Here is a 72,089-nt window from a genome sequence, read left to right as displayed (position 1 = left end):
TTTACGCTTAATGTTGAGAAATGTCAGTTTGCTCAGACACAAGTGACTTATCTTGGGCATATTATCAGTCAGGATGGGATAAGAACAGATCCTCATCTAATGTTGGCTGTGCGTGGTTTTACAGTACCACATACCACTAAACAAGTTCAGCAATATGTCGGTTTATGTAATTACTACAGATGATACGTAAAGGGGTTCGCGGAAATTGCACATCCATTAACAAGACCGCAGTTTGAAATGCAGGATGGGTTGCTTTGCAGGAAGACGAAGTGCGGACTACGTGTCGTAGTACCGGAGTGACTGAGGAAAGAAGTGTTGAAACAAGTCCACAACCATGTATTGTTGGGTCATGGTGTTAAAAGAATGACTGATAGACTGGTAGCTGAAAGGTTTTGGTGGAAGACACGTCGCAATGATGTAGAGCAGTATGTGCAAAATTGTATACTGTGTGGGCAGAGAGCACATTTAAGTCCAGAAAATTCAGTTACAGAGACTACCTGAAGCGGATCGTTCGTTCGCATTCATCGGATTAGACATAATCGGAGGATTTAACAAGACCCAAGCGGGTAATTGATACGTATCATTTTTCCCGATACCTGGTAATGGTAGCTATTCCAGATCAGAAGGCAAGAGCTGTTGTGCAAGCCTTAGTAAATAACTGGTTGCCAAAGTATTGTGTGCCTGATACTATAGTTACAGATCAGGGTAGTAACTTTATGTCGGAGCTGATGAAGCAGTTATTCTGTTTATTGAAAGTTAAGGAATTGCGGACAAGCCCATTTCATCCTCGGTCGAATGGACGAACAGAACGGGTTCATAGGATGTTAGTTAAGATGATTAGTCATTACGTAAATTCAGAACACATGGATTGGGATGTATATTTAAATCTTTTGACAAGCGCATATAATGTGAAAGTTCATACAGGAATGGGGCTCTCTCCGTATGAGGTAATTTATGGTCGGAAAATGCCATCACCATTTGATGTGCTCAACCTGCGGGTGGGTTTACAGGATGAGTCAGTGAAGAATTTCGCCAAGAAATTGAGAGAGATTTGGCAAAGGGTACGGCGTGCTAATACTAAAGCTTTGGAGAAACAAGAGAGTATTGGGCAAAGAACAGGTAAACTGCTGCAATACAGAATTGGTCAGTGGGTACTGTTGGCTAATCCTTATGTTCCGAAGGGTAAAACAAAGAAGTTTTTGACGAAATATTCTGGACCGTATCAGGTAAATGAAATAGTGTCTCCAGTGAACGTAAAGATGCAGTTACCAACCAAGTCGTCAGTAGTTCATGTGAGTAGGATTAAGCCGTTTAAGGGCACAGTGGATGCATTATCGCAGATTTCTCTAGTAGTAACAAAGAGTGTGAGGTTACCGAAGCTAAAAGAACAGCAAAGGAATGTTCCTTACACACTTAGGTCTAGAGATACGTAGATTAAGTGTCCTTGGGGAGGAACATGTCTTATTTATTGTTATTAGGTAATAGGGTATGTGTTGTTTTTACTTGTCATTTGTGTGTTTTAGACGTAGTAAGGAAGGGAGCGATTGACATGGCTTCCTTTTCCTTTAGGTGCCATGCCAGGATGTGGCCTGGAAAACTTTTCGTCAGTCTGGTATTGCTACACTGTTGCAGACGAGAGGTGGTGCAGGTGCAACCACTAGATAAGGGAATTTTGTTTGCAAGACAATTAGATGTGGTATTGTCAAGCCGCAGGTGGACAATTGTGTTCACGTATAATATATGGGGAGTGAGGAATGATGTACGGACACTACAGGATAGGTTTACGGTGCTACAGGCGGCCACTAAGAAGGAGGGGTTGTTTCAAGACATATGGAACGAGTATCAGGAATTGAGGCTCTCATACAAAAAGCTGAGAAGGCAGCTGCAACAAGTAATGGAAGTGGTCCCGCAAACCCTTGTTCGCAGGAAACGAGGGTGGTTGGTTGCAGGGGGAAAATTGCTGAAAACAGTGTTTGGAACCATGGACGAGGAAGATATAAGGAGCTTAAATAGTACGGTGAGGGAGGTGCAGGAGTTGGCGGAGGAGACAAAGTCGAAAGTGGATTGGCACACGACACGTATAGGTAACATGGAGCAGGGGTATTGAATGTCACTAGAACAGTGCAGGAGTTGACGTCAGACCTGGAACGGTATGCAGCAAATACCAGGAAAGTGTTGAATGGGGATATAGAGGCTATACAGGCGAGATTGAGCTGAATAGACAGGAAAGTATAAGTAGCTTTACTGAGGGCATTAGCAGACAGGGTGGATGATGCGCGTGTCGAATTGGAAGCGTTATATGAAGCTATGCATCACGCAGTGCATGGGCAATTGAGTGCCCCTTTGTTAGGTCCAGATCAGCTGCTGAAGGCGTTGCTGAAAGCACAGAAAGAATTCTCAGAAAGAGTGCATCATGTTGTGCCTCCGGCGAAGCGGAATTTACTGTTATTGTATTTCATGTCTAAAGTGAGAGTAATTACAGATCAGGCGAGTATACATGTAGAAGTGCAAATACCAGTGATGGGTATCAATTCTCAGTACCAGTGTTATACTGTACACCTGTATCCAATTAGATGGGGTGCACTTGGAAAGTGGGTGCAAGTGCAAACTCGGGAAGTGTTGCTAGTGTCAAGACGGAGGAGTGCTCATGTGGTAATGTCTACGGAAGATTTGACAGACTGTTTCAGGGGAAGTGTTTTTATTTGTCCAGCAAAGGAGGTGGCATCCCACAATCATTCATGTGAGATGCAGTTGTTCTTGGGGAATATGGGAACCTTAGAATGCGAAAAGATGATGTTACTATCGAGATCGAAATTTCAGAAAGTTGGGGAACATTGGATTTACTCTGTGTTCGAACTAGAGACCGTAGTTGCCACTTGTTACAGAAATGGTAGAGTGACTGATATATCAAAGCTTGAATTTCAGGGCAGTGGGTTATTGATTAATGGCACTGGATGTGAAATAGTGGGGAAGCATTTTCACCTACCAGCTACTTTCGTGGGTACAACAATGATTAACATGACACAGACTACCTTGTATTATCCAGAGGAACCACCACACATATTGCCTTGCCAGAACCTAACATTTATTAATGAGTCCTTGAATCCCACAATGCTACAACCTTTAGATAGCCTGATTATCTCAGAAAAAGAGCAGATCTCAGTTAATCAACTACTGCACACATGCAGCAATATCGGGAGAAACGTAAGCAAAACACAATTATATTTAGTGTGTCAACGACAAGCATAATCTTAGTTTTAGTGTTTATTTGTGCAACTTACTTTTATATATGGAAAAAGATGTCTCATTCTGAAATAACAACCGTACATCAAATACCTATGGGATGGATTGGGAATAGTGGAACATAATGTAAATAGATAACCAATGATAAGATTGGAATCAGTATAAGTGTAAATAAATTATTAGCGAATAAGAAAAGTTTGACAGTGTGGAAGGAGTAGTTGTAAGTTACCTGTTGAGAATAAGGAAGTATGGTGTCCACAACCAGTAAGTCCAGAATTGTAAAATTCGGGACCAATTTTCTTAAAGGAGGGGGATGTGTAGTGTTGCGGAATAGTAAAGAGTTGGAAGCGTGGAACATTGTCAAAGTTTCGTTGCCTATGCCAAGAGCCAGAGGCAGTAGGTTAGCCAAGAGGTAAGAGGATTGCACATGTATCGGAATGTGTCGTCACGCAGGGGCAGTGGCCGGGTTACACACAACAGGCGAGAGAGAATTGCTTAGCACGCGGGTTTGTGTTAGACAGAGATTTTCGTAGAGTGTAAGACAGAGGTATAGCGTCAGCTGTACTGCATTTCATAACTTTGCGTAAGTCTGCCATGAAAACACGTAACTCTGTCGCAAGAACACCTAAGGGGCCAGTACAACAGATGAATCAGCAGTATAAGTGGAACGAATGCGTTCACTACAAACGAGCATGCCGTCAGTACGTCGCTCGTGCTTCCTTTAAATACGCCAGCTTTGATAGCAGTTAGACTTGCCATTAGATGTGCACTGTGTTGCTGCATAGCGCTCAGCTCGGTGATCAACATGTTAATCTTTATTAAGGAGATGTTGCAGTAAGGGTGGCCCATCCAGCAGCAGACGTGAGGCGACAGGTTGCCACTGTCAATCATCAACCCAGGATTAGCAGACATCGTGGCAGACTCTCTCGCTGCCAATGCTGAGCACATCAGTGAGCCATCGTCGAGATTGTGCGGGGCCTAGGCCGTCACAACCGGGTGAGCCGATGACACTGGGGGATTGCAGCCCATTCCGCCCGTCCACCGCAGACGAGCCACCAGGAGGAGCAGGGAAGAAGACGGGGTGGGATAGAGTGCACTCTGCACTACGAGAATGCCTCTTGTGCCGACAGCACTGGGACTCCAACCCGGATCCTACTACGTGCAGCAACCTGCTGTCTGCCGCCGAGCCGGCCGGCCAGCCAGGCGCTGCCAGCCACGCACGGCCAAAGTAAGGGCATTCCATAGCTACGTCACAGCACGCGGCGCTGTCCTAGCCAGGCTGGTGTGGCCCGGAGCTGGTGTCATTGCTCCGAGGGCTCGGGGAAGGTCGTTGATATCACCAAGCTCAGACAGCCTGTGTTACATGGGCCACATTGTACTCGGCAGCAATAAAGGTGTCATGAATTAATAATGTTTCTTTGGCGTTTCTGACGCGTCCACAGTCATTTCCTAGAATCCTGACAACTGGGGAGGTCACCACTTGGCCTCCAGTCCACCGTAGGTGACCGGGACCACCGGGGCACCTACAATACTGAGATATAGTGACTTTGGTGACAAGGGAAGTTTCATTCTCATGCTCATAAAACCAGTCCTGGACTACACGAATAGTGAGAACAGGGGACCTGGTGTCTTGCAACACAGCACTACTAGATAAGGGAATTTTGTTTGCAAGACAATTAGATGTGGTATTGTCAAGCCGCAGGTGGACAATTGTGTTCACGTATAATATATGGGGAGTGAGGAATGATGTACGGACACTACAGGATAGGTTTACAGTGCTACAGGCGGCTACGGAGAAGGAGGGGTTGTTTCAAGACATATGGAACGAGTATCAGGAATTGAGGCTCTCATACAAAAAGCTGAGAAGGCAGCTGCAACAAGTAATGGAAGTGGTCCCGCAAACCCTCGTTTCCTGCGAACGATGCAGGGGGAAAATTGCTGAAAACAGTGTTTGGAACCGTGGACAAGGAAGATATAAAGAGCTTAAATAGTATGGTGAGGGAGGTGCAGGAGTTGGCGGAGGAGACAAAATCGAAAGTGGATTGGCACACGACACGTATAGATAACGTGGAGCAGGGGATATTGAATGTCACTAGAACAGTGCGGGAGTTGACATCAGACCTGGAACTGTATGCAGCAAATACCAGGAAAGTGTTGAATGGGGATATAGAGGCTATACAGGCGAGATTGAGCTGAATAGACGGGAAAGTACAAGTAGCTTTATTGAGGGCATTAGCCGTGTGATGTACTTGATCAGCTATACTAGTCACATAATCCGTGGCATTAATGAGGCCTTGCAAAGTAATCATAGGGCTCTTAAAATACCATGATACGGCTGCTCATATCATCACCAAATGCCAATCATGTTTGCTCCTCAGGTAAGTTGGAAAGAACGTGAAATGAGAGCCACCAGACAAAATGACATTTATCCGTTCCTCCATAATCCAGGTATTATGTCTTTGGCACCACGTGTTCCTGCTACGGGCATTTGCATCACTGATGAGTGGTTTTGAAATTCTAGCTTGCCCACTAATTCGTATGCTCTTATATTTCTTCAAAATCCTCTTCCATCACCATACATCACGATCACTCAACACACACTTTTGTCCACGTTGTGACTTAGCAGAGGGCGTTTTTCCACTTTCCCTGTCATCATCATCATCTTGGACAGTTTCCAGCCACTGGCTGGGTCTGTCGGGAACACAAGCCTCTCCACCGTGTTCTGTCTTTCCACCATTCCCCCTCTTCCACCTTTGTCCAGTTCTCTCCTCTTCTCATCACACATTCCTTCACTCCCTTCACCCATCTATCTCTTGGTCTTCCTCTGGGCCTCTTCCCCTCCAGTTGCAGATCAAACATCCTCTTTGGAATTCTTCCCTCATCCATTCTCTTCATGTGTCCATACCACTGCAGTCTTGATTTTTCTATCCTGTCCTGTACTGGTTCCTCCTTTAGTCTTTCCCTCACATACAAATTTCGCAATCTGTCTCGTCTTGTTACATCCAACCTGCTCCTCTGGAACTTCATTTCACTAGCCTGTATTCTACTTTTGTCGCTTTTGTGCATTACCCATGTCTCACTTCCGTATGTCAATATGGGGACAAAGTAGGTTCGGTATATAATTCCCTTGGATTTCTGTGGCACCTCCTTGCTCCAAATAAGCCCCCTAATGCATTTGTAGAACTGCCCTGCTTTTCTGCATCTTTCATTTATTTCCATTGCGTTTCCCCCCTTACTTTCAATCACGCTTCCCAGGTACTTGAAGTTCTCTACCACTTGTAGTTTTTCCCCTCCACAAGTTATATCCACATTTGACCTATTCTTCTTCCTTGTTGTGACGATTATTTCACTTTTCTTTGCAGAGAAATGCATTCCATATTGTGCTGCCGTTGCCTCCCATGCATCTAACTGCTCTTGCACCTCCTTCACGCAATTTCCCCATAACATCAGGTCATCGGCAAAAAGCACTGCTTTCATTTTATGATCTCCAATTGCATCTGATACTTGCTGTAGGATTTCATCCATAACAATAATAAACAATAAAGGCGAAAGTGCACTTCCCTGTCGCAGCCCATTTTCCAGCTTGAACCATGCAGTACGTTCCCTCCCCACTTTCACACAACTCTCACTTCCCTCATACATTTTTCTGACTTTTCGTGTAATCTCTTCATCTATCCCTTTTGCGTTCAGCACATCCCAGAGCCTGTCCCTACAGATACTGTCATACGCCTTCTCAATATCCAAAAAGGCCATGATTAAGTCCTTCCCGTACTCATAGTGCCTTTCCTGCAGTTGCCTTACCGCAAATATGAGGTCCGTTGTTGATCTTCCCGGTCTGAAACCGTACTGCTCCTCTTGCAGTCTACTTTCAATACTGCTTCTTATTCTCTTCTCCAGCATCTTTTCATAGATTTTTCCACAGTGGCATAGCAGGGTGATTCCTCTGTAGTTCTCACATCTCCTTTTATCCCCTTTCTTGAAGATCGGGACTATAATTCCTTTCTTCCAATCCTCAGGAATTCTGTTCTCCTTCCACACCACCCTCAGCACTCTGTATAGCCACTGGGTTCCTACTTCTCCTGCTGCTCGTATCATATCCACTGTTACTTCGTCCCAACCTGGTGCCTTGCCCCCTTTCATCCTCTTTATGGCTTCTTCCACTTCATTCCAAGTTAGATCATCAATTTCCCCACTATTATAATCGTCTGCTGCCTTAGGCTCTCCATCACTGTTAGTTACCTGCTTGGCAGCATTCAACAGATCTTCAAAGTACTCCTTCCAAATCTTTTTGAGCTCATGCATTTCCTCCACAACTCTTCCATTATTATCCATGATCCTCAGGCACTCGCTTCTGTCATTCCTCTTATTTCTTACCATGGTGTAAAGTACTTTTTTGTTCCCTTCACTGTCCTCTTCTAACATTCTTGTCCATTTTTCCATCCACTTCTTCTTCTCCGCCCTTACTATGGTCTGTGCCGCTTTCTTGCTTTCCTTATATTTTAACCTAGCTTCCTCTGTTCGGGTCTGGAACCATTCTCTGAAGGCTTTGTTCTTTCGAAGTACTGCCTCTTTACATATGTTGTTCCACCATGGGGTTTCCCTACTTCTCCTCTTTGTGCTAGTTCTTCCGCACACAGTCTCAGCTGCCTCAACTAGAGCCCACTTTCCCTGTATTCGGTGCAAAATATCTTCGATATGGTGCCTCTTGAAACACCAAACACATCACCTCTTTTGGTTTACGGAAGTACCCACCATAATAGCACCAACAATGTTCCACCATTTGAATTCATTTAGCACTGACATAATGCACCAGGCTGTGAATCTTGTAATGAATTGAGGATATTGCACAGGTGCAAGTACCCACAATAATAGCACCAACAATGTTCCACTATTTGAATTCATTTAGCTCTGACATAATGCACCAGGCTGTGAATCTTGTAATGAATTGAGGATATTGCACAGGTGCAGTTCGTGATCAAATACAGCATTGTAATCTGCAGGCTTTACTACAATCTGCATTTGTGTTCAAATATGCATACCTCGGAGTGTTTCCATATTAAGCTCTGTACATTCTACACTTCACATAGCATCAAAGGTCTGTCACAGTTGTATGACATACATCAATAGGAGACGTGGATGATTAGAAGACTTATGACAGTCCCAGTGATCAGACATAATACATGCTGGGCATGAGAGTGAATACCAACGTAAGACCATCACATAACCATCTGTCAAACTGTTGAACTATTTCACTTAAGCCATATTGAAATCTTACCGAGGACTTGATTCATCTGAAACTGTTTCTCACACAAGTGGAATAATTTTCACAGACTTTCAAATAGGTGAAAGAATGATGTGTGTGTTTGCAGTTTTTCCCACTGATACCAACATACTAAGCACTTGCGGACATGTACCATAAGACATGATGTGGATGCCTCCAATTTTCTAATGTGTTACATCAGTGAAACTAAACACTTTAACAGAAGTCACACACATGAAAGATAATTTCAAAAAGATGCAGAAGCAAAGAAGTTACAAAATATATTTTAATCCAGACTCTAATCCAGATAATTTTCATTGCCTTCACAGTAAATTCTGGTTACTCAGAAATGTAGCATCCTGTGGGATTAAACTGGGAGTGGAGAAAGCACAGCAGTAAACAAAAAAGTTTCTGTATGGTGTATCAACTTAGTATTCATAGCTATTGTCTGCTAGGTACAAAAAAACTCTCACTTAATGAAGTTTTCGACCCTTCATTCATGAAGATATGGTGTAAAATTACGTAATAAACACAAGAGAGAGAATTGTCTTCACATCGTAGCTGAGATGAAACATAGGTATAGGCACAATGAATTTTGTACACTGAAGAAGCATTCTATTATACTATCTGCATCATACTGCCGAACATTTTCCTAACGTGACTGAACCAGTCAGACGACATGCACATCCGGATCTGTGGCAGTGCTGAATGACGGCAACACATGTTCCTCATTGTCTGCTCACACTGCCCACATGATTCAGATCTTCTGCGGGAAAACCAGCCATCAGTTCATTTTAATTACATGGGGAACAAGAGTAATGTTGTTGTTGTGGTCTTCAGTCCAGAGACTGGCTAGATGCAGCTCTCCATGCTACTCTATCCTATGCAAGCTTCTTCATCTCCCAGTATGTACTGCAACCTACATCCTTCTGAATCTGTTTAGTGTATTCATCTCTTGGTCTCGCTCTATGATTTTTACCTTCCAGGCTGTCCTCCAAAACTAAACTGGTGATCCCTAGATGCCTCAGAATATTTTCTACCAACCGATCTCTTCTTCTAGTCTAGTTCTGCCACAAATTTCTCTTCTCTCCAATTCTATCGAATAACTCCTCATTAGTTATGTGATCTACCCATCTAATCTTCAGCATTCTTCTGTAGCACCACATTTCGAAAGTTTCTATTCTCTTCTTGTCTAAACTATTTATCGTCAACATTTCACTTCCATACATGGCTACAGTCCATACAAATACTTTCAGATAAGACTTCCTGACACTTAAATCTATACTCGATCTTAACAAATTTCTCTTCTTCAGAAACGCTTTCCTTTCCATTGCCAGTCTACATTTTATATCCTCTCCACTTCGACCTCATCAGTTATTTTGCTCCCCAAATAGCAAAACTCATTTACTACTTTAAGGGTCTCATTACCTAATGTATTTCCCTCAGCAGCACCCGATTTAATTTGACTACATTCCAATATCCTCATTTTGCTCTTGTTGATGCTCATTTTATATCCCCCTTTCAAGACCATTTTGTTCAGCTGCTCTTCCAGGTCCTTTCCTGTCTCTGACAGAATTACAATGTCATCGGTGAAACTCAGAGTTTTTATTTCTTCTCCATAGATTTTAATTCCTACTCCAAATTTTTCTTTTGTTTCCTTTACTGCTTGCTCAATATATAGATTGAATAACTTTGGGGATAGTCTACAACTCTGTCTCACTCCCTTCCCAACCACTGCTTCCCTTTCATGCCCCTCGACTGTTATAACTGCCATCTGGTTTCTGAACAAATTGTAAATAGCCATCTGATCCCTGTATTTTACCTCTGCCACCTTCAGAATTTGAAAGGGAGTATTTCATCAAATTGTCAAAAGATTTCTCTAAGTCAACAAATGTCAGAAACATAGGTTTGCCTCTCCTTAATCTATTTTCTAAGATAAGTCGTAGGGTCAGTATTGCCTCATGTGTTCCAACATTTCTATGGAATCCGAACTGATCTTCCCCGAGGTCGGCTTCTACCAGTTTTTCCATTCATCTGTAAAGAATTTGTGTTAGTATTTTGTAGCCGTGGCTTATCAAGAATAGGTGTGTATGAATTTTAACCATATGCGTCGTCTTTTTAATGTACAGAATATGAGTCTGGGAGACACCATTCTCAGTTTCAAAGTATTGGTGCTATTCCTCAGACCCACATTTTATGAAAAACAAAGCTAGTTAATAAACGTAAAATTCTCATTTAAAAAAAATTAAGTTTCTGAGTGTTTTGAATTCCTCTGTGGCAAGACAAGAGGTACAGTCATGTTTTCCCTCTTATTGCTTTGTAAAGCCTTTCTTCAACCCCAGGTGCACCACCACTGTGTGACTCTGGATCAACAAAGACCTTATCTAACAATGTTACACAGAGTCTGTGACGGGGGATTAGGCAAGATACATGCACTTGTAGAACGAGCCATACATTTAGCATTAAGTGCCAGAGCTGGCGAGCCATCACTCTTCCCTCTATGAAAGTTCCAACACGCTTATAATATGAAGATGATCCAAAAGTTATTTGTATTTAATCTAGTTCCTCGAATATCAACTGGACATGTCTTCATAGATTATGGAGCAGGAACTAGACCCTTTCGAATTCAGACAAACAAACACCACACAAACTTAGCCATGACTGAGATGAATGTCCAAATCCATAGATGGCATTAGTATCCCCCATGGCTATTCTCTCACAGCTTTTAAAATAATTAAGATTGTATTTGAATTTGACAGATTACAACAAATATGATGTTCCACATTATGTATTTTAGTTATTTTTCAGCAACCAGACAGATTAGGTGCTACCACTTTGCACCTCAGAAGAACACTTTTATGCTAGCATGAGAACGAATGATTGGGCATACAAACCAGCGAGATGCGCCAGGGGAAGACTTATTACTAGGCAATAGTGGACATATTTCCAATCTGTCTAAGAGAATGGAATGGAACTAACATTATGCAATGTCCCATAACACATGACCCTTTCCAGCATGAATGAGATATGCTGGTTTGTGGTGTCTGGGAGATACCTGTTGCTGTGAGCAACATTTTGACAGATTCCATTCTGTATTCAGAACAAGAACACAAATTTGTCTCAATGCTATCCTACCATCTGTTTGGGAAGCAATGAACTGAGTGTCCAAAAACTCTTTCAAGTTTTGCATCTTATCTAGTGTTCCACGTAAACTGTTAAATACAACGAGATAGCTGCAATGTTTTATGGAGTAGGTGATTATTGAAACTTCTGGTTAACACAGCTTAGACACTAGCTTTCCCAGGATAGCTACTAGGCACAGAGTGAAGTCCCACTACGTGCACTGATCTCTTTACAGAAACGTACAGTCCTCTCTGTCTGGCAAGAGGAGTAGTTGGCACTGGGGACTACATCGAGCCATTAGTGACATCATCTTCCCAGTACGGCTGCTCCCAGGCACTGGCTAAACCACAGTCTTGCCTGTCACCTCTGTATAGTGCACTCACTTGCCAATGCACATGGGATCCTTTTTTCATGAGAGGGCCTGACGCCTTTGTGAGCGAACTACATGTCTTAGCTTTTTTTACAGTCCCTATTCTTGTTTTATGTTTCTTTTGTAAATCCTTTAATCAAAATACTTCATACACAATTTAGCATCTGCAGGTCATACTGTATACATGTATCTTGTATCATATCATATATTAAACTATAAATGTTGGCAGCACCAAACGAGGTGATTCCATGATTAGCATACTGGACTTGGATTCTGGAGAATGACAGTGCAAATTCCCTTCGGCCATCCAGGTATAGGCTCTCTGTCATTTCCCTAAATCACTCCAGGAAATGCCAAGATGGTTCCTTTGAAATGGCCATGGCTAATTTCCTTCCCATCATTTCGTGGTCCAAGCTTGTGCTCCTTCTCCAATGACCTCACTGTTGACAGGCCGTTAAACTCTGATCTGCCTTCCTTTCCATTGGATTACAACAAAAACATTGGGATGGGAATGATACACTCTCATGCATCCTAAATTAAAATCCGTCATCTGTCCATGCATGTGGCAGCTGGTTTCAAGAAACAACATACAGACTTCTTACAAGAACCTTACAAATATTTTCGCACATAGAAAACTGTAAATGCTGCTAAATTTCACAGACTTGTCTTGAGTGTAATCTAGTATGCTAGTGTTGTAGAAACTCTATGGACTACACGTAAAACTTTGGCAGTTAATACCTGCTCCTCTATGTTTTGTAAGATCATTTGATTGTTGCACCTTTTTGCCATTACTGTGTTGATAACTCTTTGAAATAGCTTGGATCTTCTCTATCTCTTCTTTCAACCCTATCTGGTATGGATCCCACACTGCTGAGCAGTATTCAAGCAGTGGGCGAACAAGCGTACTGTAACCTACTTCCTTTGTTTTCGGATTGCATTTCCTTAAGATTCTTCCAATGAATCTCAGTCTGGCATCTGCTTTACCGACAATCAATTTTATATGATCATTCCATTTTAAATCACTCCTAATGGGTACTCCCAGATAATTTATGGAATTAACTGCTTCCAGTTGCTGACCTGCTATTTTATAGCTAAATGATAAGGGATCTATCTTTCTATGTATTTGCAGGACATTACACTTGTCTACATTGAGAGATTCAATTGCCATTCCCTGCACCATGCGTCAATTCGCTGCAGATCCTCCTGTATTTCAGTACAATTTTCCTTTGTTACAACCTCTCGATACACCACAGCATCATCGGCAAAAAACCTCAGTGAACTTCCGATGCCATCCATAAGGTCATTTTTGTATATTGTGAATAGCAATGGTCCTATGACACTCCCCTGTGGCACACCTGAAATCACTCTCACTTCGGAAGACTTCTCTCCATTGAGAATGACATGCTGCGTTCTGTTATCTAGGAACTCTTCAATCCAATCACACAATTGGTCTGATAGTCCATATGCTCTTACTTTGTTCATTAAACGACTGGGGGGAACTGTATCGAATGCCTTGTGGAAGTCAAGAAACATGGCATCTACCTGTGAACCCATGCCTATGGCCCTCTGAGTCTCGTGGACGAATAGCGTGAGCTGGGTTTCACACGACCGTCTTTTTTGAAACCCATGCTGATTCCTACAGAGTAGATTTCTAGTCTCCAGAAAAGTCATTATACTCGAACATAATATGTGTTCCAAAATTCCACAACTGATCGACGTTAGAGATATAGGTCTATAGTTCTGCACATCTGTTCGACATCCCTTCTTGAAAACGGGGATGACCTGCGCCCTTTTCCAATCCTTTGGAACGCTACGCTCTTCTAGAGACCTACGGTACACCGCTGCAAGAAGGGGGGCAAGTTCCTTCACGTCCTCTGTGTAAAATCGAACTGGTATCCCATCAGGTCCAGCGGCCTTTCCTCTTTTTAGCGATTCTAATTGTTTCTCTATCCCTCTGTCGTCTATTTCTATATCTACCATTTTGTCATCTGTACGACAATCTAGAGAAGGAACTACAGTGCAGTCTTCCTCTGTGAAACAGCTTTGGAAAAAGACATTTAGTATTTCGGCCTTTAGTCTGTCATCCTCTGTTTCAGTACCATTTTGGTCACAGAGTGTCTGGACATTTTGTTTTGATCCACCTACTGCTTTGACATAAGACCAAAATTTCTTAGGATTTTCTGCCAAGTCAGTACATAGAACTTTACTTTCGAATTCATTGAACGCCTCTCGCCATAGCCCACCTCACACTACAATTCGCTTCGCGTAATTTTTGTTTGTCTGCAAGGCTTTGGCTATGTTTATGTTTGCTGTGAAGTTCCCTTTGCTTCCGCAGCAGTTTTCTAACTCGGTTGTTGTACCACGGTGGCTCTTTTCCATCTCTTACAATCTTGCTTGGCACATACTCATCTAATGCATATTGTACGATGGTTTTGAACTTTGTCCGCTGATCCTCAACACTATCTGTACTTGAGACAAAACTTTTGTGTTGAGCCATCAGGTACAATTTAATCTGCTTTTTGTCACTTTTGCTAAACAGAAAAATCTTCCTACCTTTTTTAATATTTCCATTTACGGCTGAAATCATTGATGCCGTAACCGCTTTATGATCGCTGATTCCCTGTTCTGTGTTAATTGTTTCAAATAGTTCGGGTCTGTTTGTCACCAGAAGGTCTAATATGTTATCACCACAAGTCAGTTCTCTGTTTAACTGCTCAAGGTAGTTTTCAGATATAGCACTTAAAGAAATTTCACTGGATTCTTTGTCCCTGCCACCCGTTATGAACGTTTGAGCCTCCCAGTCTATATCCCGCAAATTAAAATCTCCACCCAGAACTATAACATGGTGGGGAAATCTACTCAAAATATTTTCCAAATTATCCTTCAGGTGCTCAGCCACAACAACTGCTGAGCCAGGGGGCCTATAGAGGCATCCAATTACCATGTCTGAGCCGGCTCTAACCGTGACCTTCACCCAAATCATTTCACATTTCGGATCTCCATCAATTTCCTTCGATACTATTGCACTTCTAATCACTGTAAACACGCCTCCCCCTTCACTGTCCAGCCTGTCTCTGCGGTATACATTCCAATCTGAGTTTAGGATTTCATTACTGTTTAACTATTGTGGCGCAATGTGAATTTGCCATGTATGCACTGATCTCCCTGCAGAGACACAGAGTCCTGCCTCTCTGGCAACAGGAGGGGATTCCAGTGGGGGACTGCAATCAGCCATCAGTGCGGCTGCTCCCACGCACTGGTAAACCACGTATGGCCACTCAACTGTGGTTGAGCATGGGACCATTTTTGGGCAAGAAGGCCCATCAGTATGAGGTGCTTGTGGTTTATGGCCCTCAGTAGGCCACACTTTGGAAGAGAAAATCCGATTTGATAATGACAGGGATGTACATAACTCAGCTTTGGGTATGCCCTTTTTATTAACTGAGCACGCTGGTTGTGTCAACCCCTTAACATTTTTATTCATCGATTTGACTTATTTCCAGTGTTGAGTAGGGTCATTTAACTTCAATATACAGCTGTTTTCTCCAAAATACACATTCTCATTTTAGAAGTTGTCAAATATTTCTACATGGTTGCATTTTTTCATTTCCTTCATTTGCCGGTTAATTTTCTGCTCGTATGTCATGAGACCTATAATTAATTGTAATCATATAGTCTGCTGAATCAGATAAGCAACTAATGATGCTGATTCATGTCTAAAGTCTCAGTTTTCCACAAAAACAGAGGTCAACCAATGTAACTTCATGTCATTCATATTAGGGGCACGGGCTGTTGGAACCCATGTCTTGCTATGTAGACATCAGTTTCCTTAATCATAAAACCCACAAGTTAGGCCAACTTTTACAAACTCTTTGAATTTCATCCAGACTTCAGCAGCAGATGCTTTTAATAGTTCCCACAACAAAACTCAGTTTTAAAATCTGGTAGAAAATCCAAAGAGATTCTAGTCGCATTTTAAGTTCACCAATGACAATATACAATCAATACTTTCACTTTGTGATAACAATGGTAATGTTACCGATGAAAGCACCACTAAAGCTAAGTTACTAAATACAGTTTTCCAAAATTTCTTTGCCAAAGAAGATGAGGTTAATATTCTAGAATTCGAATTAAGAACTGCTGCCAACATGAGTGTCTTAGTAGTAGATATCCTCGGTGTAACGAAACAACTTAAATCATTTAGTAAGTTTTCTGGTCCAGACTGTATCGCAATAAGATTCCTTCCAGAGTATGCTGATATAATAGCTCCTTACTTAACAACCATGTAAAATAGCTCACAACGCGAAAGATACATTCCTAAAAATTGGAAAGTTGTGTTGGTCACACAATTACTGAAGAAAGGAAGGAGTAATCCAATGGCTTACAGGTCCATATCACAGACATAGATTTACAGTAGGACTCTGTAACATATACTGCATTTGAAGGTTACTGTGAGGAAAACAATCTGCTGACACACAGTGAGCACAGATTCAGAAAATACTGTTCTTGATAAACACAACTATGTCTTTATTCTCACAAAGTAATGAATGCTACCAACAGGGAATCTCAAGTGTTGTTTCCATATATCTAGATTTCCAATAGACTTTTGATACTGTTCCTCACAGGTGGCGTCTAAACAAATTGTGTCCCTATGGAGTATCGTCTCTGTTGTGTGACTGGATTTGTGAATTCCTGTCAGAAAGATTGTAGTTCAGATTAACTGATGGCAGGTCATAGTGTGAAACAGTGGTGATTTCTGGTGTTCTCCAAGGAAGTCTCATAGGCCCTCTGCTGTTCCCAATTTTTACAAGCAGTTTAGGAGACAATCCGAGTAGCCCTCTTGGGCTGTTTGCAGATGATAGTGTCATTTAGTGTCTAGTAAAGTCATCAGAAGACCAAAATCAAGTGCAGAATGGTTGAGACAAAATATCTCTACAGTGCAAAAACTAGCAATTGGCCCTAAGTAATAAAAAGTATTGACATGATTACTAAAAGGAATCAGTTAAATTTCGGTTACACTATAAAAGAGACAAAATTGAAGGCTGTCAATTTAACTAAGTACTTACAAATGACTTAAATTGTAATAATCACATAGATAATGTTGTGCGGAACAAACCAAAGACTGCATTTTTTCTGCAGAGCACTTAGAGGATGCAACAGCTCTGCTAAGGAGACTGCCTAACTACGCTTGATCATCCTCTGCTAAGAGTACTGCTGTGCAGTATAGGATCCTTACCAGATGGTATTGACGGAGGACATCAAGGAAGTTCAAAGAAGAGTGGCTCCTTTTGTATTATTGCAAAATAGGGAAAGAGTGTCATGGATATAATATGCGAGTTGGCTTGGCAATCATTAAAACAAAGGCATTTTTCACTGATTTGAGATCTTTTGACAAAATTTCAATCTACAACATTCTCTCCAATGTGTGAAAATATTTAGATGACACCCACCAACAGAGGGAGAAATGGTCATTGTACCAAAATAATAAAAATAGAGCTCGCATGAAAAGATTTAAGTGTTCGATTTTCCCGTGCACTGTTATGTAGTGAAACATTAGAGATGGCGTGTGAAAGTTGTAAACTGAACGCTTTGAGCCAGTACTGAAGTGTGAATTCCAGAGTAGTCATGCATATGCAGAATATCATTTGGGGTGAATGGAGGGTTGGGTTTTTAGCAGACACCCTGGTCAGTTACTTCCCTTTTTCTGTTCATTGAAGACTGAAAGTCTTTCTTGATGCAATAGTGGAATGATGGTTGATATTTTGCATCACTGAAACAGTAGGAGCATTGTATTCCAAATCTCAGCCTCCCCATCAGTTTCTATTCAGCTCAAAAGGAGATATTGAATGGCATTCATTTTACCTGTGGGCAAGTATCAGACTCTGAAACTGAATAAATAAATACATTTAGATTTACAGCAGGTTGACTGCTGCGACTAGCATTGTTACTTTTTTAAAGAATCTGTCTGCCACATCAAACCTTTCCTCAAACTATTTCCTCAGAGGTTCTTGACAAAAATTCATTAAAAATAACTTAGCTCTGGAGAAGATGAATAAGGCTCATCCATATGGACTCGAGACTGGAAATGAAAAAAAAAAAAAAAAAAAAAAAAAAATGATATGGTGCTATCATGAAAAACTTTTAAAACAAGCAAACACAAGAAAATGTTTCTACATACATAAGCATTGCGTATGAAAACTTAGCACAGTTTCTTGCTCATTTATATGGTGCTCTTGGTTTTCTCACAGCACACCGCATGTGAATCATAGCTGATTTAATTAGAGGCCTAACCTAATCAAACAATATAAACTTAATTTGGCACAGAAATATGTTGCATATCTGATTGCAAATACACTTACATGAAGGGTTAGGGCACAGAGTAACGCATGTTGACATTATAAGATTCTGTTCAATTTAAGTGGTTTTAATCAAATCATTGATACTCTAGACCCAGATAAGTTTCAGACAAACAATATCAATACATGTTCAATTTGCAGTTCAGCCCTTATATGACATATTGTTTATGATAGTAGTATTTTTGGTTTACCAGTAGTATAATTTAAAAAGTTTTGTAATCATTACCTATAAAGATCTACGTCCATTAAAAATTAAAGTTTTCGCCATATCATGCAGTACTCCACTGAACTCAAGTCATCAAGATGCACAGTTTGATTTCATCATGTACTTTACTTTTACCACTTCTATATGTAATTTTCATAAATAATATATTGTCACTGGAAAGTGACGTTTCACCAGTCAGCCACATATCTATAGCTGGCTCAAACACCACAATCCTTTCAGGAATTTCAGTCCACTTCCTGTAGTAGCCTAGCTTCGTACTCAGCATCCTATAGTGATCAAGTGTATGGAACTCCACCTTGTTGCTGTGCTGGTCTTCCACACCAAGCCAGGAGGCAATCAGGCTTCTAAACTCAAACATACTCCTTCATAACAACAAAAACCCAATTCTGTAATGTTTTAGGATTCGTGATAGTAACTCATATGATGCAGATGCTAACTTTGAGCCTCCTTTTCAAGCCAATGGGAGACAAGAGTGAACCACCACTGCAAGGACTTTATCTAGGACTTATAGCATACCATCTACTAATCAAGCATGAATCTTTACACTCTAAATATGGCCAGCAATGAACTTTCAAACAAGTATTTGTTGCTATGAGTAATTTAGTAGAATGGAATACTCATCCCATGTTTAGCAACCCTCCATGTAGAATGCAGGGTGTAAATCTCTCTTTGCAGCCTGAATAATCATAATTTTTGTAATCCAGGCTTTCTAAAAATTAACACCATTTTACATCTCCTTGGTATTTATTGTGAATTTCCTCCACTCCACAACAGTAAATAACAAAACTCTCAACAACTAATATCTCTCACCTCCTGCCTCTGCAGCTGACAGATATAAACATATTCTTAATAATCAAGTAAACAAAATAATAATTATTGAAACAGTCAAATACAATACTTAAAGTTAAAAAAATTAATTACAATAGTTCTTGCTGCAACAGTTATACATCAAACAAATTGCCAGATAGATATTCTGTGGTTGAAATTGTGAATTTTGTATTTTAGAGTGTAAAATAATCTTTTATTTCTGACCCAATAATGCAAAATATAAAATATTGATCTTATTCTTAATTACAAATTGGCTTTTGTTGATAATGTTTTCATGAACTCCAATGTGTTGCTTGATATCCATAAATAGTAATGATTGTCTTGGATTTTGTGATTTTCTGTACAAAATAGTGTTTTATGTTGGATACGATAACTGAAAATATATAATGATGATTTCCTTTTTAATTAAAGTTCAGATGTTGTAGTTAACATTTCCTTAAGATTCAAATACATTACTTGGTATTATTGTTAAGTTGTTTCTTTATTAAATAAATAGGTTGTATCAAAATATGAAACCATGTTGTTTGTTTAAAATTTGCTCAAGAAATTACTTTCAAAGTACCACTCTGTTACTTAATTAGCTAATCAAAGCTCTACAGGTGTCATTATTGTTGCAATGATGGATATAATTTGTTGTAATACACTTACGTAAAGTATACAGTGATGTGAGACATTTGGTATCAGGTCGTATGCTAATGTGTGGTGCTGTAATATTCAGTTGATGTAACTTGGTTTTTCCCAACACAGACTGAATGTGAGATTTCTATTTTGCGTCCTAATTTTAACATGGAACTGACATTGGCACTGTTGAAATATAAATATGTTGTTAATTAACATTATTAAAAGTGCATCTTTGGTTTCGGGATTGATATACATTCCACCTGTATTCTTTCCCACTCCTCCCAAAGTGGTATTCCACCATCCACCACAGCTAAAAATATCTTGCTCCATCATTATTCAACTTTAAATACAACCCATCTCCAAATGGATTCTGTTCCTTCAAAAAACCCAGGTGCAAGATCAGTTCTAAGTTCTTACCTAGCACATAACTTCCCATTATCTTCCCAGGCATACCTTATCCTACCTGAGGCAGAGCCACTAGTGTGGCAGTCATACACCAGCTGTACTGTAACTTTTGCACTGCCTTTGAAAAAAATTATACTCACAAAACTGCTGATAGCTGCTGATAAATAATTCATTATTTACTATCAGTTTCGACTTTCTGGTTATTAACATTTGGTAATTTTATGGGGTGCAAATCACTGAGTGACTCATTGCCACTGTGTAGATTAAAAACTTCTGTTCAGAACAATACTGTCATATAGAAGAAGGTGTACTTAGATGAATGATGAACTCTAACTTAACTTAATGAAGGTTTATTCAGCACTTCTACATATAAGAGTGGGGAGAGGACTGCCTCCAGCTAGAACACATACAGTATATGTACAACTACAGAACATTCCAGTACAGTGATACTTGACATTTGTGGATACTTCTAGAATGTACTCTAACCGAATATAGAAATTAAAATGGTACAATCCAGATGAGTTATGAACTCAGCACCCTCCTTTCAACAGTTTAGTATCATAACCACTACACCACAGTACTACTCAGCTTGTTCTGTGATATTGCTCCCTCCTTAAGAGAACTGCATCTCTGTGTTACGTTGTCCTAGTCCAGGAACGAGTCATCGATACTGCACACCCTGACCCTCGATGACTGATGCTTACCCTGGCGGTGATCTTCTTAGAACTTCTTTTGCCACTCTGCTGTTCATCATGTTTCTGCTTGTTGCCTGTCACCATAACTTTGAATTTACCCTGGGTAGCATGATCCTTGTAGGAATTTGAAGGGCCTGGACCGTATCTCTGATCTTTCTTAATCTTGCGACGGGGTCAAAATCTTCAACTTCATAAGTAACATCAGACAACTATCTTACAACATTATAAGGTCCAAATTAGGGCCTGAGGAGCTTCTCAGAGAGACCAATCTTCTGAACCAGAGTGAAGATCCAAACGAGGTCACCAGGCTAGTAGACAACAGGGCGGTAGCTCACATCATACCTTCAGCGATCATTTTCTTGAGCCTGCAACATGCAGAGTTGAGCTAACTGCCAAGCTTCCTCAGCTCTGGTTAACACCTGGCTGATGTGGTCATCGTCCACACCATAAGATGTAATGGAAACACAATGTCCATTGTCATAGTCGCCTCACGCCCATGCACCAGGAAAAATGGCGTAAATCCTGTGGTGTCTTGTTTTGCGGTGTTGTAGGCAAACATCACGAAAGGTAGCACCCCCTCCCAGCTGCTCTGCTCAACATTAACAAACACTGATAGCATGTTGTCCAAGGTCTTATTAAGGCATTCAGTAAGCCCATTAGTTTGCGGATGGTAGGCAGTCATCATGTGATGATTAATGTTACTGATGGCTTATCTCTGTCACAAGATTCGATTGAAAAACTTTCCCTCGATCTGTAATTAACGACCTTGGGTCACCATGTTTTAATACAGTGTCTTCCACAGTGAATTTGGCTACCTCGGATGCTTCAGCTGTTTTCACAGCTTTTGTAATGTTATAGTGTGTCAGATAATCAGTGCAAACAATAATCCATCTATTTCCACTAGCAGACGTTGGAAATCATCCAAGGAGGTCAATCCCAACATGCTGGTAAGGTGTTTCGGCTGGTGGAATTGGTATGAGTTGGCCAGATGGTTTCTGAGGAACTTCCTTTCTCCTCTGGCACTCTCTGCAATACGATACATAGTGACGGACACTCCTAAATAAACCTGGCCAGAAAAATCTCTTGCGGATTCTATCGTATGTCTTAACAAATCCTAAATGTCCAGCCTCAGGTGTGTCATGGAATTTCTGTAGAACATCTGAGCACATGTGTTCAGGAATCACTGGTAGCCACCTCTTTCCAAACGGATCAAAGTTTTTCTTGCAAAGTAATCCATTAACTACCTTAAATTGTCCTTTCACATCCTCTGATTGATTTAGGGCAAGCATAATTTGAGATATATTGGCGTCCTCCTTCTGCTAAGCAGAGAGATCCTGAAGTGTAGTGAGACAGTCACTATCTTCACCAAGCCTTGATGGTCTTGCACAGGGTTTCTTGAGAGGCAGTCTGCATCTTGGTGTTTTCTTCCACTTTTGTACACTACGGTAATGTCATACTCTTGAAAACATGGTGCCCACCTGGCGAGTCATCCTGTTCGATTCTGTCAACCAACAAAATGAATGATGGTGTGTAACAACTGTGAATGGCCTTCCATAGGGATACTGTCAAAATTTGCACATGGCCCAGATCACAGCAAGTCATTCTCTTTCTGTAGTTGAGTAGTTTCTCTCAGTTTTTGTAAGTGCCCTAGAAGTATAGGCTATAACCTTTTCTTTTCCATCCGAAATTTGCACCAGAACAACACCAAGCCCATAACCGCTGGCATCTGTGTGTAGTTCTGTAGGTGCTCTCTCATCATACAGACCAATTACAGGGTCAGTCTTCAGAGCTTTTCACAGCACATTGAAAGAATCTTGTTGAGCACCACCCCAGATAAATCTAGCATCAGCTTTTAACAACTCATGGAGTGGCCTGGCTTTGATACAAAAGTCTTTGATAAAACAATGGTAATAAGAATATAATATGAGGAAGCTTCCCACATTTCTAATACTTTTAGGAATAGGAAATTCCATTATAGATTTCACCTTTTCTGGGTCTGGCCACACACCGTAGTTTGACACTAGGTGTCCAAGTATTTTGATTTATTTTGCTCCAAAGACAGACTTTCAGTCTGCCTTGTTGGAGACACTTACGAACAGCCCTCAGTCTTTTGATATGTTCATCACATGTCTCTGAGTACACTATAATGTCATCTAAATAACAAAGACAAATCATCCACTTCAGGTAACGTAGAAGGTTATCCATCATCCATTCAAAAGTTGCTGGTGCATTACACAAACCAAATGGCATTACCTTAAACCCATACAGGCCCTCAGGGGTGATGAATGCAGTTTTCTGATGATCAGCCTCATCTACTTCAATATGCCAGTATCTCGGGTACATGTCCATGGTTGAGAAAAACTTAGCCTCCTTCAGACCATCTAGTGTATCATCAATTTGTGGAAGAGGGTAAACGTTCTTTTTAGTTATCTTATTAAGCTTCCTGTAATCAACACAAAAGCACCAACTGCCATCCTTCTTCCTGACAAGGGCCACTGGTGATGACCATGGGCTCTGCGAAGGTTGAATGAAGTCGTTTTTCGTCATTTTCTCTATCTCATCGCAAATTATTTGACGTTCAGTTGCTGACACATGGTATGCTCTCTGGCTTATTGGTTGATAGTCTACAGTGCTAATCTGGCCGTTCAAACTTCTTGCATGTAATTCTTTTTTGATGCATTGTCTCAATATACTGGCACCATTTTATAAAGTCGTCTGCTGTCGAAACCTCCTTCAGGAGTAGGGCTTGATACATGTCCTCAGCAACACCCTTCATGATATGTGCAACCTTATCTTCCTCCTTCATTCTAGGATCCACTATTTTACACAGCTTGAAGCTGTCTTGAATGTAGGATGCAGTAGTTTCTTGTGGATGCTGTGCCCTGCACTTTAATTTATCATCAGCCTTGGCTTTCTGTCACTGTGTGTCACTGAAATACTTGCGCAGTTCCACCCGGAATACTTCGCAGCTTGTTAACTTCTCCTCGTTGTTCTCATACCACTGCTTGGCAGTACCCTCTAAGTAGAAAAATACGTTAGCCAAACACACAATGTTATCCCATTTGTTAAATTTGGCCAAACGCTCATATACCTTCAGCCACTTGTTTGGATCTTGGCCATCATCACCAGAGAACCCAGAAGGATGTCTCATGTGGTGGCACACAGTCGCTGTCATTGTAATATCCTCTTCTTCTTCTGTCTCCGGTAGATTGCAATCTGTTGAATATGGCCCAAGCTCAGGTTTCTCGCCACATTAACGGTGGCTCTGTGGTGGCCTGATGGGAGTAACTGTGTCGTCACAAGTTCCAATACCCAGCATCTCCATCAGAATAATGTCATGTAGAAGAAGGTGTACTTAGATGAATGATGGACACTTACTTCACTTAAAGAAGATTTATTCAGCACTTGCGCGTACAAGAGCTCAGAGCCTTTGGCCAAAACACATACGATGTAACTTACCAAATGAAAGCATTGGTATGTTGATAGAGACACTAACAAACACAAACACACACACAAAATTCAAGCTTTCACAACCCACGGTTGCTTCATCAGGAAAAAGGGAAGGAGAGGGAAAGACAAATGGATGTGGGTTTTAAGGAAGAGGGTAAGGAGTCATTCCAATCCCGGGAGCGGAAAGACTTACCTTAGGGGGAAAAAGGGACAGGTATACACTCGCACACACACACATATATAGAACATTCCAGTACGATGATTCTTGACATTTGTGGATACTTCTAGAATGTACTCAAACTGAATATAGAAATTAAAATGGTATACTGCAGGTGAGTTTTGAACTCAGCACCCCCCATTCAATAGTTTAGTATAATAACCACTACACCACAGTGCAAGTCAGCTTCTTCTGCGAAAAAGTGATTAAAAGTGTTACTTGAAAGCAGACTTGTTCTGTGATAATTATAACTAGAATTCTGTAAATTCAAAGCAAGAAGCAGTAATAAGAGAACTGTGGTATTAACAATGGTTTCTTCCCATAAAGTAGAAGCTTTCCAGCTAATCTTTAATGTTCATCTTAACCTGTGCAAGCACAAATAGAACTTAATAGTTTGATAGGTAATTTTCAATAAGTGTGCAGTGTCAATTTCTCATCTACTTTTGTTGTTTATGAGCACCTCAAGTTGTTTCACAACTGTGAAAGTTTTATTTCAGTACAGCATGTATAAACACAATGAAAAGAATGAATGGCCTAGTAAGCAATGACACATTCACTTCATCTGTCAACCTCAAGTAAAAGCATGTGCCTTTGTTTCAAGGTATCTTTCTTCAGCATCTAGTGTATCCTACATTGTTTTTCCGTGATCTCTCTCAGCTCTGTATGTTGCATTAAGTGTTGGAATTTCCAGCACTTGCAAGTGAAATGCTACTAAGTAAACAAAATGAGTAGCAGACCAGAATCCCAAATTCCATGCCCCTGATCAAAATGACACTAATAGGTTATCAACTGTATGTGACTTCACACATGAATGCATTGCTGTTACTGGGATGCATGCTGTTAGCATCGGTGTAGGGCACTAACTCTGAATGCATAACCATGTAAGAAATTTCAAAAGTCATTCAGTGCAAGACAAGCACATCTGTCTCTCAGAGAAGTGAAAGCCTTAACTAATTTCATTGTATACCACATCCAATATGACCTCTGTCTATGGCAGACACTGCATTTCTGCAAAGCCTCAGAGATGCAGCAGTGGTGTGCATTAATAAAAATCAAACAACCAATGTTCGTAAAATTGTTGATGATGCTAATTTCTGTCTCATTAAAAAAATAGTGAGCAATGAGGCTCTGAAATAATAAAAACCCATTTTGCAGAGAATAGATTCTTAATTATTATCATGGCCTCTGTGACCAGCTCTCCAATGAAACACAATTAGGTGGTTTGAATCCTGTCTATGCTGACAAGTTTCCAAAGATCAGTGAGTTTTATCCAGTGAAGGTTTTGATATAAGCAATCATTGGTATCTAGTGACTCATTACAGAGTATTTTCTTTTGCATGCTGTTCCAGTTGCCTTTGTCAAATGTTCTACAATAAATACATTCACAGCAAAGCTAATGCATCTACTGTGGAAAATCTTAAAGGCTTGTAAAGAAACTGCCAAAGTTGTCCTGTAGTATTTGCTGATGTCAACATGCATAAATGCATTCTTGCTGTATCACCCATATGCTTTTATTGTATACTGCTCAGGTTTGTCTCATGTTTTGTTCCCAGCAACCTTAATTGTGTAAATGTAGTGACACAGTGAGATTACATTTAAAACATACAGTTGTATAATATATACCTCATATATTGGGACATGGAGTACTATTGATGAGGGGCACAATGACACAATGAAGAGCTGTTCCTGCACCAATTTCTTCTTTATGTCAGCACCTATTGGTAACTATTATTTGAGGGATAGAGGTTATAGGCCTTATGACACATGTGAGAAAGGCCTGCCTTGGAGAGGACATAATGAATTCTCACTGTGCAGGAGAGCAAGAACTGATCTGAGAGTTCCTGTGGAGTAAGGCTGTGTGCCAGACCAGTACGTGAACCTGGAACTTTTGCCATTTGTGGGCAAGTGCTCTACTGACTCAGCTATGCAAGCACAACTCATGATGGCCCCTCATAGGTCCATTTCCAACAGTACCTCATCTCCTACCTTCCTACATGCTATATGGATCTTGGGTGTATAGAGGCAAGAAGACATATATGGTCAAGTTTAAAGCAGTTGGCTGCTGACAACTAGCATGCTGCTCTGGTATCGCCTCCAGCGCACCATTTGGAGCTTGGCATTGTCATATCCCACTGTTATCATTTCCGCTGCCCAAAGCTTTATGACTGCTAGTTTTCAAGAAGTTAACTTTTATAAACAGGAAAATTTCAGCAGTTTCAACAAGTTTAATGTAACACTGGGTGTGTTTAAAAATAAGAACAGATTTTTACTTATTTACAGACATAAGAGAATTTACACAGTATGTGAATTAAACAAATTTTTGTTTCATGCTTGTTAAGAACTAAAAACTGACCTTCTCTCAGTTATTTTGTGAACATATTTTATCAATTTGATGTTAATACAAATAAGTACACTGGACTGCACAGAGAGAAACAACCAAGACAATACACAGTACGGTAACATAATATGGAACAACTTGCATGTGACGGTAATTGACAATCTAACAGGAGTGCAGAATTTCATTTCATCATAGACCTACGTTAAGAGACTGCATGCCTTAAGTCCAGCAACACAATCCCTACCTATGAGGCAGTTCTTTTTATGCTGCACTCCAGTCTGCACACATCACTGAATCTTGCATGACTACAATAACACTCGGAAAAGGGTCAGTGTACCAACACAGAAAGAACAGACTATCTGATAAAATCAACTATTTTGTTGAGGCCCCTTACTTGCCAATGACGTTGACATTAAGAATGCACAACATTTATGCAAAATTGAGAACAGTACTTATCTGAATTCAGGGAGTTTGGGAGACAAACTAATGTGGATACAAAACAATCCCATTGTGTCGTATTTAGATACTCATAGATAACCTTAAAATCCCTTTTATGTTGTGCCATGTGGCTCTTAGGAACATTTTGGACTCTGCCTTTAATAAATCACATGATTTCTTCAGAACAAAAATCACACTAACAACCTGGACTCAACCACACGGCCATTGTCAACATCCTGTTACAACAATGAGCCAGTATACCAATGAAGGTCTCAACCCACTGACCGACAGTTGGTTGAGTCATGATGTATGGCCTCCCATATGCTTTGTTCTCTTAAACTACCTCCATCTAAGTCTGTAGATATTGCCACCAGGAAAAATAAACATTGAAACGGCAACTAAAAAGACTGCCTATGTGGATGATGTAACCAAGGCAGATTACAGTCTGAAGTAGGTCCGACATCAGCCAAGCCCCAAGACATTTTCTTCCATTCAATGGCCTGTCTGTCTTACTTAGAACATATGAGGCTGCTGTGACAGCAGACAAGCTACTTTATCAGTTATTTGTCTATGAAAACTGCAGTGTCCTATATTGTTTTCTCCAGTGGATACTCTTTAGCAAAACTCTCTGAAAAATTTTCGTTTCATTTTTACTGTCGTAAAATGCATTTTTCGGATGTACTATTTTTCTTTCCTTGATTGTCCTTTCCTTGGACTCATCTGTTCACTAATTTCCAAGGGATATCTGTCCTCAGAAATTCAGTCTTACTAATTGTTTGTGCCTTAGCGAAACCTTATGTCAGCTCTCCAGAAACTTTCAGCAACTATGCTCTCCTGCCAGCCCTAATGACGTGGTGCCCTTGTCCCCCCTTCCCCCTCCCTTTCCTCCCTATGCAACAATGATAGCTTCTTGCCTTCAGGTGGTCCTACAAATTCTAATGTCAGTGCTTAGTTGAAACTGATATATCTTGAGATCTAACTCTCAAATCACAAAGCATGTTTTCACAAAACTTACTGTAATCAAATTGTATGTCCATCATCCTGTGACTGCATATACTTATCACTTTCCTTCATTATTTTAATTTATCAAGAGATTAGCTATGAGTTTGCTGAGCATGCAAAGTGGAAGAATCTACCACTGCCATGTCTCAATCTTCTCACATTGTTTTTGAAACTTCCATGAGCTCTGAATATCGGTACATGAATAACTTCTCTTTCCTTTATTTCTACATCGTGTAGGTATATTTTACTTTCTCACATTTTCTCCTGGCCCCAACTGTTCACAGCCTTCAATTCTGGCATTTTCATTTCCTTTACCAAGTCTTACCAGTTATAAGAACACTCCCCAACATTTAACACTATATATCTTAAGAAAACATGCACTGATAGAAACACCAGTTAATTCCAATACAACATATTTCAGTAAGAGTATCTCTTTATGCTATGTATGTAGTGTTATCACAGTTACTTTGTCGTACCACTTAACACTTCGCATCTAACTTCACCACACAGTTTCACATGTTAGTGCTGGTGTGTTAACCTATAAGATATGAGGTAAGTGATTATGATCCTCCACCTTGAGATGTAACCCTAGGCATGGGACAAAAGAGAGTATTGCTGTCCGCCATGTCTGCCATGACACCTTCTTTCTCATCAACACCATGGTCCACTTCAATTGCTACTCCAGAGCCCTCTTTCTCAAGATGTGAGCTAGGTTCATATATCTCAGAATATAAGCCTCACAATGACACCTGAATGGTACCATTTTCCACACCATGTAACAAAGGTTGTTTTCTAACTACACACAGATTAATTTGTTATGCTGCATTTTCCAAATACTTTCAGAATAATTTTAGTCATGACTTTAGTGATGGAAGCTTACCATTATTGCTCATTATGATTTACTCTGTCCAAGGGATACCACTCATGACTCCATAGACTTTTTTCCCTGTCCATTAATGTACTTTTTTGTTTTTCATAGACTGAAAATGATACTTTCTTGTATGCATTTGCTACATTTACTCAATCACTAGATCTTTTTATATTTACACTCCTGAGTCCACCTATTCTGGTGCTCCACACTGCTCAGTCTCTTATTTTCTTAGCCAATCACATAAAATATACAGGTCACACACCTGTCTGTGACACAAATCACTCATCTTCTTAACATCAGATCCTTGCAATCGTATATATTACACATTCCGCACTGTTACTTTAGTTCCAAGTAACATTTGTATTATATTTATTCCTCTTGTAACCTATTTTACTTAAACCATAAAAACACTGTTCATACTTGTATATCAGAGTGTTACTTCCAATGTTGTGATTTACCCAGAATTTTGTCTTGTTTTCACTTCATGTCCCCCTTGTTATTTTCTCTGTATTTCAAAACTCTATTCACACTGTTCTACTTTTGGGATTTTACATTTATCATGATATCTTCATGACATCCTGTATCCAACCATTTACTTACTTCACATATTCTCTTGCCATTTTAATGACTTCCCCACTTCAATTGTCTATATGCACATACTGAAGATTATCAACAATATATTAAACAAAAGAGGAAGAGAATAGAAGAAGGAAAGAATGCATTGTTCTACCTAGCTCAAGTACGCACAGTCGCCTCACTGTGAAGTTTCCCATAGAGCAGGAATCCTCATACCCTTTTTAATGTGCCTCATCCACCATCCCTTCATCAACTTTCCAGGGATCTGTTTCTGGTCCTCCTTCCAGAGGATAACTCTTACATCCTTTTTCTGCTTCCCTTTGAACTCCAAAACAATATAAACTTATATAACTTATATTTCATACTTCTTTTTCGGTACAACCTTTGGTCCTACTTGGAAGTTCAAAATTTCCCAGAAATGGCTCCTTTTACTAAAAAAATTGTGTTACTACTGCCTTTTCCTAAGTAAACTCAGCATGAACAGGTGCTATGAAGTTCTAGTGGTACCAAAATGGGCGCCTTGTCATCCTCAGCCCACAGGCATCAATGAATATGGATGTGGAGGAGCATGTGGTCAGCACATCGCACTCCTGACCGTTAGTCAGTTTACATGACCGGAGCTGCTACTTCTCCAACAAGTAGCTCCTCAGTTTGCCTCACAAGGGCTGAGTACACCCCACTTACCAACAGCGCTCAACAGACCGTCCAAGTTCTAGCTCACTCTGACAGTGTTTAACTACGCTGATCTGATGACTGCCTTTTCCTGCATGCTGATATTTTGTTAGAAAACGAATATTTGCATACTTGGAAATACACATGGTTTATTAGTTACTGGTTCAACACAAAGCACGTACAACAACAACAACAACATACAGAGAAACCACACACAGGTGCATATTACTAACCACTGAACATGAAATACTGACTTTAGTTATTAAAGAACACCAAAGATGTAAAATACATTAACACTCTCCCTTATTTAATAACTTGCAAAGTCTAATCTTATTACATAAATACTGATATCTAATCGAAAACAGAGGCTTTTTTAGTATATCAGCAAGTTGTTCTACAGTATCTACTTTTGCAACTATGATTTCATAAGCACTAAATAGTTCACAAACAAAGAAATGCCTTATATGAATATGCTTCGTTCTTCAGTGAAACTTGGGATTCTGGGCAAGCCAGATAGCAGCTTCATTGTCAACCTCCAGAACTGGTGTTGCCTCCAATTGGTCCAATTCTGTCAGAAGCTTCTTGATCCAGACAATTTCCTGAGCAGCTTCACTGGCAGCCACAACCTCAGCTTCAGTTGCGGATATGGCAGCAGAAGATTGCCTTTGACTAACCCAGGTGATGGGTACCCCAGAGTACAGACAAAGGACACCAGATGTTGAGAGCCCAGAGCCAAGATCACCACCAATGTGGTCAGCATCACTAGAACACTCTAAAACCTACTTCCTAGAATTGTTTTTATATAAAAGTCCATAATTTGTTGTGCCTCTCAGGTATTGTAAGATTCTTTTAACTTTCACCACATCACAATCTGTTGATTTCATGATACAACACTGACAGCATATGCAAAGTCAGGACATCTCCCACACATCAGAAACATCAGTACTCCAACAGCTTGACTGTATGGAAATTCAGAGTTGCAAGGACTTTCTTCTGTATCATTGTCATTTATAATGGGTGTAGTTACAGCCTTGCAGTTCTTCATGTTGAAATGCTCTGGTGTTTTCCTGTGTAATGAGTCTGACTTACACATACAGTTCCACGTTCTTGTTTGTCAATTTCCAGACCTAAGAAAAATGATGCAGGCACTGAAGTAATTTTAAACTCTTCTCTTAAATCACTGACAATGTCTTCAAATTCCTGTTCACTGTGAGCTGCAATCAGACCATCATCAACATAAAGCACAAGGAATATTTTCTTACAGCCTTACTGTCTCACAAAAAGACATGGATCAGCTTCACTCCTCAGAAAGCCCAGTTTAGTGAGATGATTACTGTACTTCTAATTCCAGCAATGCAGAGCCTGTTTCAGTCTGTATGGACTTTTCTTCAAGCAACATACTCTCCCAGACCCATCATCACATCCTTGAGGTTGTTGCATATAAATGGTTTCTTTTAAATCAATATAAATGCTCTCCCTTGCAGCAACACTTAGCAGTGCTCTGAATGTGCTCTAAATGTCTGCTCATAGTCAACTCCTCTCTGCTGCGAATAACCCTTAATCACCAATCTTGTCTTGAATTTATTGACTGAGCCATCAGCATTTGTTTGACTTTATACACCGATCTATTGGGAATGGACATCTTTGCATATGGTAGGTCAACCACATCCCTCGTTCCATTTTCTTGAAGAGCTTTTATTTCAGGATCCATAACTTCCTTCCAGAAATCGTTTTGAACAGACTTCATGGCATCGCTGTCTGTTTCTGGTTCTTGGAAAGATATTGAGAGGTTCATTACATAATCATTAAACTTTTGTGGAGGTCTGAGGGTAAACCGATCACACAGACATGGTAAAGCTTCTGCACTTGTGTCTTCCTGATCTTCCTCCTGAGGGTCTTCATCTACATCCAAGGAACTGCCATCCTCTTCACTCTCACTATCAATACCATTGGTCTTCAGTCTGAGGTACTGGATCCTGATGACTGAAAACATTCACTGGAAGAGTTGAACTTTTCTCACTCTTCAGTGGCCTCTCCTTGAAGATGACATCTCGTGACCTAATGAGTTTGCATACCTCTCCACAATAAATTATGTAACCCTCATTGTGATCATATCCAATAAGGACACATTTCAGTGCTGTTCCTGGAATACTGGAAGGCCCTTTTCGGTTTAGAATGTAGGTTGTGGTGTTCACCATCTCTGCCCAAAGTTTCTGTGGAATGTTTGCATGTGCATGCATTATGGCCCTGGCAGTTTCCACAACTGTGCAGTTCTCTCTTTCACTGCACCCATTTTGTTCTGGAGTGTAAGGCATTGAGAGGCGTTGAATTACACCCTCTTTGTGAAGAATCTCTTTTGCTTGTTTGTTGTCAAATTCTTTCCCATTATCACTCAGAAGTTCCTTGATGGTATGTCCAGCAGCTTTTGCTTCAGCTATGAACTGCCTTAACTTTTCTGCAACTCCAAACTTTTCTTGTATGAAATATGTTTCCGTAAACTTTGTACAATCATCTTTGAAAAGAACAAAATACCAGTGCCCTGACACAGAAGGTACTTGAAACGGACCACATACATCAGCGTGAATAAGTTCACCTGGTTCTGCTGTCCTCTTTCTGTTACCAAATGGTAAACGAAGAGCCTTGACATAAATACAGCCTTCACAAAGTTCACTATCCATTTCCACCTCATTATTTAACTCGCTACAAAGTACAGACTTCACATGGCGGCTTGTTCTGGTTTCCAAATGTTTCATGATAAAGCTGCAACGTATTGTCTCTGCTAGTGGTATTAACTGCGCTGAGGGAGCTAGGTTTCACATTTCTTACAGCAAGTTTAAAAAGGCCTACAAAGCAATCACAGACAACTGCCAATCTAGTAACATTATTAATCTTAAGATGACAAATTTCTGCAGTTGATGTGAATTTACTTTCTGGATGTTTATCCTTTACTGCAAGAACAGAGAATAGATTGTTGTGAATCTGAGGTACATACCATACATCTGTCAAGGTAATTCTGTTCCATTTTCCTCCAACTGCTGCTTCAAGGTCTATTGAACCTTTTTCCAATTGCTTCAATTATGTCACCATTAGCTGTAGTAACTGACTGTTTTGTTAGAAAACGCTGAAATGTTTTGAAACAATTCCTGTCATTTGTAATATGACTTGTTGCACCATTGTCTATATACCAGTCATCATTTCTACATTCAGAGTTCATCACAGAAGATGTCATAGCAAGAAGTAGCATATTTGTATCTGTGGTAGCTGGTTTTGGAGGTTTGCCATCCGCTGCCCACTTTCTGCACACTTTAATTGTATGGTTAGGTTTCTTGCAGTAATTACATATTAATTTCTTTTTCTTCTTTTTCTCTGTTGGATTTACTTGCTGAAATGACAGCCTTGATGAGTCTGTAGTGAGGGCTTCTTGTTTACTAAAATCACCCTCCTTTGTACTCAGAGCTTTTTCATATGCACACAATTTATTTGTTAAATTATCAACTGTTCTGTCATCTCTAGATGTTAGCATCCAACTAGATTTAAACAAAAAATAGTCTTCTGGTAGTGTACCTTATATTTTACAAATCAAAAACAAATCAGGCATTTCTGAATTATTTACGATGTCTTTGGTCATTTCTGGTTTCATTTCACTCCACAAATATTTCTGTTAGGAAATATGTGTCACAATATCATCTTCAGGAGCCTTTTTGTAACTAAAGAACTCCAAACAAAGGTTGTAAACTTTGTCTTCAGAGACACCATCAAATATTTTGTGTGATTCTGTCCACACTTCATACACTGTATTTAGATGCATTATTTTCTGCTAAGTTTCTTCCAACATATTTGTAGTCAAAACAAGTAGAGCGTGGCTGTCTGCTTTGTTAAAAGCTTCTAAAGCACTTTTATAGATCGCCCTTTGTTCATCGGTAGCACTTTCAGAAATAATACTAGGTTTCACTGTCCTGCCTTCCACAACATCAAGTGCACCAGGAATTCCTCATAGACAAATACTTATTTTGTATTTCCAAATGTTCCAATTTGTTTTGTCTTCCACAACTCCGATGTTGATAATTCTCCTTGAATCCATCGTGGTTGCATGGAATTAACAACTTCAAAAACGTCTTCTTGGAGATAACTTTAAAAACCTTTTGCATAGAGCTACGTTATTATTTTTGTACAAGTGTCCTTTTAACACACACCTGGGCCCATAACCTGCTGAGATTTTCTTAGAAAAATAAATATTTGCATATTTGGAAATACACATGGTTTATTAAGTACCGGTTCAACACAAAGTACGTACAACAAGAACAACAATATACAGAAAAACCACACACAGGTGCGTATTACCAACATTAGCACTGCATGTACATTATTATACAACACTGCTCGACATTTACATCACAACAATTTATATTAAAGAATTGATACCTATGATCATGTTAACACAGTTTCTGAATTCTCTAACGTGTGCAATTCTGTGACCACAACTTTGAACTGCAAGAGTAGTTTGACTTCATGTTGGATTGTTTTGGACACCATCTCTGTAGCACCAAAAATTTTAACGTTATAGGTCAGCAGTAGTACTGTGTTCATTTTGCTAGGTGAAGTCACTGAAATCTGTGAACAGCTGTCAACCAGTACCTCACTTTCTAAGCCACCTACTGCTACTTTTACAATCGGATTGACATCAGCTGAAATGGGCACCAGCTCTCCCCCACAAAACAACTCTTTTATTTTGCCTTGTTTTTACCCAACTCAGTCACAGGCATCGAATTTCTATCTTTGCTCTTCCTATTCACCATTGAGTGTGGGAGTCTAAAAGCACACTGCATGAGTGCTGTCCAACCTTGATGGCAGTCATATTTGGCATCTCCATCAAATACGAATTTATAAATCATATTAGTGCTGTCCAGAGGCACTACTGTGTTTTGTAATGAACATTCTTGTTTGAATTCTCTCCCTTGCAGTTCAGAAGTGCTTGCCTCCTTGCAGTCTTTCACATACTGTTCTGGAGCCTGAAGTCCTCACACTTGCCACATCAACGAATTTTTACTTCTTATTGTTCCTGTTCCAGTCAGTTGCTTTTTGTCAAACTGTCACACTATCCCAATAGTACCAGTAGCATTTAATCCGTCAGTTATGTCATAATAATAACTGGGGTGCAAGTCAGGTGACTCTTCACATACACTCAGTGGTGCAGGAATGTCTCCCCCACTCATTAGTGTCTCCATTCTTACAAAGTTCAATAGAACTTCCCATCAGCTGCCCAACCAAGCTATTCAGCAATCTTGTTCCCCCACTGAGTGCACCTCCTCTCCACCAAGGTCACCTGTGGCAGCTGCTATATACACTTTATTTATGTTCCTCACTATTATTTGCCAGTTTTCTACTTAAAATTGGTCATCAGAATGATTGAAATTCTGTTGCCTGCCGTGCACATCATCATAAGTGGCACGAGTCTTCCACCTTCCCACAGCTCCTGTGTTATATTTTGCACTGTACTGTAAGGGCCATGAGAATATTAGACTCTTTCAAGAAAACGTTCATAATTCTCGTAATTGTCATGGAGTGGTGCTACAAGTTCTCACCAAACACAGAATGGTAACAAAAGTTTTATACCCACAACAACAACTGTACAGCCACCCCACATCAGTACTTACAGATTGCCTTCATTGTGCCCTGGACAGGTTGAACTAGTCTTCGATCCAGAAGTGTATGAGCAGTTCTCACTGAATTGCTGTAGACCAATATTCTTTCAAAAATTGGACCTCGATAATTTGTAAATTATTACAGTACTTAGTTACATCATTCATCTGTCTAAAGACATCATCTTTGAATTGCTCTGCTGTAAAAGAAACAGACAGCAAATGAGTTGTAGAAAAGGTAGTAAGAGCAACTTGACTTTCTGCGAGTTGTATCCAAGGCTATATCCTCAAAGTCTTATGTGGATGGCCTTAGCCGCAGCTGGTTCCATGGCTAAGTAAAGATGAGGACAGCAACCAGGCAACAGTCAGTTACTGCTTCACAGTGGGCTAATAGCAGCTTGTCCAGAAACACATGGAAGTATGACTTCTTGACATGGCTGGAAGTACGAGAAGATTGTACTGAAAGATGTTAGGCGATTAGCCAGTTTCATCCATAGCTAGTGTCACACTCTTGGATGTTATGGTGCAACTTAATGGTATAAACAGTAACAAACATTATGAGCACAATGAAACAAACAAAAATTAACAAAATATAGGCACTAGTAACTTCACTAGGCAAAAATTAATTTATATCATTACCTATGTCAAAGTATCATTAACCATAAAGCCACATGACAAGATTAAAATGTGAGGATGCCCCTAATATAACTATAAAATGTAGAAACTGTAGCTTATACGTTTGAAATCTGTGGTAACAGCTAAAGAGGCGAAACTTCTAAAATGTTATAATTGTTTCCGGTATAAAATTTGTTTCATACTTGGAAACTGACTCCTTTTGATGAACTGTTCCTTGTGATATGCACCTCCCTCTACTCTTTATGTGTAAGGTCTATGTGTTTTGGCATAAAACTTGAAATTTGACATTTCTCTTATGTGGCATGGGCACCAGCACTTAAATCAGTGTCTTTGTTGTCCACAGGTGTGCTCGGTTGTCTTGGACACTCCTAATGTCCCCTGTGACAGGTCAGCCAGCAGCGACAAAGTCATTAGTATCAGGGTGCACACCCACCTTCCAGGCAATGAGAACAGCAGCTAATCATCGACGATGTTTTCTTTTTCTATTGTGGTGGGCATCCGCATACTATAAGCGCAGCCAACACACTATGAGCACCACGTGCTGACGTCACGGGCACAGAGAAGACATCACCTATTGGCTGGAGACGCTGTGGCTCTGCTGTTACCACAACAGAAACATTACATCATTGTGAGGCTAACATCAGTACAGTCAGAAATGTTTACCTGGCATTTAAAACTGATTTTTGTTTACAATAAACAAATTATTTGAGCAACATGAGAATACTCATTGAGAGTAACTTATCATTGTTTAATAGTTCGCGTAACAACCTTCACTGAGATCAGTGTAGGGCATCTGTTTTAGCTTTGTACTGGAGCATTAGTTACACGACGATACATGCATTGGCTTATTCACTTTCATTCAGCATCTTGTTCCATCAGAAATTTAACAGCATTGTTGAAGGCGTTCACTGCCAACCACTTAGCCTATCTGTAGCAATGTATGTTATGCGTCATCAACCTCACAATTTCTTCATGGCAGAACTCTCAATACAGACAAAGTTTCCAGAGCTTCATGTTTTCGAAGCCATCTTCAGAGTATAACAGTCCTAGATTGAGAGATAATGCCTGAGAAAAGAAACTTATAATAGAGAAGAATTTATCTGTGGTCATCACAGACACAGCTACAAACTAATAATCCTGACTTTTTTCCCATGGAAATCTTAACACTTAAACATCCCTCTTGACATATTCTGCCTGAGAAAGGCCACACCAGTTAAGTTACCACACTGTATTCATTCGCTTCATCACAGATATTTCACATGAAAAGTCAAAATAAAAAGGAAATAATTTCATGCTTGGCAGAGCGAGTGCACCAGCATACATCATTGGTTCAGTAAATGACGTGTCACAGTCACATGACTGGCCATCGGTCCCTATCAGCCGACTTCCACAATTGGTGGCCAGAGTCTGGTGTGACATAGGCAAACTCTAGAGCACAGTGTTTGAGCTGGGCCACAGCCAACAGCTCTTTCACACAACATTTTTTGATCTTTTTCTATTACTGAAAGTCAGAAAGTGAAACACATTATTTTTACTCTTCCATTGTAGCAAAATGATACTTTTAGCTTTTAGGGAAATGTAAATACATGTCAGGTATTGCACATCACATAGTAGATATCCACTGCTGTACCAAAACACTATTTCTGGGAAGTTGAATCTTCCCCCAAGTGGTGAGAGGTGGTAATAGCTAATGCATCCTAGAACATTGTCTAACATGATTGTTTTCATGATGCAGGTGTTAATGGTGGGCAAAGGCATAATGTTATTGTGATATTTACTTGTTCCCCACGTTTGTCTTTCCAGAGGCGCATTCGGCACTGGCTTCAGTTTTATTCATATATATTACTTCTCAAGTCAACATCCCTTTTCTTCAAGACATGCTAATCGTACAGAGATGAATGAGGCATCATTAGAAAATTTTTAATCGTTTCTCATACTGCATACCGGTTTTGTGCTAAGACTTACTATTTGTCGAAAATTTTGAACTATCGTAGGCAAAAGGGCATCATAGATGTCCGGCATCATACCTGTAGTTTGTGAAGCTAACCTCTTACTCACGAACAAGAGACTCACTTTTCATTTTATCTTATTACAAAAAAAAAAAAAAAAATGGTTCAAATGGCACTGAGCACTATGGGACTCAACATCTTAGGTCATAAGTCCCCTAGAACTTAGAACTACTTAAACCTAACTAATCTAAGGACATCACACACACCCATGCCCTATCTTATTACAAATTATGTCTTATTAACTGGATAATTTGTATACATCAGTGTCATAGACTATAACGGTGACCACTGCAGTAGTCCATTATCTCTGCCCGTTGTACAGGTTGGCATTCCTATACGAATATGCCTTTCGAAATGACAAAAATATTAGTCACTGCCAACATAAATTATGATTTACGTATTGCTGCTATGGCCTAACGTGCTTACATGAAGTACGAAATGCAATCAGAATCCTGAAATACAGTTAGAATTTATTGAGGTCTTAGTGAATACCAGGTAAGAAGTGAACTAAAATTGCATTTGCTGTCACTATAAGCAAGTTATGGGGACAAAGTTTCAAATCGTATTTACCATATCCATTCTTTACTTACAGGCAGTCGCATGTAGCCATTTCAGGACAAAATAAATCAACCAACATTTTCTTATCCCTTAAGGAAAATGAAAAATAAAAAGTTCATGAAGCTCAAATTCTTATACAATATATCATTTACAATTAGATATACTAAAGCTCTGGAAACAATTTCGTTCAAATTTTCTGTGTGGAAATATATAGAAAAGTGTGCGTCATAAATTTATGATTATTATTTCACTTTTTTGGTTTATTTTTAAAGAATTTTTATCAGTTCACAAACCATCTGTATCCCAACTACATTCTTATCCCAAATACTGTCATTATTTAAAACTATGAAAGCACTTAAGTTTCGTACAGGGCTCCTGATGAGTAATAATGTCCAGCCGCATCGAACAGCTCTGTTGGAGGTGCTCTTGGAGTAGGAGGATATTTGGCAAATGGGCTGGCCTGTCCCGTGACGTAAATTTCATTGAGCACATGTGAGATCCAGTAGGAAAACGTGTTTCAGCATATCCACATTCACCAATGACCATCCAACAGCTGTCAGTCCTGCTGGTAGATGAATCAAACGCACTGCCACAAGAACTTTTTACCAAACGTATGGTCAGCATAGGAGGACGCAATAGAGCATGCACTGTCATCAGTGGTGATCACACATTCCGTTAAGACCCATGTCCCGCCATTTGTAATACCAGGGGACCATCATGAAATGCGGACACTTTAGTGTAATTCGACTTTGAATGAAGTTATTTCTGTTCTCATTGTGCACTTCATTCAGTAACCTTCTCTAATACACTGTAGCAATTCTTTCTATGAATGGCCCACATTTCATTGAACCATGTTACTTGGCAGAGACACATCTTGTGAAAATTATGAACTTTTTGTCCATAAGATTTGCACAACAGTTGTATTGCCATGACTTGACACACAAATAGCCAAGATATTGACGATAGTGCAAAACACCATTCACAGTAAGACTCTCACTGCTATTATGTTTCCATACTCAATCGCAATCACAAGGCCACCTGCAATTATCTACCACAACATCAGAATAGCCCATACACAGTCAGATAGTGATGATAGCTCTATGTACCGGTCCTGTAGTGAGAGATGACACGGGAGTATGACAAAATTTTCGTTCATCTCATCACATCTCCTACACGATAGTACACCATTTTATTTAGCAACATCAGTTGAAGTAACAATAAATCTCATTGCACCTCTGAGGTAGTGTCACCTTGAGCTACACCTGCACGAATGCTCTGTAAGTCACCTTTAAGTGCCTGGCAGAGGGTTCATCAAAACACTTGTACTATTCCTCTACCGTTCCACTCTGTAACAGTGAATGGGAAAAACGGACTTTGCTGAAAAGATATCACCGCCCTGAAAAACAGTATTGTTTTAATGGCTGGCATCATCAGTCATGTAACATGTCCATCTCTCTCTCCCCTATTTTTTGATAATACCAAATGAGCTGCCCCTCTCTGAGCTTTTTCAATGTCCTCTGTCAATCTCATCTGGTAAGGGTACCATACTGCACAGTCATACCCTAGCACAGGATGGACAATTATAATGTAGGCAATCTCCTTAGTAGACCTGTTGCATCTTCTAAGTTCTCTGCCAGTAAAATTAAGTCTTTGGTTTGCCTCCCTCAAAATATTATCTATGTGATCATTCCAATTTCAGGAACATTGCATCATAATTATGAACAACACAGGCACTGCAATACTATAACTATCCACCAACAATTAGCAAGTGTCTTTCAATTAAAAATGTCACTCTTGTATGGCAATATACATAATTAACATATGAATGCTGGTTACAGACGCATGATTGACAACATACGGAAATTTGGGTCTGGCTCAGATAGCCTAATGGTAAGGTGACCACTCGCGATAAGTGGGAAATCCGCATTTGAGTCCTGGTCCAGCACAAATTTTCATTATTGTCATTCAGTTATATAGTTGACGGTTGTCCAATGTGTGCCCGTTCCTTTCCACATGGATGCACATCTAAAGGAACATTGCATTGTACTTCAGAACAACAAAGCCACTGCAGTATTTCATTTATCCACCAATACTGGGCTAGTGACTTTCAATTAAAATATCTCTCCTGTACGGGAATATACATAACAGACGTACAAGTGCAGGTTGGCGACATACATGGAGAATACACAGGTAGCTAATGGTAAACTGACAGCTATCAATAAGCCAGAAATCTGTCACAATTCTAGGTCCAGCACAAAAAAATTTTTTATTGTCACTCCATTATACAGCTATGTTTTTCCATATTTGCAACTACAACTACATTGCACGCACTTGTCTGACTCAGTTCTGTCCTATGGTATAATCTGTAACTTGTTGAAGTTTAAATGAAAAAAAAAAAATATGATTGCTACAGAAGTTGAAATAAGAACATTTTGTCAAGTTGACAAGTAAATATCTTGAAGAAGCCTCTTCAGGGAGCTAAGATTTCATATACTTACATGTCAGTCATATGCTCCATACTGGTATTTCTGGTTGATGATAAAAGTGAATTTAGGGTGAATTCATAAATTCACTAACACAATATTAGAATTAAATATAATTTTGATATAGATTAAATATAAATCTCTAGTTTTCAGAATGGAGCTTATTTATTCTGGTGCAAAACGTTATAATTGGTTATATATTGGCTTATGACAAGAAACTGAAAATATCCACATATTTAAAGTTGAAATAAAAGAATGTAGTAGCCATTCTATGTGCAGTGTACTCAAGGGTACTCAAGAATAAATATTGTGTTTATGTTTGCAAGTATGTAGGCAGCTGGTTGTGGTCTGTATAAAGTTGCTGAAACACTCTGTTTGAAGAGTTAAATAAAACACTAGCTAATGAATGTATGGAAGAAGCAGTTCCCTTTTCTTCTTTTTCTTTTTTCAAAGTAGACATTTCCCTCCTCATTATTATACAAATTTTCATTCTCCTTCGATTTGGTCATGGGTATGTTGTACAGAAAAAATAAACAGGAAGTTTATGTAGAAAATTTGATGTAGTTAAATTTTGTTTTAGGATGCATTTTTGTTGGAAACCATGGTTTTTGAGTTATTAAAGAAACACGGGTTTGGAGGTAACTTCTGTATTCTTTTCTTGAATAATTAGAAAACTACATCCTCTAGCGATAACGTATCCAACACAACACTTCGCTACATCCAATTTCCTACAAAATGGTCCCGTTCATTTTTTTCTGTAGGACCAATAGGTTGCGCTAAGCTGAAGAAAACATGAAAATCTTGCATGTGGTATTTGAAGGCCTTGCAAGTTGCATAAAACTCATGGGTAGGGGTTGCCGAATCACCCTGTATAAAATATTGGTCACCGTCAATGGAAGTCGAAAGCGGGGACGTGTGAAATCATCGAGCGCCGTAAGCACTGTGTGATGGTAAGCAATACCGCTAGTGGCCTGGTCACCGATTCATTTCAGTTCTGACAGAAACAGATTCTTAATCATCGGATGTTTATCTGTTGTACTTATGAAGATGACATAGCAATAAAAGCTCCTAAGGTAGACACTGGGAATTCTTAAGAACTGATGCAGGAATGTGAAACGCAAAAGAAGAAACATGCTGATTCAGGAAGTGAAGCCTGAAGTCAGGGACTCAGATTAGAATGGCGAATGTATTATTCACGCTATTGTACACACATTTAATTCACAATAAATTTTATTTTTTCCTAGATAACTTAATTTGGGCTGTGACTTCCAGAATCAGCACCAAAACCAGACTTTTTATGTTTTTGTACTTAAATGTTTCATCTGACTTCACTTATATTAAACGAGGTTATATACACATACGTTACCTAGCCGCACACAAAATATCGGTGTAATAAACTAAATATTTTCAGAGGTATACAAAAATTATTGATTTTCTCAGAAGTAAATATGGTGAATGTGTGCTGTTCTGGAATTAATTGATTCAAGTGCAGTTTATAGATGAGAACTGCTACTCATCAATCAGTCCAATACCTAAATGTAAATGAACCATAAGGGAAATAATGCATAAGGGGCTTACAAGCTGTTAATTTCCTGCTACTTCTCGAACCTTGGGACGCGGCTGTTTGCAGACAGCTACGAACTTCACGTCGTGCCTGGTGGAGGAACGTGAGCACCTGGCAGAACTGGAGGCTGTGCTGGGCAGCGAAACCCTTAGCTGCCTGATGGGTGGCGTAAGGCTGCTGGCTGCCATCAAGGAACTCAACGGCACGGCCCGGGGACTCATCGCGGATGCCAAAAGCTGCTCCAAACTAGACGACACGCTCGTCAAGGTAAGCACCATGTCTAACGAGTCATATGAGTAGCTGTTATAACACTCATCCAATGGTGTTACGTAGCACCCGAAATGGTTATCCTGCATCCAGAAGCAATCTTCCACTCTGCAGCAGACCGTGCATGTTCTGAAACTTCCTGGCAAATTATAGCTATATGCTGGACCGGAACTCAAACTTGGAACGTTGCCTTTCACGACCCAAACTCACACCGACTGAGGTATCCAGGCACAGCTCACGGACCATCCTCACAGCGTGACTTCCTCCAGAACGTCTCTTCTTTCTTTCAGCAGTGGTAGTCCAGCAAGGTATGCAGGAGAGCTGCCTTGAAGTTTGGAAGGCAGGAGAGTCAAGTTCTGAGAGCTGGACGTGCATCGTGCCTAAATAGCTCAGTTGGTAAGAGGAGTTCCTGTGGAAGGCAACATTCCAGTTTCGAGTCCTTGAATAATCCACATTGTTCAGTGGTAGCTGGTGCGACTTGTGTTTGAGGCAAATTTATGTATTTATTTACTTATTTATTACGCTGTAGCCTGTTACCTACAATTTAAACACAAGTTGTGTTCATTCGTACTCAAAATATTACCGTCATCAGACAGTTTTTCCTGTATTGTGGCATTTAATGATAAATAGAAAATGCACTAATATAGCTAACAGATTTCTATTTTCCCTCACCATAACTTTCTATTGTTAATTAAGACTGCATCAACTACCGTACTTCACCATTCACTACCACTGTTACCCTACAATTTGTCTCCATCTTATCTTTCGCCAGTACACACTAAAACTAACAGAATTACACCGCTTGACAAGAAAAGTGAAGTACCCAAAAGGGTAGAAGAAAAGGAAATCAAACCCCACCGGCTGTGAGAGTATGTGACACTATTTCAGTGATTAGCAAATTTACAAAGAAGTTGGCAGATTGATTATCAGAATGACGTTACACCTCCTCTGGCCTCGAAGCATATACTTGCCTGGTTGGAAAGGGTGTCGCAAGGCCGTTGCATTCCCTTCTTAGTCAAGCTAGCCCACAACTGTTGTAAGTGATGCTTTATATTCTGGATACTGCCAATGGGATGGAGTTGACGTCCGAGAAGGTTTCACACATGTTTTATCGGGAACAGATCTGACGACCTTGTTGGCTACAGGATTACAACAACATCATGCATACAGTTCAGAGAGACACCTAGCGTTTGTGGACGAGCATTATCTTGTTGAAAAATGGCACCAAAATACTGCTACGTAAGACGTAACGCATGAGGATGCAGGATATTTGTGAAGTATCACAGTGCCGTCAGAGCTGCGTCAATCACTGCCAGCCGAGACCTGACGTCATACCCAATGGGTCCCCGCAACATGGCACCAGGAATAACACCAATGTGCCCCTCCAAAACGCCTTTTTTTATCTCTGAAAAATACGTGTGAAGTGTCTCAGCGAAAAATATGATGAAATTTAGTGTCAACAATACTTACTCCAGCTTTAAAGGAAGCTCACACAATTTCACTATATTTTATAGACTTAATTCTTGAAGTCGAATTTTCTCAAGTATCGTATTTTTCAATTGTGTCACTGTTCTTGCCGAGGTGCGATCTATTATGACTACCGTGGCACTCTTTTCTGCTTTAGTTACGATATAATTCTGTGATTCTAGTTTCTTATTCAAACCCTAAAGTAGTTGCAGCTCCCTTCCGTTGCTGTGAGTAGAGCGTAATTCACCTGTGACTCATTTTCTTATTTTAACTGCCGTGTTTGTTTGTTTGTTTGTTTGTTCATATTTACTCATTTTAGCTATATCACTTGTTACTTTCATATCGACGACAGTTTATTATTATTATTATTGTGCTGGAGTAGTGGTGGATTTCACGTTACATTTCTGCCATTGGTTTAAAGGATTCTGCTCATCCCTTGAATGATCCTATCATTAAATTTACGCGCTTTTTTATGTGTCACTCCATTTTCAACATTAAAATATACGCCTAAGTTAAAGTGTTTCTTCTGATGTCCAGCGCCAGTAGACTATACCTCCCCCATGAAAGGAGACAGAAACTTACGCATCGAAACTAAAAGATTACTTTGGCACCTGTTGTAAGTTTAGGTTCAACTGCTTGTCGGTGGCGGTCCCTCTGGGAGTGATAGCCCGCTCGCTGTTTCACTAGGTAATGTGCGCCGAGAGAAGGTGGCAGAGACACAGCAACAAAAGACGTGTTGCGTTCTCCATTATAACAGGCACAATTAAGTTACAACTTGAAACTTCCTGGCAGATTAAAACTGTGGGCCGGACCGAGACTCGAACTCGGGACCTTTGCCTTTCGCGGGCAAGTGGTCTACCAACTGAGCTACCCAAGCACGACTCACGCCCCGTCCTCACAGCTTTATTTCTGCCAGTACCTCACACACTCCGCTGCAGAGTGAAAATCTCATTCTGGAAACATCCCCTAGGCTGTGGCTAAGCCATGTCTCCGCACTATCCTTTCTTTCAGGAGTGCTAGTTCTGCAAGGTTCGCAGGAGAGCTTCTGTAAAGTTTGGAAGGTAGGAGACAATAGTCCTATGCGTACGTTACAGTTCACCCCAAGTATCTGTCTTCATTTGTACAGAATATATAATATGACGAACTCAGATGACTATTTCTGACATATATCAGAAAACAGCAGTAGTTACACGTTGTTGTGTGGGTCTGTGTGCTGCAGATTCAATGCCGCTCGCAGCTGTTAGTGGAGCTCGGTCCAGAGCTGCTGTCGCGCACTGCAGAGCTGAAAGAGGCAGCCGCGGAAGATGCCGACGCCGTGGCGGACCAAGTGGAAGCGCTCGTGCAGAAGTGCCTGCCGGCCGGGTCTCCGCTGGACCTCGAGGTGCAGGACCTGCTGACGGACATGGGGCGTTGCACGGCCAGCGCCGTGGCTGCCGCAGAGGGGCGCCGGGACACGCCCCGCGAGGACCTCTAACCACCTGTAGGCACGTCTCTCGTCATAGTACAGTATCTGTGCCACTCAGGCAAAATTTGTGCAGTTATTAGACACGCAAAGTATATGAGCAAATATATGGGTATACGCAATGAAGATCATGGAAAAATGTTTTAAAAAAGGCAGTGTCTGTAAATGTGTTCTCAACACGGAGTGCTGTTCCTCTAGTTTGTCAAAGTTTACACACACACGCAAGCAGAGCACGCGCGCGGACTGGAGACTACAATGCACAGTAGGAACACCAACGTTTTGCTCAACATAAACAAAGGACACAGTCTGGACTCTCACCATACTTTTACAGGAATGATCAGCATCTCAAACTTGCAAAACACTATTTCCTGCCGTGATTTCTCATTAAGTTACTGTACTTAGATCCCTAAGTATTGTACCGACAAATGTAAGGAATGGTGCGAAATCAGCACTAGCAACTAAAATTATAGAAACTGGCTTAAACAACACATTTTGTCCTCTGGTCTCACATTGCCATTAACTCTAAATACTGCCTCTGTTTAATTAATAGCATGTGTAATTCTTTTTTGATGCTATTAAAATGGTCCGTAATGCTCCGAGTTACTTAATGTTGACATTGTCTCAATTACTCTTGGGTTATGGTGATTTGTCGTTGCAAGATTTTTGAGTTAATTGATGCCCGAGGCAAGATTCGAATCTGCGACCGTAGAGGCCGCGCGGTTCCAGACTGAAGCGCCTAGAACCGCTCCGCCACACCGGCCAGCTCAGTTGAGCAGATCTAATCTTTTTTACTTCTTCCTCTTATCGAAAGCATACTGCAATCGTCCTTGTTTTTTTTTACAGGAGTGTAGAGCTGTTCATATGCGAAATGTTCGACTCTAACACTATTGACTTTATAGGTAACATGCACCCATGTTCAGAAAAAAAAAAACAGAGCACCCTGAACGACTAGTGATACGACATTCATATTCACAGGAGGTGTACATTGGTATGTTCTGCAGAAATGAGTAGCTTTTGAACCATGTCTTCATGGGGGCTCATGGTCAATATCGATATCGCAACGCACCACCACCTACGAGTAAAATGTGCCAGCGGCTCTCGTCGTCGCAATAAACCGAAGGTAATGGATCAGTTTGACTGGAGCAGACGTACGTCGGTCGCGGTGGTCTAGCGGTTTTAGACGCTTCAGTCCGGAACCGCGCGACTGCTACGGTCGCAGGTTCGAATCCTGCCTCGGGCATGTATGTGTGTGATGTCCTTAGGTTAGTTGGGTTTAAGTCGTTCTAAGTTCTAGGGGACTGATGACCACAGATATTAAGTCCCATAGTGCTCAGAGCCATTTGAGCAGACGTGCAGTGAGTTTAATAGAGGGCTCATTATTGGCATGAGAGAATATCATGCATCTATTCAGGAAATTGCTGCTCGTGTAGGACGAAGTGTTTCGCAGTGCAACGGGTGTGTGCAGAATGGTTCCGGAAGGCCGTAGAACACGATGAGGTGGGTCGGTTCCCTCCCCGCCGACCACCCCTGAGAAGATCGACACCTCATCCGCATGGCAGTACACGAGAGAACTGCATCCTCCTCAACTCTTGAGGTAACAGTGGAACACATCGTACACTATCAGGGCTGACAGTCCGTCGCCGCTCATTACGGCGTGGGTTACGTGCGCACCGCCGTCCACTTCTCCGCCTGCCTTTGATGAATGTGCAGAAACATATTACACGGCAATGGTGTATTCAAAGACGTCACTGGGTACAGGAGTGGCATTCAGATGAGTCCAGGTTGTGTTAGTTTGAAAACGGTGGTCGCATTCTCGGTCGCCGTCGACAGAGGGAGCGGTATCACAGTGACTGAATTCGCACGAGATATGCAGCGTCAACTCAAGGTCTGCGTCAACTCAAGGTCTTATGGTGTGGTGTGTTATTGGGTACAACCGCAAATCATAGTTGGTGCGTGTCCAGGGCACAGTGACCAGTGTGCCTTACGTAAATGACGTCCTGGGACCCAAGCCATACCCTTTCTGCATAACACACCAGATGCCATTTTTCAGCAATACAATGCACGACCACATGCTGCTGCATGAACATGTACCCTCTTGGTGTCACAGGACGTCAGCATTTTGCCATGACCTGACAGAACACCAGACGTGTCGCCAATCGAAAATGTGTAGGATATGGTGGAATGACGGGTACAGCCCTATGACCCATTGCCAACCACCACAGATGAACTTTGGAACCAGGCGAATGCAGCATGAATGCCTATACCAAAGGACACTATTTGCTCCTTATACGCATAGGTGCCATCACGTATTTGTGAAAAATGCACCCATAGCCAGACATGTGTGCGCTGGTATGAAACTTCCTGGCAGATTTGAACTGTGTGCTGGACAGCGACTGGAACTCGGAACCTTTACCTTTTTCGGGCAAGTGTTCTAACGACTGACCTACCCAGGCCCAACTCATGACTCGTCCTCGCAGCTTTAATTCTGCCAATACCTCGTTTCCAACCTTCCAAAATTCACAGAAGCTCTCCTGCGAATCTTGCAGAACTAGCACTCCTGGAAGAAAGAATATCAGACATAGCCATAGCCTGGTGGATTTTCCAATATGAAATATTCACTCTGCAGCGGAATGTGCGCTGATATGAAACTTCCTGGCAGATTAAAACTGTGTACCAGTTCTTCCTGGAGTGCTAGTTCTTCAAGGCTCACAGGAGAGCTTCGGTGAAGTTTGGAACGTTGCCAACGAGGTACTGGCAGAATCAAGGCTGTTAGGACTGGTCGTGAGTCGTGCTTGGGTAGCTCACTCGGCAGAGCACTTGCTCGCGAAAGGTAAAAGTCCCGAGTTGGAGTCTCTGTCCGGCATACCGTTTTCATCTGCCAAGAATTTTCTGTATCCGTACTCATTTAAGCTCATTTTATCATATATCAATCACAAATGAGACTTATTGGTGATTTTTAATAGTTTCCGCAACAAAACTCTGTCTCCGTTTTCCGAAATGCCTTCACCAAAGAAGACGAAGTAAATATTCCAGAATTCCAACTTCCAACATGTGTAACTTAGAAGTAGATATCCTCGGTGAAGAAAAGCAGCTCAAATCACTTAATAAAGGCAAGGCCTCTGGCCCCGATTGTATAACAGTCAGATTCCTTTCATAGTAGGCTGATACAACAGCTTCACCCTTAGTAATCGTATGTAACCGCTCGTCGGAAGATCGGTACCTAAAAAGTAGCAAGTTGCACACCAATACCCAAGAAAGGAAATATGAGTAACCCGCTGAATTACAGACGCGTATCGCTAACGCCGATTTGCAATAGGATTTTGGAACATATACTATGACTGAACATTATGGGCCACCTCGAAGAAAACCATTTAGTGACAAACAGCTAACATGGATTCAGAAGATATTGTTCTTGTGAAAAACAACTAACTCTTTATTCTCAGGAAGTAATGAGTGCTATGGACAGAGGACAACAAATTGATTCGATAGATTTCTGGAAGGCTTTTGACACCGTTCCTCACAAGCGATTCCTAATCAAATTGCGTGCCAAAGAATAATAGTCGCAGTTGTGTGACTGGGTTCGTGATTCCCTGCCAGAAAGGTCACAATTCGTAGTAAGTGACGGAAAGTGATCGAGTAAAACAGAAGTATTATCTGGCGTCCCCCAAGGAAGTGTTAAAGGCCACCTGCTGTTCCTGATCTATTTAAACGAGTTAGAAGACAATCCGAGAAGCCGTCTTAGATTGTTTGTAGATGATGCTGTCATTTACTGTTTTACAGAGTCACCAAATGATCAAAACAAATTATAAAATGATTTAGACAAGATACCAGTACGGAACGAAAAGTGGCAACTGACTCTAAATAATGATAAATGTGAAGTCATCCATGTATGTTCTAAAAGGAATCTGCTAAATTTCAGTTATAGGATGAAACATGCAAACATAAAGCTTTAAATTCAACTAAATACTTAATTTATATCTACACCATACTCCGCAAACCACCTGATGGTGTGTGGCAAAGGGTACTTTCTGTTCCACTAACTGAGACCTCCAACCCTGTTCCAATCGTGAATAGCGAGTGGGTAGAATAATTATCAGTAACCCTCTTTACTGGTCCAAACTTCTTGAATTTTCTCCTCATGGTCATTCCGCGAGACGTATGTAGAAGGAAGTAATACGAGGGTTGCTCGGAAAGTAAGGAACGATCGGCCGCTAAATGGAAACCATAGTGAAAATCAAAACTGTTTACTTTGCACCTTTAGCTACACCCTCCACGTACTTTTCTACATAGTCGTCGCTCCGACTTAGACATTTGTCTGAGCGTTATACCAAATTTCCAACACCATCGTCATAGAAGGCAGCCGCCTCTGCTTTCCGATAATTCTCTATGCTGGTCTATAGCGCGTAGCCTGCGCCCAAGTGTTGTCTTCGTATCCAGCGTTTCATGTGAACAGAGATGATACTCAGGACGAGTCAATTAGGACTGTCTTGTGGGTGATCGAATACTTCTCACTGAAAAGGCTGCAGGAGCGTCTTCACTGCCCCTGCAGAGTGCGGCTAAGAATTGCCATGAAGAAGGAAGTGCGTGGCAGTTGTGTTAGGTGAGTTGCATTCATTAAGGCGAAGCCTCTCAGCAGGCCCTTCTACTTGGCGGGAGACATTGTTGTTCTAGGCACCTTTGCTCACTCACAGTGCTCTCACAATTGAAAAGAGCGTCTTGATGCGATGGATCAGCATACTAGAGACACTGACTAAATGTCTGTGAAAAGCCTCGTCGGATTTTCACAGTGGTTTCCATTTCGCGACCGATCGTCCCTCACTTTCCGAATAGCCCTCGTATGTTGTCCGACTGTTCCCAAAAAGTGCTCTCTCGAAATTTCAGTAACAAATCTCTCCATGATGCACAACGCCTCTCCTGTAATGTCTGCCTATGGAGTTTGTTGAGCATTTCCGTAACACTCGCGTTCCGACTAAACAATCCTCTGGCGAAACGTGCCCCTCTTTGTTGGATCTTCTCTGTCTCTTCTATCAACCCTATCTGGTAGGGATCTCAGATAGATGTATAATACTCAAGAACACTCATTTCCTTAAAATTTCCTTAAGATTCATCCCATGAATCTGAATCTGGCATCTGCTTTTCCCACTGTATATTTTATATGGTCATTCCACTTAAGGTCGCTATGGATAATTATTCCTAGATATTTTTTGCGGATACTGAGTCCAGCCGTTTGTTATCAATAGTTTAGCTACACAGTAGTGGATTTCTTTTCCTATGTATTCGCAATATGTTACATTTATTTACATTCAGAGTTAACTGCCAGAGCCTGCACCATTCATCAATTCTCTGGAGGTCATTCTGGAAATCATTACTACCTTCTGGCGTTTCTGCGAACAGCCTTAGAGAACATCTGACGATTTTTACTAGATCATTTATATATATATATTGTTAACAGTAACGGTCCTATCACACTTCCTTGGCGTACACCGTAAATTGTGTTTACTAGATAAGCATGTATTTTTTTCACTAAAAGACAGTGTGGGACGGTGTCAAATGCCTTCCTGAAATCAACGAGCACGGCATCAACCAGAGCGCCAATGTCTACACCACTGTGAATTTCGAAGAGGAACAGAAATTAGGGATTACTATTAGGAAGAACTTGAACTGCAATTATCACATAGATAACGTTGTGAGGAAACCAAATCAAAGACTGCAATTTGTTGGCGTCTACTAAAGGGTCTCTTTGCAGTACGCTTGTCCACCCTCTTCTAGAATATTGCTGTGCTGCGTGAGATCCGCATCAGATAGAACTGACGGAGGACATCGGAAAGGTTCCAGGAAGGGCAGCTCGTTTTGTAATTACCTGAAACGTGGGAGAGGATTTCACGGATATGATACGCGTATTGAGGTAGTAATAATTAAAACTAAGGCGTCTTTCGTTGCGGCATGATCTGCTCATGAAATTTCGATCATCAACTTTCTCCTCAGAGTGGGAAAATGTTTGTTGGCACCCATCTACATAGAAAGAAATGATCATCATAATAAATAACAGAAATAACAGCCAGCACGGAAATATTTCAGTCTTCGTTTTTACCCGCACGGTGATAGAGAGTGGAACGGTAGAGAATCAGTTTGAAGATGCTCCGAGGAACCCTCTGCCAGGCACTTAATTGTGAATTCAAGAGTAATCCTGTAGATGTAGCTGTAGATAAAAATACGATTCAGTAAGCCTCTGCCGTTTCTTCAGTCGGCTGACTGTCAAGTTACATTCTGCAGTTAATCACTTCATGAGACGTTCATTCATCCACATACTAATTCAGGGATGTTTAAAGTATACTAATCATTGTTTATTGCTGTGATAAGCACCTTCTAGGAAGCAACATAGACATGGAATTCTGGCAGACACATGGACTGACCTTGTACATAATATGCTCAGTGAGGATGTTCACGCACTATTGGCAACATGTAATTCAAACTGAAAATTCGAAAATAATTAAATTTTTTTATCATAACAGATATTATTAGCAATGTACTGAACAGATGATTGACAAAAGAAGGAATTACAAAAGTTTTGAGGGAAATTCAGAAATACACAAATGCTAGTCACTTAGGAAGTACACGGAAGCTAAAGTGAAATGGCTGCATCAAAAACGCAAAGAAATCAAAAATGAAACAAATATTGTAAAGACTGACTCAGGATATAGAAAAGTCAAAACAGTCCTCAGGTAAATTAAAAGCAAGGATGGTAAATATTAAAAGCACAACAGGAACTCTGCTGTTAATGAGACAGCACATAGGGGGAAAGGGTACGATGAAAGCCTCTGTGAGAGGGAGGACTTGTCAGATGTTGTGACAGAAGAAGAAACAAGAGTTGACAGGGAAGAGGTAGGGGATCCTGTATTAGAATCAGAATTTGTATTTAAAAGAGCTTCAGAAGACTTAAGATCAAATAAGGCAGAAGGGATAGATATCATTCCACTGGAATCACTGTGAGATGTGGCAACAAAACGAATATTTATGTTGGGTGTGTAGTCCATATGATAATGACGATATACCATCAGACTTACAGAGAAACATCAACTACACAGTTAAAAATAGCATGAGCAAAGAAGTATAGTCGGCCGGAGTGGCAGTGCAGTTCTGGGCGCTACAGTCTGGAACCGAGCGACCCCTACGGTCGCAGGTTCGAATCCTGCCTTGGGCATGGATGTGTGTGATGTCCTTAGGTTAGTTAGGTTTAATTTGACCTCAGAAGTTAAGTCGCATAGTGCTCAGAGCCATTTGAGCCAAAGAAGTATAAGCATTATCAGACACTCAGCTTAATAGCTCATGCATCCAAGTTGCAGCCCAGAATCATATACAGAAGACTGGAAAAGAAAATTTAGGACCTATTAGATGATGATCTGATAGACTTTAGGAAAGGTTATGGCACCTGTCTAGTTCTTATGATATGGCTGATAATGGAAGAAAGACTGAAGAGGAATAAAGACACGGTCGCATGATTTGTTGACTTTGAAAAAGTGTTTGACAGTGCAAAATGTTCAAAATTCTGAGAAAAATGGGGGTAAATTATAAGGAAAGATGGGTAATACAAAAAATGTACATGAACCAAGAGGGAACAGTAAGGCTGGAAGACCAAGAATGAAGTGCTTGGATCAAAAAGGATGGAAGACAGACGTGTAGTCTTTCACCATTATTGCTCAGTCTATGGATCGAAAAAACAATGATGGAAATAAAAGAAAGGTTCAAGAGTAGGATTTAAATTCAAGGTTAAATGATATGATTTGCTGATGACATTGCTGTCCTCAGTTAAAGTGAAGAAGAATTACAGGGTTGTTGAACGCAATGGACAGTGTAACGAGTGCAGAATACGAATTTAGAGTAAATCAAAGAAAGAGGAAAGTAAAAAGATGTAGCAGAAATGAGAACAGCTATAAACTTAACACCAGAATTCGTGATCACGAAGTATATAATAGAATAGAAGTTTGTCTCATAGTACACAATTTAAAAACCATTGACTTAATGTACAGGAGACTCATCAAAATACAAAAGCTGGTTTACAATTTTCCTTACAATATCAGTAATATAATATATGGCACTGAATAGTTATTTATTTTATCAATTAATAATTTTTCTTCAAAGGTAACAAACTTTTAAGAATTAACAATCCTTAATACTTGCTCCTTCCTGCTAAAATTTTCAGTTTGTCATTTATAAATTCTTCTGCTGAACAGTAACATTTCTGCACTAGTTTCTCATATAAGGTATTTTTCAGTGTTTCTGAACTTATTCTGAGCAGTTCTCTTCCTTTCACTTTGTTATAAATATTCATACCCATATAATATGGAGTTTGAGCATAAAGTTGGAAATGGTGGGAAGGCAGCACAAACTTACTTTGATTTCTGGTGGTCTACTCATATTTAAAATGATTTGCTACAAATAAAACAGTGTTATTGTGTACAAAGATCAGGTCATATATGTGTGTTGATGAGCTGAGGAGACATTTAGCCTAATATACTTGGATTTTTAAGGAGTGAGCAACTTGATTTCTTCGCCCTACATTGTGCATATTTCTAATGGTGGTTTTCTGAAGTTGTATTATTCGACACATATGGTTTGAGTTACCTCAAAATACAATTCCATACCTTATTACTAACTCAAAGTAGCTTCTCAAGATGGTGCCAATAGAACAGTGCAGCGACACTTCAGTCTCAGCTAAAAAGTTGTTTCATAACAACTCAACTTGTGAAGAATGCAAAAAAATGTGATTAAAGGCATCCTCTGTGTGAAATGTAACTTCTGGTTACACGAAAAGTGTGCAAATGTGAACCTCAAGTTCATAAATGACAATATTAGGTGGTCATGTTGTAACTGTGTTAGTGATGAATGTGAAGATTTTCTCAACCCGATGGACACAAAAGACGAAGTTATCAAGTTCGTAAATAGTGACATTGAGACTCTCAGAAAAGAAACTGTAATCTTGAAACAAGAAAATGCGAAACGATGAAATGAAAAACATTTATGGATGCGGGGAAACAGTGAATCAGTGAAGGGAAATGGTCAAAAAAGTAGTCAAACTCAAAATGTTAAAAGTGACTTGCGAGCCGAAAAAAGTGATGATAATGACGAAGGCTGCGTAGAAAGAAGTAAAAAATACGTCGAACCTACAATTAAATATAAGTGGGTGGCAATAACGTACAAATGCAAAGGTAGGAAGCTACAAGAATATGGCAGACAAAGCACCGGAAATGATCTTTAATAATTGGTGATTCATTAATTAAAAACGTTACAGTATTATACATACAAACAAAGTTGCCCCTCGGCGCTGGCTGATGGGAGCGACTGCAAAGGCATTTCCCATTTACAGTCACTCCCCTCAGCCTGCACGCCGAGTGTCAATTTTGTTTGCACGAATAATGCTGAATACGAAAATTGGTGTCCGCCCAGGGAAAGGTATACATCAGTTAAAAAATCACGTCAAGAACATGCATTACTACTGGTACATCACAATGAAAACTATAAAGGTGTATTCATCCATGTGGGGATGAACTCAGTGAAAAACAGCAGTGAAGAAGAGATCGTACACGAAGCACGAAATCTAATCTGGACGGCAAAGAAACGTGTACCCAGCATCAAAGCTAATCATCAGTAGTATCCTGCACAGAAGATTGATACGGTAAGTGATACATACATAGACAGGATAAACAATCACATCAGAGCGCATGCAACAGACTTGGAGCAATTTTCGTAGATTCGAATAAATTTATCAGCGATAAATGTGTAGAACAAGATGGGCTGCATCTAAACACTCTAGGATCGGCAGCATTCAGCAATATGTATAGTGATATTTGTAAGCTCATACTTAGTAAGAGACAGTAGCATGCAGAGATGGGAGTGTAAAAATTAGCAACAAAGTTAAAACAAAAATACATGAACAGTGTTTCAAAACAGATGCTGTTACGAATACCTCAAAAAATAACAATGCATTCGTAATGCACTTCAACATAAATGGGTTAAGTTCAAACTATACAAATGACGGAGAAATAAAACTCAAACGACTTGTAAATCATTTTGTCAGAAATACCAAACATCAAGGTTATATGCTTCAATGAACACTGGCTTACAAAGGAGAGTATCAAAATCTTAAATAACCTTGATAATTTTTACATTGCCAGCAGCTTTTGTAGGAGTAATTTAACATTAGGAGGATCGTGCATACTTGTGGAAAGATCAATGGAATACAGAGCCAGATTCGGTTTCAATTCCCTTAATGAAGAACATATATTTGAAAGCTGCTGTGTAGATTTGGGGCAAAATATTGTAATTTTTTATCTGTGTATGGAATTCCAAAAGCAGAAATAACGAAACATTTTTTGTGGAAATTCCAGTGTGTATTGTAAAAATTTGCCAGTAAAGTCATCAACTCAAAAAAATATGATTCACTTTTCGGGTTCCCGTGCAAAATTCACTGATTTTACTCGAGTAAACGAAATGTCTGCAACATTTATAGATAATATTTGAAACCAGTTACATTAATAGTGAGGCAAATAAGTTTCGTTTAGATTTAGGACTTTCTGATCATTGTGCTCTGTTTACGGAGTGCCAAGAACAATAGAACCTTCCTCGAAAAAAACCTACATCAAAACCATTTCAGCAAAGAAAATAGGAACTTACTCCATCATAGATTAAATAAGGTGGAGTGGACTGTAGATCATAGTATTTCATGCTCTGAAAATTTTGCTACTGTACATTCTTGGAAAACTTCCTTCATGTTTTTAATGATGCTTCCCCCACTGTTTTACGTCATAAAAAAGTAGGAAATAATGTAAAGTGGATTACTGAAGGAATAAAAATCTCAAGTGCAAGAAAAAGACGGCTACATAGGGAACTAAAACATAAGAAAAGTCCCGATATTGTTACCTATGTAAAAAATTACCAAAGTATTTTTAAAAAAGTTTTAAAGGCAGGCAAAGAACTGGAAAATAACAGATTTATATTGGATATGGGAAATGAATCAATGGCATTATGGTCAGTGATCGAAGCTGAAACAAGTGCCACAGGTAGAGGCCATGATATTTCTGAATGCAAGATAGAAGATAAAACTATTGTAAATCCTGCTCAGATTTTTGAATTATTTAATGAATTCTTTATAAATGCAAACAAATGAAACATCACTGTAGACTGTTACCCAGACAAGGTAAATTTCTTCAACAGAGAGCAATTTGAACGTTAATTTTTCAGTACATTTACCAGAACTACTGTAATAGATATAGAAAATGTGATACTATCATTGAAAAATAAAACACCAGAACAATGGGATGGGATACCAAAAAAAGTGTAAAAACGGTCTGTAAAATAATTGCACAACCGCTAACTACAATAGTTAACCAGTCTCCTCAAGAATGTTATTTTCAAGACACACTGGAGTACACAGTAGTTAAGCCACTGTGCAAAAAGAGCACAAAAGAACATATGGCAAACTATCACCCAGTCTCTCTTCTTCTATCACTACCAAAAATATTTGAAAAGGTAATGGCCATACAAATTCAAAATATCATAGAAAAATTTAAAATAATCTCAAAAAATCAGCTTGGATTTCAAAAAGGCAAAACCACAGTATCTGCTACATATCATTGATAAAATTAGCCCATCTCTAGACAATTCACTGCATGCCACAGGAATTTTTTGTGACCTATCAAAGGCCTCTGATAGTGTGGATCACTCCTTGCTACAGGAAAAGTATGGAATTTGGGGGCACGGTATTAGAATGATTTACGTTTTATCCAACCAACCAAAGACAAAGAGTGGTTATATCATCAGAGATAGGAATTTATACTTCAAAATGGAAGACCATTTCACATGGAGTACCCCAAGTTTCTGTCTTAGGTCTCATTCTGATTCTGTTTTACGTAAATGATCTGTCGCATAATATTGAATGTCAATCAGCCTTTTTTGCAGATAACACCTCTGTAATCAATGAAAGTAACAGTACTGACCAAATTCCACACACTGTACTAAACACTTCAGAAAAATTACATACCTGGTTTGATTTAAATGGGTTCAAATTAAACTTGGAAAAGACTCAGTTAATGCAGTTTAAAACAAAACAAGCAAAATTAAATGATATTCAGGTGAGTCGCAGAAACCAGGATTTGCAGGAAGCTAGCTGTGTGAAATTCCTCAGAATGCAACTAGATAAAAATCTATCATGGGGATAATATATACAGTATCTTGCAAATGAATTAAATAGCATAGCATTTGGAATGAGGATATTGTACAATGCTACCAGTATGGACATAAGAAAAGTAGATGAAACTGAGGTATTCTGCTACTTAGGAAGGAAAATAACCCATTACGGGTGGAGCAAGGAGTACATAAAGAAACAGACTAGCACTGGCAACAAGGGCTTTCCTAGTCAAGAGAATTCTACTAGAGTTAAACATAGGCCATTGTTTGATGAACAAATTTCTGAGAACGCATGTTTAGAGCACAGCATTGTATGATTGCGAAATGTGGACAATGGAAAAACCAGAACAGAATAGAATCAAAGTGTTTGAGATGTTGTGCTGCAACAGAATGCTGAAAAAAGGAAAGAAAAAAAGCAAGAAGAAGATGTTGTTGTCTCCCCTCATTGTAATGTGGCAGAGTCGAACCACACATTTATATCTAATTACTCTAAAATACTCAATAACAGACTACTTGGTAGTCATGCCACATATTATTCAAACTTATTGTAAACACCAATTAACATTTTTGTGACTCTAATAATTTTGTACCACACTGCCAGCTTGATTATGAAATTAATTGATTATAAAAACATTTAGGTAATTTTCATAGCACAAGTATTCCTAGAATAAAGACATCACGATTTTACTCTATGAAAGTTATTAGTTATATGAAAAGCATTTAATACAACAACATTTCAATACCAAACTACTCAGTACTCATGTCACACATTGTATCGACTTATTGTAAACACCAACTAACTTTTTTGTGTCTTTAATAATTTTGTACCACACAGTCAGCTTGATTATGAAATTAAGGAATTCTGCTACTTATCTTAGCTCAGTATCATTTTTCAGTAATTTGTATACTAAACAAAAGCCATTGTCAATGAATTGAACTTTGTGTAATTTTGTATGTTTCATTCACATAAGTAACATGAAAGACAATTAAAGATATTGTTTATCTCTTTCTACAATTTTCAACATGCATATCACAACATAAATGCCTATTTTTCAGTACTAAATTATAAATGCTACTTTTAAATTGTTATATAAGCAATATCCAAAAGAGAATTCCTTGTAGCTTTGCCAGTTTTTGTTCCAGTAAATCCTGTCCTGTTTCCGAGGCTGGCGTTGAGTATTTTTACATGAGTGGGTTGGTAGCCCTCAGCGCAAACCCCAACCTGGAGGACTAGGAGTCTTGATTTTGGGGTACTCTACCCCTAAGAGGAATGCCTTCACTGCGGCTGAGCAAGCTTCTCCTGCCCGTGCTGGTTTTGGTAAACCCCAGGTATTTTATTTCCCCGGTATTCTCTATATCTAGACAGCATTCCCTTATCCACCACCTGGGAAGGTGCCCGATGGGGGACTACAAAACCCCACACGGTTGGGGGTATTGGACAGGCAGAAGTGGAAGAGGCTCATAGAGCAGGCGTATGGTCGATAAGGCCCTTGCCACATGTAAAGTAAAAAGTAAAATATGACCAATATGGTGGTAGCCATATTGTTTCAGTCATAGTCTTGTGACAGGTTTTGCAAGTCAGTCTTGTAGCAGTTTTTGTTTAGTTAATGATATACTGGATGATTTTAATCAAATGTGTTGAGCTGTTTATTGCGTTGTTAGCTTGCCTAGAAAGAGAAAGGTTTAAAAATGGTGGGTTGAAGAGTCACAGAAAACAATAAACAACTAACCACTTTCAGAATATCTGACATACACCCACCATTACAGATCAGCTGCACCCTCGAAGTTAGGTAGGTATGATAATGTCCTCTGCCCATGCTTCTTCCATCACCTTTGCATGTTTGACAACATAAAGCACACACAGTGGAGAGTCTCTAGATGTTAACTACCTAAACAACATTTTTATTCGTACAAATTTCATCTGTGAGGAATAAGTGAAACATGTTTATTCTCCATCATGTACCTGCACACCTGCAAATGGGAGGCTGGATTCCTTCACATTTTATTCATTTCAGTCTTGGAATTTCCAATATTTTAATACTTTTCTCCAATTTCTCTCTCTCTTTCATTGCAGCACCCAGTCTCACCCTACTTTGGTGTTAATTTGTTTGTCTATATGTTATTCACTAGTTCACTAATTCTTCTTGTTTCCACTTATTTCCGCTTTTATGTTGTACATACACAATAAATGAAAATAAGGAGAAATAGTGAACATGTGAATAACATCTAGACAAAGAAATTAAGACAAAAGGAGGGTGAAAAACACATAGATAGAGACTTTTAATAGTTCATTCTTATAACCACTATAAGACTTACTTTTTAACACTTCATTTTGGTACCCAAGGTGAAAGACACATATAAGAGGCACTGAAATGCGACATCTCTTGTGATAATAAAAGATAATTTTGAAGAAATATTCAAAGAACCCATGACACTGCCTAGAGCAACCATAAATAAACAACAGAGAAAATGGAAATGAACACATACTGTAGCTTCATCCAAAGTAGTCAAAATATGAAGAAGGAGTAATTTTCGATTCAGTAAAAGCCAAGGAAGTGTGAACTGTCACAACAAACAGGGTAAAGAAGATTGGTTGACCATATCAACTTGGTCAACAGCAACAGATCCTTATGTGTTGAAGAAGTCTTCATCAAGTTTCTCAAGAAATATTAAGTCAATGAAATGGAAGACATTTGAATTCTGATTCTAAGTCTATGTGGGCAACCTGACTTCCAGGAGCAACTTCGCAGCAGCCAACTGAAGCAACAGCAGCACAGTTTTGCTTTGCAGGGTGTCAACTGGTCAGTGGACTATGGCAATGACTACATAGCGCCTCATCAAGACACTGCTGCACACACACAAGACATCAGCAGTGGTGCAGTTAGCAGTGTAACTCATTAGGTGAGCTGTACAAGCACCCAGAGAATTTTTGTTTTTTGCAGTGATTTGTTCATTAAGTGTTGCACATACATGTCTGACTGACTCTTTGTATGTGTTTCAAAACAAAATCACAGACTAATAAGGCCCTAAGAACAGAGGTTGTTATTGTTATTAGATGCTGCTTACCAGAAGTGACATGGAAAACACTTTGGCCAAAATTTTAGAAAAACTGATATAGTTGGCACAGCTAGATAAGCTGTTGAACAATATTAAAAATTTTAAAAACACAAGTAGAGGAGTTAGGTGCAAAAATAGACTCTTCAAATAGCAAAATTTCCCATATAGACATGACCCTAGGCAAATTACCTATTGAGCTATGAACTGAACCAGACAAAATTCAACTGCGTAAGTAAGGAGGTTTGAGAGTGATTTCAAGAGTTAAATGATTAGAGGAAACATATAGATGAACTGTCTGCCCAGGAAATTGAAAGTATTAGTAATCTAATTTCAGATATGAATGATATGCAGAGAAAGTCAAACAAGGTAAAGGATTTATTTAAGTAGACAGTGAGCCCAATATTTTAACTAGTTTGAATGCATGGAAACCCACATTAGTGGAACAGAAAGTACAGTCTACAGTTGAATCTGTAGTTGCTACACCAAGTTTGCTGAGCAGTGCCATGGAAAACTAAATAGCAGTTATGTATCATAGTGAAATACATAAGTACACAATTATCATAAACCTGCCTATGAACAATATTTATACTGTAGCAACAATATAAATACAGAACTGATAAATCATTTCTCCACTTCCAACAAAATGGGTGTAGTAGTAAAAATATCCATAGGTACAATACACTTAAGCTTCATGTTAATAAGTGTGGGAAGGTGAATGAATCCTCAAAGAAATTTTTAAGCTACAGTGAATTTTCACAGGAAGATTTCAACTTTCAATGTAGCATAGCTAATAAAAGTAGAATATGATAAAGATACTCAATATATTCTAGTTTTAAGTTTTACTGCAGCAAGCATATGACTTGGAAAGATTTCTTTTTGCTTCAGAGTAGCACTCGCCACGTATGCCCTCAATTATTTGCTGGATGGATTCCAATATTTGTCTTCCTCTACAGTTTTTATCCTTTACTACCATGAAAATTACTCCCTTGTGTCTTAACAGACTTCCTATCATCCCATCTCTTCTTCTTGTCAGTGTTTTACATACAGACATCAAAAATAGTTTTGCATCACCCCGGTTCCCAGAACTCCTGAAGAGAGACGTCGACTGTGGATACTGTATCACAGACACAGTCCCTTTGACTGTTGAGAAATGTCATTAATCCTTCCCAAAGATGTAAACATCCATGCATGAGCAGTGCCTATTAGACATAGGAGGTCCAACAGCTGATCAATTCCAGACGTTGCACCAGAAACGATGTACGCGGCTCAAGTTCTCTGTCGTTCAACCATGCCTAGATGATCAATACCACAGTTCAGTTGGGTCTGCATTGTTACTTTGTGCCAGGAAGGGCTCTCAACAAGGGAAGTGTTCAGGCATCTCAGAGTCAACCAAAGCGATGTTATTTGGACGTGGAGGCGAAACAGACAGACAGAAACTGTCGATGACATGCCTCCCTCAGGCCACCAAAGGGCTACTACCGCAGTGGATGACTGCTACATATGGATTATGGCTTGGAGAATCCCTGACAGCAATGCCACCATGTTGAATAATGCCATAGGACATCGTGTTACGACTCAAATTGCGTGCAATAGGCTGCATGATGCACAACTTCACTCCCAAAATCCATGGCTAGGTCTGTCTTTGAAACCACAACACCATGCAGTGCAGTACATGTGGGCCCAACAACATGCCAAATGGACTACTCAGGATTGGCATCACGTACTCTTTACCGATGAGTGTCACATATGTCTTCAACTGGACAATCATTGGAGATGTGTTTGGAGGCAACCTGGACAGGCTGAACGCCTGAGGCACACTGTCCAGTGAGTGCAGTAAGGTGGAGGATCCCTGCTGTTTTGGTGTGGCATCATGTGTGGCCAACGTACACCACTGGTGCTCATGGAAGGTGCCGTCACGGCTGTACAATACATGAATGCCATCCTCCGACCGACAGTGCAACCATATTGGATGTTTATGGATGACATGACCTATGAACCACTTTCAGGGATCTACACCAAACTGCATTGAGGAGTGGGAAAATCTGGACCAACAGTTCCTTGATGAACCTGAGAATAGTATGCCATGAAGAATACAGGCATGCATCAATGCAAGAGGACATGCTGTTGGGTATTAGAGGTACCGGTGTTTGCAACAACCTGGACCACCTCCTGTGAAGGTCTCATTGTATGCTAGTACAACATGTAATGTGTGGTTTCAGGAGAAATAAAAAGAGTGAAAATTATGTTTATGTTGATCTCTATTCCAGTTTTCTGTACAGGCTCCAGAACTCTTGGAACCGAGGTGATGGAAACCTTTTTTTGATGTGTATGTATTCCTTTCCTCATTGATTCTGGGGAGAACCCCCTCACTCTGCACCTCAGGAATCCACTTAATTTTCAACATTCTTCTGTACCACCACATCTTCGATGTTTTGCCTCTTTCCAGTTCTTGTTTTACCACTGCCCCTGTTCATTATCATATAATGCTGCACTCCAAACATACATAACAGAAATTTCTTCTTCAGGTTAAGACCTATGTTTGATACCAGTAGACTTCTCTTGGCCAGAAATGCCCTTTTTACCAGTGCTAGTCTGCTTTTTATGTCTTTGTTGCTCTGTCCCTCATGGGTTATGTTGCTTCCTAGGCAGCAGAATTCCGTAACTTCATCTACTTCATGATCCCTAGTTCTGATGTTAAATTTCTAGCTCTTCTCATTTCTGCTTCTTCTCATTACTTTTGTTTTACTTTGTCTTACTCTCAATTCATATTCAGCACTCACTGGACTATTTATTTCTTTCAACATATCCTGTAATTCTTCTTCATTTTCACTGAGGATGGCAAAATCATCAATGAATCTTATCATTGATATCCTTTAGCTTCAATTTTAATGCCACTCTTGGACCTTTATTATATTTACATCATTGCTTCTTCGAATATATGGACAGATTATTGACCTATAAATGCATGTTATGTAAATTACCACATTATTTACAGTTTGTTGGAAGAGCAACGTATATGAATAGTGGATCCTGTATAACAACTTGCATTATAGTTGCTTTAATTAGTTCCCAGAGGAGAAGCTAGCTTTGAAATTTGTTTTATATATATATATATATATATATATATAGTTTCATATATCAAAAGTAATATACCTTCATTTAAAAATGGACCTGTTACAATACACTACCTCCAAAAGCAGTCTTTTTGGTAGACCCCAAAACAGGGCAAGAAAATGGACTTTACAACACTGACACTATAACTAAATTTAAACTTTCTGGAGAATCTGCTACCTTTGCAGATTAGGTGGTTGACAACCACCAGGTGCCGAGCTGGTTGCTTCATTACTACATACCTAGTTTTCTGCGAAGCAGTTTTGTCCTCCTAAACTATCCTGCTGTCTATAATTTACATCCCTCTCTTACTGCCCTATCTCACAGCATGAAAAAGAGAGGGAAAACCTGTTATCAGAGTATAAGGAATAAACATTATGGCAATTACAGCATGTATTCAGAGGTAATGGTGATAGATGGTAAGGGGTAAAATGCAAAAGACAGATTGTCAGCGACATTTATTTTCTTTGAAGCATGGATGGATGAGTAGGTCATAGGTATTATGTTGTGACACATTTATTAATAATGTCAGTTTAATATTGAGAGGAGAAAGTATGCCGACAATACGACAGAGAGCAGAGAGCAACGTATCAACAACAAGGTGAGAATGAAACAGCAGGTAGCACAAACTGTTTTGGTGAGGCCTCAGTATATGGCATTAGCATTATCAACACCAACAAAATGTGGATTACTTGTTTAACAGGTGAGGAAAAAAAATAATGTAAAAAATCTTACATTTCTTAGAAGTATGTGCCAGTACCCAAATAGTTTGCGTAAGTATAAGAAAACCACAATACTTAGGGATGTATTATGTCTTTTAATGTAAGACAGAAAAACTGAAGAACTATTAAGTAAATGTTAGTTGTTTCCTATGTTGCAATAAAAAAAGATTAAATATAAACTGACAGCCAATGAAGAAGATTATGTCTTTTAATGTAAGACAGAAAAACTGAAGAACTATTAAGTAAATGTTAAATTTTACCTATGTTGCAATAACAAAAGATTAAACAGAAACTGACAGCCAATGAAGAAGTGTTCTTACCAGGATCTAGGTATCTATACTTTAACATATGTAGCAAGTATTTGTCCATGTAATTGAAAGTAAAAAAATAATGAAATTGAAAGTACACTTGTCTGAATATCTCATTGTTTTCTTTTTTAAGTGACTGGGACGTAACCATGTGAATGATAAAGAATGAAGAACAATATCATAACCTAGTAAGAAGAAATGAGTTTTTGATTAACAGCCCTTAAAGACAATTGCATGTGAGTGAAGGCTTTTTATAAAATACTCCAATGACATGCTGTTATATGTAAGTTATGGCATTGTGAAAAGCATAAAGAAAAGACATAAGGAAAGGAGGCAGAAAAAATATGTTTTAATTAGACAGGTAAAAGTCACTTGGCTACAGAGGAGCTTGATGTTGGAAGTTGTAGAAGTAAGGGCCATAAGCTGTGTGTACAATTTCAAATTTGAAGATGGATGGACCCAATGGGAGGGAGGAAAGATAGATGGGCATGTTAGAGTGATGGTTTAGTCCTTGGTCAGGCGAACCCACAGAATGAATTACCTGTCTCATTTTATGGATGTATTGGATAGTAAAAACCAACAGCGTTAATACAAATGAAAACTGTAAAAGAAGCGATCGACCAGTGCCGCAAAAAATGATACGCAGTGAAAACAAGAGACAGAATGTATTAATTCTTTCTGACAGTCGTGGTCATCACTGTGCAATAATTTACTAAAAAGCACGATGTTATAGCAGATATTTAATTCATTAATTAGTTAATTTAAATGATATCTTTCATCTCATTGGGGGTTCTGTGATGGTACACGTTATTCATCTTGAAAAAAAACATGTTTCACCCCTTCATCACAATCAGATGAAAGCCATCTATGTAAAAACATTGTTTAGGTAGTTAATATCTAGAAACTCTCCACTGTGAACACAAGGAAACTACAAGAAGGTGACCATATGAAAACAGTCAAGGCAAAAGTTCATGAACAATGTAAGATGACAAATCATTAGTGAAGTTGTTGGTTCAGTTATAACACATGCCAGAGCATTTTACCATTTCAGTGGTGCATAGACACACTTTGAACATAAGAAAATCACAGTACCTTATTGGTGGAACTTGTTCAGCTGTTGCTGGTGTGAGAAGAAATCTCATAAAAAATCAATTTCTGAATCTACTGGTCAAGATACACATTTGGGGATAATTACTGGGTTCCACTCTGACTGTGACATCCACAAGTCCAAAGGCCATAAAGAAGGTGCTTTTTTTATAGGAAAACGGTGACAACTGTCAAAAGGAATATTTTATGTTGGTAGTTAGTGCTTTATACATCAACAAGGAATATAATTGACTCATGAGAAAGGTGGAGATCAATAATGAACAATGAGTTGAGAAGTATATAGGTGATGCAGATTTGGAAGCCTTTCGCGGGCAAGTGCTCTACCAACTGAGCTACCCAAGCACGATTCACACCCCAAACTCTCAGCTTTACTTCTGCCAGTATCTCGTCTCCTACCTCCCAAACTTTACAGAAGCTCTCATGCGAACCTAAAGTTCACCTGATGTTGAAAAGGGGCAGTCTCCATCTCTTTGGTCATTTTTCTTGTGTGGTCATTGTTGAGGTGATTTCTGTTTTTGCTGCAAGGACTGCTACTGGAGGTGGTGTTGATAGGAGCACTTGTTATCCTAATTTGGTCTTGAGGCTTTTTGGGAATAAAAAAATCTTGTAAATGATATGGTTGCCTTACATTTCTTCTCACTGGAATTGCTAAACTTCCTCCTGTTGCTGGGATGGTAGTAGCTGATTGTTGGTGTCCACTGATACATGTAAAATTAGATGTCCTTGGTGATACTTTTGAGACTGGTTCTGCTGATGTCCTTAGTGGGTCTCCTGTGGGTACTGATTCTGGTTTCCAGTGCCCTGTTCTTCTTGTTGTATCTTGAATATCTTCAGGTGTGGAACTTGGTTCAGTTGCTTTTCTTGGGTTAGATGTTCTTGCCAGTACCACAGCCTGGTTTAGTCAATGATAGTTTTGTTTCGCTGTGCCTTCTTTGAGTGAAGAAGGTGTAGTACAGTTTTTTTTGCGGCTCCTCATTTATCTTTCATAACTATCGAGTTGGATAAGTCCATTTTTGCTGCTGTAAATGTCTACATAATTTCTCTTTGCTTTCCAGTCACAAATTAAGTCCATGCTTTGTATAATCTCTTCTGCTGAGGAATGTATTGACATCCATTACTATTACATGCTCATAATTTTATGCAGTGCTAATTGAGAATTCGTTTGCAGCATAGATTCTGTTGTTCAGTTTTGGTACATCGTATCTGTACGTAATTGTGCACAAGATAGCTTTTGTGTGGATTATCTTATGAAGAGAATCTGTTAAGGCACATTTGAAATCCTGAAATTTATTTAGGATGTCGTTTGTCCCACCTAGAATGATGACACTGTCATTTTTCATATATTCTTTCATCTTACCATCTATGTTACAAACCACGTCCTTTAACTGTGCATTAGGTTTTATAAAAAAAGAGATGTGGTGTTTTTGATTTTGAGTACTGATCATAATTTTTGCACAGTGATGACCATGACTGTCAGAAAGAATTAATACATTCTGTCTCTTGTTTTCACTGTGTATCATTCTTTGGGGCACTGGTCGATTGCTTTTTTCACAGCTTTCATTTGTATTAACGCTGTTGGTTTTACTATCCAATACATCCATGATACAGGTAATTCCTTCTCTGGGTTCACCTGACCAAGGACTAAACCATCACTCTAGCATAACCCATCTATCTTTCTTCCCTCCCATTGGGTCCATCCATCTTCAAATTTGAAATTGTACACACAGCTTATGGCCCTTACTTCTACAACTTCCAACATCAAGCTCCTCTGTAGCCAAGTGACTTTTACCTGTATAATTAAAACATTTTTTTTTTCTGCCTCCTTTCCTTACATCTTTTCTTTATGCTTTTCACAACGCCATAACTCACATATAACAGTATGTCATTGGAGCATTTTATAAAAAGCCTTCACTCACATGCAATTGTCTTTAAGGACTGTCAACCAAAAACTCATTCCTTCTTACTAGGTAATGATATTGTTCTTTGTTCTGTATTATTCACATGGTTACACCCCAGTCACTTAAAAAAGGAAAAAATGAGATATTCAGAGAAGTTATTTATTTTCTTTCAATTATATGGACAAATACTAGCTACACATGTTAAATTATAGATACCTAGATCCTGGTAAGAACACTTCTTCACTTGCTGTCAGTTTCTATTTAATCTTTTTTTTATTGCTACATAGGTAACATTTAACATTTACTTAATAGTTCTTCAGTTTTTCTGTCTTAGATTAAAAGACATAATCTTCTTCATTGGCTGTCAGTTTATATTTAATCTTTTTTTTATTGCAACATAGGAAACAACTAACATTTACTTAATAGTTCTTCAGTTTTTCTGTCGTACATTGAAAGACATAATACATCCCTAAGTATTGTGGTTTTCTTATACTTACACAAACCATTTGGGCACAGGCACATACTTCTGAGATAATGCAAGATTTTTTGCATTAATTTTTTTCCTCACCTGTTAAACAAGTAATCCACATTTTGTTGGTGCTGATAATGCTAATGCCATATACTGAGGCCTCACCCAAACAGTTTGTGCTACCTGCTGTTTCATTCTCACCTTGTTGTTAATACGTTGCTCCCTGCTCTCTGTCGTATTGTCGGCATACTTCCTCCTCTCAATATTAAACTGACATTATTAATAAATGTGTCACAACGTAATACCCATGACCTTCTCATCCATCCATGCTTCAAAGAAAATAAATGTCGCTGACAATCTGTCTTTTGCATTTTATCCCTTATCACCTATCACCGTTACCTCTGAATACATGCTGTAATTGCCATAATGTTTATTCTTTATACTCTGATAACAGGTTTTCCCTCTTTTTTTCATGCTGTGAGATAGGGCAGTAAGAGAGGGATGTAAAGTCCTTTTTCTTGCCCTGTTTCGGGGTCTACCAAAAAGACTGCTTTTGGAGGTACTGTATTGTAAAAGGTCCACGGTGTCTTGGATTAAACTTACCCATTTCTTTCTTTATACTTGAACTCTCATGGTAATCATTAACCAGTACTAATTTACCATTTTTAAATGAAGGTATATTACTTTTGATATATGAAACTATATATATATATATATATATATATATATATATATATATATATATATATATATATATATATATATATATATATATATATAAAATAGAGGGAAACATTCCACGTGGGAAAAATATATCTAAAAAGAAAGATGATGAAACTTACCAAACAAAAGCGCTGGCAGGTCGATAGACACACAAACAAACACAAACATACACACAAAATTCTGGCTTTCGCAACCAATGGTTGCCTCGTCAGGAAAGAGGGAAGGAGAAGGAAAGACAAAAGGATATGTGTTTTAAGGGAGAGGGTAAGGAGTCATTCCAATCCCGGGAGCGGAAAGACTTACCTTAGGGGGAAAAAAGGACAGGTGACACTCGCACACACACACACATATCCATCCACACATACACAGACACAAGCAGACAAGCTAGAATTTTGTGTGTATGTTTGTGTTTGTTTGTGTGTCTATCGACCTGCCAGCGCTTTTGTTTGGTAAGTTTCATCATCTTTCTTTTTATATATATATATATATATATATATATATATATATATATATATATATATATAATGGAAGGAAACATTCCACGTGGGAAAAATTATATATAAAAACAAAGTTGAGGTGACTTACCGAACAAAAGCGCTGGCAGGTCGATAGACACACAAACAAACACAAACACACACACAAAATTCAAGCTTTCGCAACAAACTGTTGCCTCATCAGGAAAGAGGTAAGGAGAGGGGAAGACGAAAGGAAGTGGGTTTTAAAGGAGAGGGTAAGGAGTCATTCCAATCCCGGGAGCGGAAAGACTTACCTTAGGGGGAAAAAAGGACAGGTATACACTCGCACACACGCACATATCCATCCACACATACAGACACAAGCAGACATATTTAAAGACAAAGAGTTTGGGCAGAGATGTCAGTCGAGGCAGAAGTGTAGAGGCAAAGAAGTTGTTGAAAGACAGGTGAGGTATGCACCACCTACTCCAGTCCTGTAACCCGGAAGGTGTACACGATCAGAGGCAGAGCCACGTGTGAAAGCACCCACGTGATTTACCAACTGACCTGCCTACACTGTGATGCATTCTATGTGGGAATGACCAGCAACAAACTGTCCATTCGCATGAATGGACACAGGCAGACAGTGTTTGTTGGTAATGAGGATCACCCTGTGGCTAAACATGCCTTGGTGCACAGCCAGCACATCTTGGCACAGTGTTACACCGTCCGGGTTATCTGGATACTTCCCACCAACACCAACCTATCCGAACTCCGGAGATGGGAACTTGCCCTTCAGTATATCCTCTCTTCTCGTCATCCGCCAGGCCTCAATCTCCGCTAATTTCAAGTTGCCGCCACCCATACCTCACCTGTCTTTCAACAACTTCTTTGCCTCTACACTTCTGCCTCGACTGACATCTCTGCCCAAACTCTTTGTCTTTAAATATGTCTGCTTGTGTCTGTATGTGTGGATGGATATGTGCGTGTGTGCGAGTGTATACCTGTCCTTTTTTCCCCCTAAGGTAAGTCTTTCCGCTCCCGGGATTGGAATGACTCCTTACCCTCTCCTTTAAAACCCACTTCCTTTCGTCTTCCCCTCTCCTTACCTCTTTCCTGATGAGGCAACAGTTTGTTGCGAAAGCTTGAATTTTGTGTGTGTGTTTGTGTTTGTTTGTGTGTCTATCGACCTGCCAGCGCTTTTGTTCGGTAAGTCACCTCAACTTTGTTTTTTTTATATATATATATATATATATATATATATATATATATATATATAT

General features: G+C 39.6%; 1 protein-coding gene across 1 annotated transcript; it reads left to right on the top strand.

Moving 5' to 3' along the window:
* Positions 1–43,648: 43,648 nt before the first annotated feature.
* LOC124735542 lies at positions 43,649–46,993 on the top strand. Its single transcript, XM_047248564.1, has 2 exons — positions 43,649–43,847; positions 46,534–46,993. The coding sequence occupies exons 1-2, from the start codon at positions 43,740–43,742 to the stop codon at positions 46,786–46,788; spliced, it is 363 nt and encodes a 120-aa protein (XP_047104520.1). The 5' UTR covers positions 43,649–43,739; the 3' UTR covers positions 46,789–46,993.
* Positions 46,994–72,089: the final 25,096 nt, after the last annotated feature.

This window comes from Schistocerca piceifrons, unplaced genomic scaffold (assembly GCF_021461385.2).
Source record: "Schistocerca piceifrons isolate TAMUIC-IGC-003096 unplaced genomic scaffold, iqSchPice1.1 HiC_scaffold_1682, whole genome shotgun sequence".
Taxonomy (NCBI): Eukaryota; Metazoa; Arthropoda; class Insecta; order Orthoptera; family Acrididae; genus Schistocerca; species Schistocerca piceifrons.
This window is presented reverse-complemented; position numbering and strand designations above follow the sequence as displayed.

Excerpts from the sequence above, each read along its gene's own strand:
- LOC124735542 (XM_047248564.1), top strand. The coding sequence starts at position 43,740 with ATGGGTGGCGTAAGGCTGCTGGCTGCCATCAAGGAACTCAACGGCACG. Across the intron at positions 43,848-46,533 it reads TAGACGACACGCTCGTCAAG|ATTCAATGCCGCTCGCAGCT; the intron begins GTAAGCACCATG and ends TGTGTGCTGCAG.